This window comes from Rutidosis leptorrhynchoides, chromosome 4 (assembly GCF_046630445.1).
Source record: "Rutidosis leptorrhynchoides isolate AG116_Rl617_1_P2 chromosome 4, CSIRO_AGI_Rlap_v1, whole genome shotgun sequence".
Classification (NCBI taxonomy): Eukaryota; Viridiplantae; Streptophyta; class Magnoliopsida; order Asterales; family Asteraceae; genus Rutidosis; species Rutidosis leptorrhynchoides.
In genome coordinates this window covers 213,584,276-213,656,364 of record NC_092336.1, presented here as the reverse complement: position 1 = coordinate 213,656,364, position 72,089 = coordinate 213,584,276, and the positions used below count along the sequence as shown (strand labels likewise).

Genomic DNA, 72,089 nt, shown 5'->3' with positions numbered 1-72,089 from the left:
TGTTTCTCAATTTATGTCCTTTCCGAGGTAACAATAATTTCGGTGTTAATACCTAATTTTATCATTCATAAATATGTATAAACATGATTTTGAGTTCATTTAATTGAAAATTTTGAAAATTTTTACTAGAATTGGGTAGTCAGTATATAAGACTAGGGCTGTTCTTTATTATCAGAGAGCACTAGATTCTAATACAACTACTGCTTTACTAGTATTTTTAATGGTAACCAAGTGTTTAAGATAAAAAATTTTTAAAAATCTGAAAGAATTTAACCCCTTCCCACACTTAAGATCTTGCAATGCCCTCATTTGCAAGAAATCAGTAACAATTTAAATTATTGAGGGTGATTAGCGTAGAAATGATTAAATTTTACCAAAGTTTCCAAACATATTGTTGTTTGTGTTGAATGATTAATGGTGCACATCATTTGTTCATTCCATCTTGTTGTTATTTCACATATATTTTGCATCTTGTTGTCAAAATTAGTTGCTTTTGCTGAACTTAATGCCAGTCATTGAAAATGCGTTGTTTTACCCTGTTGTGTACATAAGATAAACTGCAAACATATATACATATTTTTGAAGTTTGGTATATTACTCCACATTCAAAAATTATTAAAATCTAATAAAAAAATTAGAAAATTATAAAAACTATTACAATATTAACATAAGTATTAAATGTATCAATATTACAAATAATAAAATAAATAAAACTAAGTAGACTAGGGCTGATACTGATACCAGTAGGGGTTCCATGCATAACCGTATGTGTTATAGAATGCTTCGGCTGGGTTATACGTAGGATACGGTGGTTGGATCTCTATAGACCAGGGAGGAAATACGGGCGATGGAGTAGGAATATAGTTTCTACCTACATGTTGGCAATGAGCTATGATTTGGTTTTGATGAACTTGCCAATCTTCAAATGCTCGATGTCTAGCATTTTCATACTCTTGTGAAGCTATAAACCTTTGCATTTCTATCATTTCATTTCCCCCTCCCACATTACCTGGCTGTTGGTTTCTCTCAACCTGTGGATGTCTACCATGGTATTGTACTGCGGCGTTATTTTGCCTCTTCAAAACCTTCGCACCATGGTATACATTTAAACCTATTGTATCGCGGGGTTCTGGTTCTTCGACTAATAATCCCCCCCCTCCCCCCGACTTATATCCACATTGAGATACTCAGCAATTAATGTAATAAATATACCACCTCCTATTATGCTATGCGGTCTCATCCCCCTAACCATAGCTGATAAATAATAACCCACACAATAAGGTATACTTACAACGCTTTGTGGGTCTCGAATACACATGTGGTAAAACAAATCCTATTCATTTACCTTTTCCTTATTCTTACCTCATTATGTAATCGAATTGGCTAAAAACCTATGAATTACTCTTAACTCTGCTCTATCTATATCCAAATAAGAGTAATTTCCCCCTTTAAATCGGTGATGGCTAGTCATTTGACTCCATACACCATGCGTATCAAAATTTTCATCAATTTTCCTACCGTTCAATATCAACCCTCTACAATCGGCAGATGCTAACTCCTCAGGCGTATATATACGTAAGGCCTGAGCCATGTCTAGTAAAGACATGTGGGGCATCGAACCTCCTAACAAAAATAAAAGATCGACCGGTTAAACTAACTACCCGATCATTTATTTCTATACTACACAATAATTCTTCACACCATACTTTATATACAGGTCTACGCATGCTGAATAATCGTACCCAATCGTTAAAAGTAGAATTACCATACCTCTGTGTAAGTAATTCCCTAATTGGCCCGGCCAATTCTACAGCTTCTAATGGTGCCCATTCTATTACCCTAGGTACTTCAACAGCTTTAGAATGAAGAGTATGCAAGCCCCTTTGGTATTTTGGATAATCTATCCAAAGTCTGTCAAATCTCAGGTTCGGGTGCAAATCTTCCAAGTGCATATCTAAAAATGTCATAACTGGATGAGGTATATCTTGTTTATAATAGCTATCAACATCCTGTTGTTCCGCATTCTCAGGAGGAGCATTGCGAGCTTGGGATGAAGATTCACCCCTTTCAGTCTGCAAAACACATCAAACATAATTTTTGTGCATCCAAATATGCATTAGTGTCAGCAAAATCATCAATCAAAATAATTACAATTACATGTCCAATTTATATCAAACTTATGCTCATTTTCATTTTTTTATCAAATCTACACTTTTTCAAATAAGCATATACGAAAATGTTCACCAAGTTCATAAGCATTCAACTCAAATAACATGTCAAAATAATCATTACTAGCAATTAAACAAGTTTCAAATGGCATTATCTCTCAAAAATCAAGTTCATGAATTTTAGACTTGAAAAAGTCCACTTTAATTCTCAAAATCATGTTTAGGCTCAAAGTTTGGATCGTTTAACTACCTAAACATGTTACACTACTTAATTTAGCAATAATTCATGATAAAAATCTGCCATAACCTGTTTTTATCTTCGCATCTGGATTCTTTTCTTACTCTGTCCAATCTTTCTCTGATTACTGATACTATTTCACTCAGAAGTGTGTCATTATTACGTTTAGTGATCAAAGCGTGTAGCATTAGACCATGATTTATTTCACAGGAAGTCTTCATTTCGTAAAAACCTAAAAAAAATAAAAATTCAGAATGGGGGGAGAAGACTAGTTCTTTAGGGTCTGCTAGGGAAAGACCATTCAGGTTCCATTTTCGAGAACTACACGAAAACAGACAATCTAACTCTAACAGAAATACATATTATCCTTTAAAGACTTGATTCTCCCCACACTTAGTTAGCTGTGGTATCGAAATTGTGATTAACTTCATTGTCGAATTCCATCGGACTATCTATGTAGTGTTTAACTCTGTGACCATTAACCTTAAATTCAATCCCATTTGAATTTATTAATTCCATCGTTCCGTATGGGAAAACTCTTTTGACTATGAATGGTCCAGACCATCTTGATTTCAATTTTCCAGGAAATAGCTTGAATCGTGAATTGAAAAGAAGAACTCTGTCTCCTTCTTTGAATTCTTTTGAACTTCTGATTCTTTTATCATGCCATTTCTTCATTCTTTCCTTATAGATTAACGAATTTTCTTATACTTCATGTCTTAATTCTTCTAATTCGTTTAGTTGACTCAACCGTAGACGTCCAGCTTCATGTAAATCAAGATTACATGTCTTCAAAGCCCAAAATGCTTTGTGTTCAATTTCTACTGGAAGATGACATGCTTTTCCATAAACGAGTCTAAAAGGTGTGGTTCCAATTGGAGTTTTGTAGGCTATTCTAAAAGCCCAGAGTGCATCCTCCAATTTAATGGACCATTCCTTCGGATTTGATCCTACGGTTTTTTCTAGAATACGTTTTAAAGCTCGGTTGGTATTTTCAACTTGTCCACTTGTTTGTGGATGATATGCAGTGGAGATTTTATGAGTTACTGCATATCTTTTGAGAACTTTCTCAAGTTGATTTTTACAGAAATGAGTACCACGATCACTTATTAAAGCTTTTGGTGTTCCAAACCTTGCAAAAAGACGTTTTAAAAAGTTGACTACAACTCGTGCATCGTTAGTTGGGAGAGCTCGTGCTTCCGCCCATTTAGATACATAATCAATGGCTACGAGAATATAGAGATTATTATGAGATTTTGGAAATAGACCCATAAAGTCAATACCCCAAATGTCAAATACTTCACATACTTGAATGACATTTTGTGGCATTTCATCACGTTGACTTATTTTTCTGGCCCTTTGACAAGCATCACAGGATTTGCAAAGAAGGTGTGCGTCTTTGTAAATTGTAGGCCAATAGAATCCAGCATCATAAATTTTTCTTGCTGTTAGTTGAGGCCCATAATGCCCTCCTGTTGGTCCTGTGTGACAATGGTTTAAAATTTTACTAGCTTCATCTCCGAATACACATCGGCGTATTATTCCATCTGGACAACTTTTAAATAGATGTGGATCTTCCCAAAAATAGTATTTTATATCACTGAAGAATTTCTTTCGTTTTTGGTACGACAATCCTTTTTCAAGGAATCCACATACTAAGTAGTTTGCATAGTCTGCAAACCATGGAATTTCATTATAATCTATCTTCAATAGATATTCATCAGGAAAGTTGTCTTGTATGGCCGATTCATTTAGAACTTCTAATTCGAGATTTTCAAGACGAGAAAGATGATCAGCGGCGAGATTTTCTGCTCCTCTTTTATCTCGGATTTCAATATCAAACTCTTGTAAGAGTAAGATCCAACAGATTAATCTTGGTTTAGCATCTTGTTTCGAAAATAGGTATCTAAGAGCAGAATGGTCGGTATAGACCACCGTTTTAGCTAGAACGAGATATGATCGAAATTTGTCAAAAGCAAAGACAATAGCAAGGAGTTCTTTTTGAGTAGTTGTGTAATTCGTTTGTGCTCCTTGTAACGTCTTACTAGCATAATATATAGGTTGAAATCGTTTTTCAATCCTTTGTCCTAAAACGGCTCCCATTGCAAAATCACTTGCATCGCACATAAGTTTAAACGGTAGATTCCAATTTGTTGTTATCATGATCGGCGCATTAGTGAGTTTCTCTTTAAGAATATTAAAAGATTTGATGCATTCATCTGAAAAGATGAATGGAGCATCTTTTTCTAGGAGTTTATTCATAGTAGTGGCAATTTTAGAAAAATCTTTTATGAAACGTCGGTAAAAACCGGCATGCCCTAGAAAACTCCTAATTCCTCTAACATTGGTGGGATGTGGAAGTTTAGCAATTACATCTACTTTAGCTCTATCCACTTCAATTCCTTCCTTTGAAATTTTATGACCAAGAACGATGCCTTCTTTAACCATGAAATGGCATTTCTCCCAATTAAGTACTAGATTTGATTGTTCGCATCTAATAAGCATTTGTTCCAGATTAACTAGACATGATTCAAAAGTATCACCGAAGACTGAAAAGTCATCCATGAAAACTTCCATGCATTCTTCTATCATGTCGTGAAAAATCGCCATCATGCACCTTTGAAAGGTTACAGGGGCGTTACAAAGTCCAAATGGCATGCGTTTGTAAGCAAAAGTACCATAAGGGCACGTGAACGTGGTTTTCTCTTGGTCTTCGGGTGCTATTGGAATTTGAAAATATCCGAAAAAACCATCAAGAAAACAATAGTAACTGTTTCCGGCTAATCTTTCCAACATTTGATCAATAAAAGGTAAGGGGAAGTGATCTTTTCTGGTGGCGTCATTTAATTTTCTATAATCAATACATACACGCCATCCTGTTACAGTCCTAGTAGGAATAAGCTCATTTTTCTCATTTGTAATGACAATCATGCCACCCTTCTTAGTCACGCATTGAACTGGGCTTACCCATGGACTATCAGAAATTGGATAAATTAAACCTGCATCTAGCAGTTTAATAATTTCTTTTTTACTACATCTTGCATATTCGGATTTAGTCTTCGTTGGCGTTGCACATACGTTTTATGACCTTCTTCCATAAGGATTTTATGTGTGCAATACGAAGGACTTATTCCTTTAATATCATGAATCTTCCATGCAATGGCTGGTTTATGAGCTTTCAACACAGAAATGAGTTGTGATTTCTCATTTTTAGTAAGAGAAGACGATATTATTACAGGTAATTCAGATTCACCATGTAAATAAGCGTATTCCAAATGGTTTGGAAGTGGCTTTAACTCTAATGTTGGAGGTTCTTCTATCGATGATTTATATCGATATCTGTCTTCTTCTTTTAGCATTTGAATTTCTTCTGTTGTTGGTTCATATCCATTAGCTATAAGTGTAGCTAACATTTCAGCTTCATCAATTGGTTCATTACCTTCTCCTAAAGAACATTCTCCTGTTCCTTGTAATTCTGGAAATTCTTCCAACAATTCTGCATGTGAATCTATAGTTTGAATATAATAACATGTATCATCTGCAGATTGTGGTTGTTGCATTGCTCTATCAACTGAAAAGGTAACACTCTCGTCCTCTATACTTAGGGTCAATTTCTTATCGAACACGTCTATCATTGCTTTAGCCGTGTTTAAGAATGGTCTTCCTAATATGAGAGGAACTTGAGAATCTTCTTCTATGTCCAGAACAACAAAATCTACTAGAAATACTAAAGTACCAACTTTGACTAGCATGTTCTCCATTATCCCTCTAGGATATTTTATTGATCGATCGGCTAGTTGTATACTTATTCTTGTTGGTTTCAATTCTCCAAGGTCTAGTTTAGTGTATAATGAATATGGCATTAAATTTATACTAGCACCTAAGTCTGCCAATGCTTCTATTGAACTAAGACTACCAAGAAAACATGGAATTGTGAAACTTCCTGGATCAGATAGTTTTTCTGGTATCTTATTCAACAGCACTGCTGAACAATTAGCATTCATAGTAACTGCCGAGAGTTCTTCCATTTTCTTTCTATTCATGATTAGATCTTTCAAGAATTTAGCATATCTAGGCATTCCTGAAATCACATCAATGAAAGGAAGATTTACATTTATCTGTTTAAACATATCCAAGAATTTGGATTGCTCGGCTTCAATTTTTTCTTTTTTCATTTTACTTGGGTAAGGAAGTGGTGGTTGGTATGGTTTAACATAAGGTTTATCCTTAATTGTGTTATCTTCATTAACCTTTTCAACTACCGGTTCTTTTTCCTTATCTTGTTCAGGTTGTGGTTCTTGTGGAGTAGGAATAGTTTCATCAGAAGTTTCAGGTTTTTCAGGTGGTTTAAGTGTTGTACCACTTCTTGTGGTAATGGCTTTAGCTGTTTCATTCCGGGGGTTAGCATTTGTATCACTAGGTAAACTTCCCGGTTTTCTTTCACCTATTAACCTTGCTAGGTTACTTACTTCTTGTTCCAAGTTTTGAATAGAAGCTTGTTGATTTCTAAATGCTTGAGCATTTTGTTCATTAGTTTGTTTTTGAGATGTTAAAAACTGCGTTTGAGTTTCAACTAGCTTTGTCATCATATCTTCTAAATTTGGCTTTTTATCATCGGGTTGTGGTTTGTTTTGAAAATTAGGTCTTTGCTGGTTGTAAGTATTGTTGGATACTTGTTGATTGCTAGGACCTTGTTGGTTGTTGTATGGAATATTTTGGTTATAATTCTGGTTTTGATTGTAAATCGGTCTTGGCGGTTGATAATTATTCTGATAATTATTTCCAGGCCTTTGGTTTAGATATGAAACATTCTCTCTTTGTTCCATTGTTAGTTCAATACTGAGACAATCTTTTTTCAAATGTGGTCCTCCACACTGCTCACAACTAATTCGTATTGAGTGGATATCTTTAGTCATCTTTTCCATTCGTCTCTCGACAGCATCTATCTTTGCAGAAATGAAATCTAAGTCATGGCTAGAATCGGATCTAGCTGCTTTAGATGATCTAACGATATCTTTTTCTTGGTGCCACTCATGTGAGTGGGAAGCAGTGTTATCGATAATTTTGTAAGCATCAGTTTCGATTTTCTTCATAATAGAACTACCAGCTGCTATATCTATGTATTTTCTTGTAGTGATGTCGCATCCTTGGTAGAATATTTGTACTATTTGACAAGTGTCTAAACCATGTTGCGGACATCCTCTTAATAATTTTTCAAATCTTGTCCACGCCTCATATAGAGTTTCATTCGGTTTCTGTGTAAACGTAACAATTTCTCCTTGAAGTCTTACGGCTTTAGATGCCGGAAAGAATTGTTTAAGAAATTTGTCAACTAAAACGTCCCATGTATCACTCGCCCCTTCAGGTAACGATTCCAACCAATCTTTGGCTTCTCCCTTTAAAGTCCAGGGAAATAACATGAGATATATCTGTTCATCCTTAACTTCTCTTATTTTAAATAGTGTGCAGATCCTATTAAAGGTACGAAGATGTTCATTTGAATCTTCTTTCGGCGTACCACTAAATTGGCATTGATTAGTCACCATATGTAAAATTTGTCCTTTGATTTCATAATCTGGCACATTAATGTCTGGATGAGTAATTGCGTGACCTTGGCCAGTGCGTTTAGCTCTCATTCGGTCTTCCATACTTAAAGGTTCCAGATTCTCCATAATTGAATTTGTTGAATCGGAATCACTAGAGGATTCTGATTTAATGGTTCGTTCCTCAACAATCTCTGTTTGAATGATTGGTGGTTCCGGAGGAAAAATTAATGGTTCAGGATCTATGAATTGTCCCTGAATATTCTCCGGATTCTCAATTGTGAGGTCGGTTTCAAAAAATGGATTATCGGAAATTTGAATTGGAGTACTTGGTTGACTGGATGACGATTCTAAAGAAAAATCAACGGCTGTAATATTTGCTAAATGTCTTGATCTAGTTACAGGTGGTGAACGTACAAAAGGTGGTGAACGTCTTGCTCGGTGCATTCACTGAATATCCTATTAGTTTTTAAAAGGAAAGAAAAATTATATAAGTTATCCAATTAATAGACTTTTCTGATTTTGCCCACGTTTCGAATAGCCAAAAGATGCAGCAGAGGGGCAGGATTCGTTTGGTCTCAATATAATTGAGTACTGTTTGGCTCCAATAACCCGGTCCACGTACAAATCCAACTATTACTATCACTAACTTAAAATTATAATCGCAAATTGAGATTACTAATTGGAATGATAATTGATACATAGGTAAAAGGCGTATAAATATATTAAAGCTTACAAGTAAAACTATATCCCAAATGGCAATATCTTAAAAAGGTACTAAAACTTAAAAAGGCGTCGCAAAATTCTAAAGCACCTAAATCTTAGTCTAAAGAAAAAATACTTAAGGGATTTTACGGCAAAGCCTAAAAATCTAGAAATAAAAATAACTATGGCAAAAACTATATCTTAAAACTAAATACTAGCGAAAAACACAAATATTACGCTAAAACAATTAAAAAGGGACAAAATATAAAAATATACTAAAGTTGTAAAAAGTACAATTTTTATAAAAATATTATTTTTATATTATTTATTTTATAAAACTATTAATTTTTATATATTAATAAAACTAAATAAACTTAATATTACAAATTAAATAAATAAAACTAAATTAATTAATATTAATTAACTAAACAAACCCTAATTAGGGTGTTAATAATAAAAATTAAAATATACTCCGTAATTAATGCGATATTAGGGTTCTGTGTGGCCCGTGTCAGACGGCTCCGCGAGTCGCGGTTGGTCCGGTTCAAAAACTCAGCGAGTCGCGGAGGGTTCAGGCTCAGACGAGATGCAGGTCAAAATTCAACAGGTCAGTTTTATTTATATTTTATTTATTTATTTTCTGTTTTAAATAAAATATATTTATATAAATTTAATAAAACTTATATTTTAAAACCTAAAATAAAAATAGAAATATTTTATAATTTTATAAATAAAACTCTTAAAACTAGATTTATAAATGTTTTTTTTTCGGTTTTTTTGATTTTATGTTTAAAATAAAAACAAAATAAATAAAACTTATATTTTTATAAAATAAAAATAAAGAAACTTTATAAAACTTAAATATTTAACAAACTCTTAAAAATATTTATATTTTTGTTTTCTTTTTATGTTTTCGAATATTTAAAACGTATTTTTACAAAAGCGTATTTTTATAAAAGTAAACTAAAAAAATCTTTTTTTATATATATTTATTAGCGTTGCGCTTCCGGCTTTTAAGCTAGATTGTCCCCGGCAGTGGCGCCAAAAATACTTGATAGTTAAAGCTAAGGGGTATAAAATACTATTAAATTTTACAAGGAAATACTATTAAATACGATACAATTTTACACAAGATATTTATTTATTTATAGAATGGATATACTTAAACCTTGCTACAACACTTATAGGCAGTGTACCTAATCGTACAATAGTGTAGTTTTTAGTAAGTCCGGTTCGTTCTACAGGGAAAATCTTTAAACAAAGCTTAACGCTATATTAGTTTAAATTTATAAAAATACAAATATATATATATATAAGTAATATTATTATTATAAAGGGGGGTTTTTACCGTTTAATGATCGGTTTGTCGATTTTAAAACTTTAGTCGCAGTTAAAACCAAAATTAAAAATAAATACAAGACTTAATGTAAAGTAAATAACGATAATGAAATTGCGATAAATAAAAGTGCGATAAAATAAACTTACGATAATTAAAAAGTACGATAATTAAAAGTGCAATTAAATACAATAACAATAAATAAAAGTGCGATAATTAGAAGTGCAATTAAATATAAAATACAGGAAATTAAATATGAAATAAAAGAATTATGCTTATTTAAACTTCCGTAATCATGATGTTTGACGTGTTGATTTTAGTTTTATGCCCATGGGTTAATTGTCCTTTGTCCTGGATTATTTAATATGTCCGTCTGGTTTTTGTCCATAACAGTCCATCAGTCATAAATATAAAGTGCGAGTGTCCTCGTCAAATTATCCTTATACCCGAAGTTAAATATTCCAACTAATTGGGGACTTAAACTGTAACAAGATTTTAATACTTTGTTTAATAATCACACCAGGATGTCGACTGCGTGTAACCCAAGGTTTTAATACTTTGTTATCAATTATGCCAAGTGTCCTTGTACATAATTTCACCCCTGTTTTAATAATTCTAGTGGTTATTAATCCATTCCCGTGTCCGGTTAAATGAACGATTATTCGTACATATAAATACCCTGCACATCGTATCCGATCGAGTGTATATGGTTATTTATAGGGACGTCCAATTGTAAATCTTTATATTAAAATTAACAAACTATCATTTAGTTAAACAAATATAAAGCCCATTAATAGCCCATAGTCTAATTTCCACAAGTGTCGTTCTTTTGTCCAAACCCCAATTATGGTACAAAGCCCAATTACCCAATTTTAGTAATTAGCCCAACATCATGATTACTTCGTTTTAAATAAGCATAATAATAACTTAGCTACGAGACATTAATGTAAAAAGGTTGAACATAACTTACAATGATTAAAAATAGCGTAGCGTTACACGGACAGAATTTCGACTTACACCCTTACAACATTCGCTAACATACCCTTATTATTAGAATTAAAATTAAAATTAAAATTAAAATATAAAAATATATATATATATATATATATATATATATATATATATATATATATATATATATATATATATATATATATATATATATATATATATATATATATATATATATATATATATTACATATATATTGAGAGAGAGATAGATTATATGATATTAAAACTCGTCGAACTGCGTTGGCTTTTATAGGGAATTGAGTCCAGGGGAACTCCGCGACTCGCGGTATTTTCCTTCTTCAAACTCCGTAACTCGCGGAGTTTGATTTTACAGCTCACCCAGCTTTGGCTCTTTGTTTGCCGACGGATTTTTAATATAAATATAATATATAAATAATTTTAAGAATTATTTAAATATTATATTATATTTATGTGCATAGTTGACTCGTAATTTTTAGTCCGTTGCGTCGAGCGTTGAGAGTTGACTCATGTCCCGGTTCCGAATTTTCGAACGTCCTTGCGTACAATTTAATATCTTGTACTTTGCGTTTTGAATCTTGTACTCTTGTAATTTCGAGACGTTTCTTATCAATAATTGGAACCTCTTTGATTGTACTTTGTACTTTTAAGCTTTTTGGTCGTTTGCGTCTTCAATTCGTCGAGTCTGTCTTTTGTCTTCACCTTTTATTATTTAAACGAATATCACTTGTAAATAGAACAATTGCAACTAAAAGCTTGTCTTTCTTGAGGAATAATGCTATGAAATATATGTTCGTTTTTAGCATTATCAAATATTCCCACACTTGAGCGTTGCTTGTCCTCAAGCAATATAGTCTTGAAATACTATTAATCATATGTTATTGTATTCGTCCTTATGGATTAGGACGGGTCGTCTCAGTAATAAGCAGTAACATGCAATATTTTATACAGTAGCATACATCAGTTTCGCAGAAACAAGTAAACAAGCAAGTTGTAGATTAGTCCTATTAGTGAATCCTACTCGAATCGGTCAAAACACACTAATGCAACCTAATTCCCTACAACCAATGCTCTGATACCAAATGTGACGTCCCGTACAAAATCAATGTATACGGATCATCAACAACAGGTCCATTACACGGTTACAACACTATATGCTGTTTTAAAACAAGTTTTGCATTCATGAAAAGACAACGTTTTTACCAACGTCAATTGTTTTACAAAAGGTAACATCTTTACCAACGTCTTTACCAACGTCAAATGTTTTACAAAAGATAACGTGCTTCTACGTATAGAGAGCATCAACATAAGTACGTGACACAAAGGTCATTACAAAACCATAGCTCGTAAATAACATAAGTTGTGAATGCAAAATAAAAGTTCCATGATTGAGACATCTCTAAACAATGCAGCAGAAGTCTAACACAGCGAGTCTATAACACCAGAAGCAAATTGTCTAAGCACCTGAGAAATAACATGCTTAAAAAGTCAACACGAATGTTGGTGAGCTATAGTTTGATTGTAAATAACAATGTAATGTAGACCACGATATTTCGTATTCAAAACCGTATCTCAAATCCGTATGATAAAGTATATGCTTATCCGTGGGCACCCGGTAACTAACTTAACAAGTAATAAATCACCCCCTAAAAGTACACTTGGCGAGTGCGTAAGTTACGAAGTATTAAACACGCGTTGAATGCTAGCGCGACTAGCCCGAGTGGGGATGTCAAACCCTATGGATCCATATCTAAGATTCGCGTTCACCGGTTCATAAACTAATGACTAAACGTTACCGAGCTAAGGGAAATATTTGTGCCGTTATATCACCCACACATATATAAAGTTTAAGTACTCGTGTCTAGTATTTAAAACATAAAAAGCGCATGTATTCTCAGTCCCAAAAATAGTAAAGTAGAAAGGGAGCTATAACTCACAGTGAATGTGCGGTAAAATCGATACGAAAACGTAAGCAAGTAGTAAGTCGGTCCAAACAAGTAAGTTGGTCGATCCAAAAGGTCCTCAACCTAAGTCGAAGGTTACTAAGTCAGTATATTGTCCCTAAAAGTTTAAAAGTAAATAAATTAAGTCTTAAGTATCATCATCGTCATCATCATTCGTAAAAGATAAAGTAAGTTTTCAACAAGAATATCGATCAAAACAAAAGGCTGACTTCGGACAGCTGCTACGACCTCTATACAAACTGAAAAGATGCGTGGTCAGTAGCCTAGGCTCCGTATGTGAGTCCTCGTACCGCTGTACAATTCTCAGATCCTAACTCGATGTCGTTTGACCGTGGCGACGGTTCAAGCGCGAGTAGGTCAGAATTTTCAGCACGTCGTTACAAAGGCGTAGTGATTTTCGAAAGGCTATAAATCCTAAACCGTACAACGGATTTAGGCGAGTCTTAAACAAAAAGTCATCTACTCGAACCAAACTATCTGAAAATCAACTTTCCAGAAGCCCCAGGAGTTTTATTAGACCTTGAAAAACAAAAAAAAAGTGCTCCGGTGGGTTTCTTGGTACTTGATGCTTATCACGGTTCTCATCCTTTATGCGTATAAGCCTCAAGTGTATAACTCTTTGATGTTTTAGCATCACTTCGACCAAGTTTCAACTATCAACACACAATGTCAAGACTAAGAAGAAATACAACTCACTTAAGAGTTTTAGAAGGATGATGAACCAAGGTTACATCATGTTCTTAGTCTTAACACAAATACAAGTTCTATTCAAGATTAAGGCTACAAACTTAGATCCAACAAAGTAATGAAGATCCAAAGCTAGAAAGATTGAATCTTTTATGTTCTTGAAGATCTGATCTTCAAGTTTCATGAAGATCATAAGCACAAGTTTTGATCTTTTAACAAAAACAAAGTGATCTTAAGCTATAAAGCTTAAATCTATCAAAGTAATGAAGATCCAAAGCTAGAAAGCTTGAATATTTTATGTTCTTGAAGGATTCAAATTAAAGTTTGAATCTACAAGATATAACAAGATCAAAAAGCTAAAAAGCTTGATCTCATGATGATGATGATGATGATGATGATGATGATGATGATGATTGTCATAACCCGACCTTAACCATAAGGACGAATACAATAACATATGATTTCATCGCGAGGTATTGACCTCTATATGCGACATTTTTCAAAAACTGCATTCGTTTTTACAATACAAACCATAGCTTTTATTACAAATACAAGGTTTAAACAACTTAATAATGATTATCGTTTAGCGATAATCTTAGACTTACAAACTTTACATGTGATAATAACAATACGACCTCCAACATATTTTACATTACAAATCCTCCGATATGCAGTTTTATTTTTGACACAAATATGCATACTCAAGATCTTGCTTAAATTCAACATGTTGCAGCGGAAGCTTTTAGTTATCACCTGAGAATAAACATGCTTAAAACGTCAACATAAAGTTGATGAGATATAGGTTTAATGGCGATAGCGTTATAAATATAGACCACAAGATTTCATATATAAACGTTTTAATAAAAATATTCTAAGTTGTTGAGCACTTGATAACCATACTTAACATTTAATCAACGTCGCATATTCCCTTTATTATGAAATCTTACTACACCGTACCAAGTGTAGTCACCAAAACGAAGTACTGTGCAACCGTTGAATACTGGTCGTCCAGTCCGGTTGGGGTTGTCAGGCCCGATAGATCTATCAACAGGATTCGCGTTTACAATACCTCATGTAAATAATAGTTACCAAGTTACAGGGAAGTATGCCAGTGGTACAACTCAACGTAGAATATATATTTTTATTCACTTGTGTCCATAACGTAAATCATAAAATGCATGTATTCTCATCCCGAAATATTTAGAGTTTAAAAGTGGGACTATATACTCACTTTTGCCTTGAAGGTATTTATCACGACTTGGTCTCCGATAGATATCACAAACCTAACCATATATATAATATATCAACATATTTTCTTTTCAAGTAATCGTTACATATATATATATATATATATATATATATATATATATATATATATATATATATATATATATATATATATATATATATATATATATATATATATATACTTTTAATATTTTTTTAGTCCGTAGTTAGCAGTCCGAAGTTAGTGGTCCACAATTAGTTGCTTAAATAAAATAAATAAATACCCCATCGTATTCGTATTGATCAGAATTAATCTCGACCCATGGTACCATGTTGTCAAGTGACGTGTTGCGTACATAAAGTACCGTGTTGTCAAATGACGTGTTGCGTACAATCATGAGGTCTTATGATTAATCTTCTCGTGTTGTTTACGGGTGGTCCTGAAATATATAAAATCAAATCATAAGTAAATATATATAAAATATCATATTAATTAGAAAATATATGATTAATTTAATTTTTCTCCAAATATTTTCGTAGCTAAACTAGCTTCGGATACCCGATCTTGTTTTAGTCGTAGTTTCTTCATTACAACTCCGTTTTTGTTGGTTCAACTTGTCACTTCCTTGGATCGAGTCAAATTTTAAGAATATGAACTGATAATACCTTAGTTTGTATTCAAAATCACAGGTTATAGGTCAAACTTTGGTGAAACTTATGAAAGTGATCGTTTTCCATCATAAAAACAACATTTAATGATCATTTTTCTAAAAATACTTACACTTTGAGTTAAACCATGAAATTTTTATGTGGTAACATATTCATAAGAAATATCATTTTTCCAAAACATAAACTTCCAATTCAAAGTTCAAGATAGTTTTTAATTATCCAACCCAAAACAGCCCCCGGTTGCACTCCAACGATGTAGATTCAGTTTTAAGGTGTTCTTTGTAAAATCAAGTTGTATCTTGTTAAGTTAGCATATCATTATGATATATTACAGGTCTTGAAGTGTTTTAAAAGTCAAGTTAGAAGGATCTATTTAGTTTGCAAACAAGTTTGAAATCATTCAAACTATGTTCTTGTTGTTAAAATTTTACAACACAAAATAAGATAGCTATATAAATATGAATCGAATAAGGTTATGAACAAGGTTACTACCTCAAGTTACTTGGACAAAGTTGCTGTAAAAGATGAGTAAAATCCTAGAACCAAAAGAGTGGTGGAGTTGGATTGAAAGGTTGGAAGTAAACTTGTTTACTTGAAAGGATTTTTGAAGTGTTCTTGAATGGATTTTCTTATGATGATTAAGGGTTGTTTTTGAAGCTAGATCTTCATGGTTATTTGCTGAGATTGTGAAGAACACTTAAGGTTCCTAAGAGTGTGTTTTTGGTTAGAGAAAATGTGTAGTAAAAATGAAAATGGAATGGAGTATAAATGGTGGTGAAAAGATGTATAAATTTGTAATATTGTGCAAAAGTCTTGTAATATGCCAAATTGATTAATCATGCATGCTAAGATCCAAAATTGGCTGACTCATGGCTGCTAATAAAGTGATTGTGATGTGTATATACCAATAGTAAATAAGTATAGAAGCTGGGTATGATACGGGTACATATACCCTAGATATACGTATAAAAATCTTGAGGAAACGGAACGAGGATTCAAATATAGCTATCTTTTGTAAATATACTTATATTGTTTTATGAATATAAATCCTTTAAAAGTGATAAAATACATATCTATACGATACATGTATAAGCATTATAAGTTTTAAGTATTTAAGTCGAAGAACGTCACATATAGTTATCGTTTTGAAAACTTAAGTTAGTAGTCTCAAAATATACTTATAACTCATTGTTATTAGTACACAATGAGATGTTAAAACATTCTTAGATCATGTTAAATATATAAAAATACATATATATACACAAACGTATAATTATCGTATGTTATATAGTTCGTGATATCATCGGTCAAATTGGACGGTCAAACGTTGTGTAAAACTCTTTTTAAAAACATAAATCTCAACAATTTAGATTACTTATCATGTTGGTAAGGTTTAATTTATGTAAATATTAATCTCATAGGTATAAAATGATCGGAAAAATCCGGGTCGTTACAATGATGATGATGATGATGTCGTGTTTAAGAAGAAAGAAGGAAGAAGAAGAAAATTTAAGAACTTACAATGAAAGACTAGAGAGAAAATTAGAGAGCAAGTGTGTGTAAAATGAGAATGAGATCAAGTGTGAAATGAAATAATGAGGCTTGATATTTATAGTGGTGGAGGTGGTGGTGGGTGTCTCCAAAACCGTAGGCATCATGGGGGACAAGGGGGGACAACTTTTGCTTTTTGCATGGTGGTGGTCTAAAGGTGGTGCTTGTTGTTGGGATCCCATGCAACATATGTAGTAATGGCTAACAAAAATGCTAGTATGTTGGTTCATCTTAATGGGTTTTTGTCCTACTTCTTAATGGATCATAAATCCATTAAAGTTGGGCTAATTCAATGGTCCATTAACTAGAGTAGGGTGGGCCTAAGTCCATTAAGGTAAAAAGTCCAATAAGACTAACTAGTGTGCATTAGTAAATTACTAAGCATAATTAAGCAACCAATAAGCCAAGTAATTGTCATTAGAAAATAACAATTAGTTTCAAGTAGTCATAATATTCTAATTATGACAAAAGTTAAACGTGTACAAAGTACATAGCTCGTTCTAAACGTCAAGTGACACTAACAGTCATAAAAGCATTCGAGGATCAAGTAAAGTGATTATGCACTTAACAACACGTTGTAAGATACTAACGAAAGTAATTAATCATGAATAAAGATCCCAGAGCATAAACTAGCTCAGTACGCACAAATACGCAGTTTCGTGAAAGTATAAAATATAATTATAAGTCGAAAAAGTCGGGTCATAACAATCTCCATTTTCACATTTTCACAAATCAATCATCATTTTCTCAGATTACCACTCTCAAAAAGTTTTTTGTAAAGATGATTCACACAAGGATGATTTTTCCTATTGTATTGGTCATACTAACTATCATCATTATTGCTAATATACCACAGGGTGAACCTATATTCTATCCTGCTCTTGTGGTTTTATCATTTGTAATCATGTCATTATTCTGTTGTTTGCTACTTATGAATTTAAAATGATTCTAATTTCATTTTATTATTTGTCTATGAATAGAAGTTAATTATGATTATGATTTATGTTGTTCATCTTTTGATAATAGAAAATGTCAAATTTGAAAAGGCTTAAATTTGGTCCTTTAGAATCAAGTGGGAACAACTACTTAACATGGGTTATGAATGTAGAAAAACATCTCGAAGCAATTGGTATCTTAGAAACCCTGAATGAAAATAACAATTGTTCCGAACAAAAGAAAGCAATAGCAAGTATTTTTCTTAGCAAACATATTGACGAGTCCGTAGAATCTACAAATTATATGATCGAAGATCCAAGTGTATTATGGAATATACTCAAAGATATTTACGATATTAATTATCAAGAAATAACGGTGATTCATGAAAGAATAAAATTGAAGATGTTAGTAGACGCTCTTATAAGAATCCCGGAGATTCTTATTAATGATCTGGTAACGTGGATCATCAGTCTAGTATTTCTTGAATACATGAACATCTTGTTTAGCTCTACAAATAAGTCCCAAAAGAAAAGAAAACGAGAGTGAATTTGTTGAAAAATCTTGATTAAATAAACTCTGAGCTACCTTGAGACTTGAATGGTTTGAATATTCTAAGATGCCTAGCTTGTTATGTATCACTTATAAATAAATGGCTTTAGACCATAACGCATATGTTTATTAAGTGTTATCTTTTATGTACTTCAGATTGTAACTTGTTTGCATGTATTATAATTTGATTATCTTGCTGAAATATAACTCATTATTTGCTTATCTTATTTGAAGTTTTAGTATGAATCCTGCTGAAATACAACATCAGTTAAATGGTAAGGACCTATGTATTGCAGATAGTGGTAACATACACATTATGATCAAATCTAAGAAATATTTCATTGATTTAAATTAAATGAAGGAATTATAAATACTATATCAGGTCTTGCAAACTTGATATAAGGAACGGAAAAGGCAAAAATTCATATTACCAAATGGTACGAATTTTCTGATAAACAATGCCTTGTTTTCTCCCAAATCAAAGAGAAATTTGTTAAGTTTCTCTGATATATATCATAATGGATATGATTATCAGTCAATGATAACCGGAAATGAGAAATATCTATGTAGCACCGAAAAGCACATATGATGAAAAGCGCAGCGCATATGATGAAAAGCGGATATGATGAAAAGCGCAGCGCATATGATTAAAAGCGCATATGATAAAAAGTGCATATGATGAAAAGCGCATATAATGAAAAGCGCAGCGCATATGATTAAAAGCGCATATGATGAAAAGTGCATATGATGAAAAGCACGACGCATATGATTAAAAGCGCATATGGTAAAAAGGATATATGATGAAAAGCGCATATGGTGATTAATGAAAAAGCACATATGGTAATTAATGAAAAGCACATATGATGATTAATGAAAAAAATATTGAGAAAGAATCACCAATGTTTCTTGAAAGAATTCAAGGTTATATATATGAACCAATTCATCCATAATGTGGACCATTTTGACATTTCATGGTTCTAATAGACGCATCTAGCGGATGGTCTCATGTTTATGTGTTATCAAGCCATAATATGACATTTGCAAAGTTTCTTGCACAAATTATTAAATTGAGAACACGTTATTCTGATTACACCATTAAAGGGGTGAGACTGGATAATGCTGGTGAGTTTACATCTCAAACATTTAATGATTTTTGCATGTCAATTGGGATTGTTGTTGAACATCATGTTGCCCATATGCATACACAAAATGGTTTAGCTGAATCACTAATTAAACGATTGCAGTTAATAGCTAGACCATTGATAATGAGAACAAAACTCCCAGTATCTGTATGGGGTCATGCAATTTTACATGCTGCATCATTGATTCGCATTAGACCAAGTGCAAGTCATACATATTCTCCCTTGCAAATTGCTTTTGGCCATCAGCCAAATATTTCTCACCTTAGAACATTTGGTTGTGCGGTTTATGTTCCTATCGCACCGCCACAACGCACTAAAATGGGTCCTCAAAGAAGGATGAGAATATATGTTGGATATTAAACATCTTCAATCATAAGATATATTGAACGCATGACGGGTGATGTTTATACAACACGTTTTGCTAATTGTCATTTTAATGAAATATTGTTCCCTAGATTAGGGGGAGAAATAAAAAATAAAGAAAATGATGTTTCATGGTGTGAACCTCAATTAATGTATCTTGATCCTCGTATAAAAGAATGCGAGATCGAAGTTCAAAAAATAATGCATATGCAAGAACTTGCGAATAAATTGCCCGATGCATTTATAGATATAAAAAGAGTGACTAAATCATATATACCAGCAGCAAATGCTCCAACTCGAATTGAAATTCTAAAAGCTGGCAATAATGTCACTCTTGAGTCTTTGCCACGCCAGAAACGTGGGAGACCAATTGGTTCAAAAGATAAAAATCCTCAAAAAAGAAAATCAGCTGATAATGAGGTAAAAGAACGTGTTCAAGAAGAACCACAAATCAATATTCCTTCTGCAGAGGATATTGACGATGTAAATACATAAATTGCAATAAAATATGCAATATTATGGAACCGAAACAAAATGACAATATTGATTTTTCATATAATCTTACAATGACATCATGACTAAAGATGATGATCAACCAAAATCTGTCATTGCATGTCAAAATAGACATGATTGGACTCAATGGAAAGGAGCAATACGAGCTGAATTAGAATCCCTCAATAAAAGAAAAGTTTTCGGATCAATCGTTATCACTTTTAAAGATATGAAACGTATGAGATAAAAAATGAATTTTTATCCGAAAAAGAAATGAGAAAAAATGAAGTTACAAGGTAAAGCTAGACTTGTAACTCAAGATTTCTCTCAAAGACCATGAATGGATTATGAGGAAAACTTATTCTCCTGTTATGGATGCAATTACTTTTAGATACTTAATCAGCCTAACAGTTTCTGAAAAAATTAGAAATGCATCTCATGGATGTTATTACTACTTATTTAAATGAATCACTTGATAGTGATATATACATGAATATCCAAGAAGGGTTTAAAGTATCAGAAGCATCTAATGCAAAACCCAAAGAAATGCATTCCATTGAATCACAAAGATTTTTATATGGGTTGATACAATAGTATAACTAATTAAGTGATTACTTAATAAGAAAAAGGGTATACAAATAATCTTATTTGAACATGTGTTCTTATTAAGAAAACAACATCCAGATATGTGATCATAGCCGTTTATGTCGATGATCTTAACATCATAGGTACAAATAAAGAGATCCATGAAGCCATTCAACTTCTAAAGAAAGAATTTGAAATGAAAGATCTCGGAAAAATCAAGTATTGCCTTGGTTTGCAGATTGAGCATATTGTCATAACCCGTCCTTAACCATAAGAACGCGTTAGATAACGTATGATTTCATTGCGAGGTATTGACCTCTATATGAGACATTTTTGAAAGAAAACTGCATATATTATACATTACAAACCATAACCATTATTTTTGTTACAAACTTAAGACAATAAAAAGAAGATTAACGTTTAGCGATAATCTTCGACTTACAAACTTTACAAATGATGACAACAACACGGTTTCTAGCATATTTTACAGTACAACATCTCGGATATGCAGTTTTATTTTTGACACAAACATGCGTACGCAAGATCCTGGTTAGATCCAACATGATGCAGCGGAAGCTTTAGAAATCACCTGAGAATAGACATGTTTTTAAAAGGTCAACATAAAGTTGGTGAGATATAGGTTTAATGCCGGCAGCAACATATATATAGACCACAAGATTTCGTATATAAACAGTTTAATAAAAGTATTCTAAGTGGTTGAGCACTTGGTAACCATACTTAACATTTTCACGTCGCATATTCCCTTTAATATGAAATCTTACTACACCGTACCAAGTGTAGTCACAAAACGAAGTACTGTGCAACCGTTGAATACTGGTCGTCCAGTCCGGTTGGGGTTGTCAGGCCCGATAGATCTATCAACAGGATTCGCGTTTACAATACCGCTGTAAATATTAGTTACCAAGCTACAGGGAAGTATGCCAGTGGTACAACTCAACGTAGAACATATTTTTCAGTTACTTGTGTCCATATCGTAAAACATAAAATACATGTATTCTCAACCCGAAATATTTAGAGTTTAAAAGTGGGACTATATACTCACTTTCGTCTTGAAGATATATATATAATTTGACTTGGTCTCCGGTTGATATCACGAACCTATCCATATATAATATATCAATACCTTTTCTTTTTAAACAAACGTCACATATATATACTTGTTATACTTTCAATACTTTGAATAATTCCTTAGTCCGTAGTTAGCAGTTCGTTGTTAGTAATTCAATTTTAATGGTTCATTTTTAGATGTTTAATATACCCGCAATGAAATAAATAAAATCCCAACGAAATAAATAAAACCCCATCGTATATGTATTGGTCGAGATTAATCTTGACCCATGGTACCGGTGTTGTCAAATGACGTGTTGCGTACATAAAGTACCGGTGTTGTCAAATGACGTGTTGCGTACAAACATGGGATCTTATGATTAATCTTCTCGTATTGTTTACGGGTGATCCTGAACCATATAAAATTGAATTATAAGTACATATATATAAAATATCATGTTATCTTAGAAATATGTGATTTATATCATTTTTTTCCAATTGATCCCGTAGTTGAAATGATCTAGGATAACCAATTTTGTTTCGGTCATAGTTTCTTCGTTACAAGTCCGTTTTCGTTGATTCAACTTGCCATCTCCTTGGATCGAGTCCCTCTTTAAGACTATGAACTGTAAATACCTTAGTTTGTATTCAAAATCACACGGCATAGGTCAAACTTTAGTGAAACTTATGAAGTTAATCATTTTCGTTACAACAAAATCATTTAATGACCATTTTTCTAAAAATACTTATACTTTGAAAAACCAAGTTTTACCTTGTTAAATTAGCATATACATAAGTTATATTACAGGTCTTGAAGTATTTTAAAAGTTAAGTTAGAAGGATCTATTTAGTTTGCAAACAAGTTTGAAAACATTCAAACTATGTTCTTGTTGTTAAACTTTTGTACCACAAAATAAGATAGCTATATATATATGAATCGAATAAGGTTATGAACATATATTCTACCTCAAGTTCCTTGGATGAAGTTGCTGTAAAAGAGAAGTAAGAAGCTAGAATCAAAAGGGTGATAGAAGTGGATGAAAGATTGGAAGTAAGTTGGTGTTCTTGGAGGGTTTTCTTGAAGTGTTTTTGTATGGTTTTCTTATGGTGTTTTAGTATGGTTTTTGAAGCTAGATCTTTATGGAATTTTGCTGGGTTGTTATGGAGTTTAGAGAGTAAGAAAGAGTGTGTGTTTTAGCTAGGAAATTGAAGTAGTAAATGAAGCAAAATGATCATGTATATATACACCATAAAAACGTGAATGATGATGATGATGGACAAGTTCACATGTTGTATTTTTGTGTAATAATTCATGCATGCATCCAAAATCCAATTACCTTGCTCTAAGGGCAGTAACAAGGGTGGGTTAGGTGGTGATTTGATGTGTATTTACTATTAGTAAATACGTATAGAAGCTTGGTATGATACGAGTACAAATACTCTAGGTATACGTATAGAAATTTTGTGAAAAATGGAATGAGGATTCAAATATAGCTATCTTTTGTGAATACACTTATATGATTTTATGTATTTAAGTTCTTAAAAGTGATTAAATACATTACTTATACGATATATGTATAAACATTATAAGTCTTAAGTATTTATGTCAAATAACGTTACGTATAGTTATCGTTTTGAAAACTTAAGTTAGTAGTTTCAAAATACACATATAACTTGTTGTTATTAATACAAAATGAGATATTAAAACATTTATTAATCATGTTAAATATGTATATATACATTTATATACACAAACGTATAATTATCATATATTGTATAGTTCGTGATATCATCGGTCAAACTAGACGGTCAAACGTTGTGTAAAACTCTTTTCGGAAATATAAATCTCGACAATTTGGATTGCTTATCATGTTGGCAAGGTTTAATTTATGTAAATATTAATCTTATAAGTATAGAATGATCGAAAAAATGCGGGTCGTTACATTACCTCCCCGTTAAATAAATTTCGTCCCGAAATTTTAAAATTGTACCTATTTTGCGTCATCAAGAAACAAGTGTGGATACTTTTGCTTCATCTGATCCTCTCGTTCCCAAGTAAACTCGGGACCTCTTCTAGCATTCCAACGAACCTTAACAATCGGTATATTGCTCTGTTTGAGCTGTTTAACTTCACGGTCCATGATTTCGATTGGTTCTTCGACGAATTGTAGTTTCTCGTCGACATGGATTTCTTCAAGAGGAATGGTAAGGTCTTCCTTTGCAAGACACTTCTTAAGGTTTGAGACGTGAAAGGTATTATGTACTCCGGCGAGTTGTTGCGGTAACTCGAGTCGATAAGCTACCGGTCCAATGCGTTCGATAATCTTGAACGGACCTACATATCTTGGGTTCAATTTACCCCTTTTGCCGAAACGTATCACACCTTTCCAAGGTGACACCTTTAGCATAACCATGTCCCCGACCTGAAACTCTAATGGTTTCCTTCGAACATCGGCGTAGCTCTTTTGGCGACTACGGGCTGTTTTCAATCTCTCCTTGATTTGCACTATCTTCTCGGTCGTTTCGTGTATGATCTCGGGACCAGTTAAATGTCGATCTCCTACTTCATTCCAACAGATAGGAGATCTACACTTCCTTCCGTACAATGCTTCGAATGGCGCAGCTCCAATGCTCGCATGATAACTATTATTATACGAGAATTCTGCTAACGGTAGATATTTATCCCATCCGTTTCCAAAATCGATCACACATGCCCTGAGCATGTCTTCGAGAGTCTGAATCGTTCTTTCACTCTGTCCATCGGTTTGTGGATGATATGCGGTACTCATATCCAACCGAGTTCCTAGTGCCTCCTGTAGTGATTGCCAAAATTTTGAAGTAAATCTACTATCACGATCGGATATAATGGAAATAGGTATTCCATGCCTTGAAACTATTTCCTTTATATATAATCGTAATAATTTCTCCATTCTATCTGTTTCCTTTATAGGCAAGAAATGTGCAGATTTGGTAAGACGATCAACAATTACCCAAATGGTGTCGTATCCCCAGGCAGTCTTTGGTAACTTCGTGATGAAATCCATGGTAATACCGTCCCATTTCCATTCTGGAATTTCTGGTTGTTGAAGTAACCCTGACGGCTTCTGGTGTTCTGCTTTGACTTTGGAACAAGTTAAACATTCCCCAACATATGTTGCAACGTCTGTCTTCAAATTAGGCCACCAATAATGCGTCTTAAGATCTTGGTACATCTTTCCAACTCCAGGATGTATTGAATATCTTGTCTTATGTGCCTCGTTCAATTTCAACTTCCTTAATCCACCCAACTTCGGTACCCAAATACGATTTGCAAAATATCGAATTCCATCTTCCCGCATAACGAGTTGCTTCGCATACTTCTTCATTATTTCATTTCCTATATTTTCTTTAGTAAGTGCTTCTCGTTGAACTTCTTTGATTTGTGAGTTGAGATTCATGCGAATTTTTATGTTCATCGCTCGTACTCGAATTGGTTCTCGTTCCTTTCTGCTTAATGCGTCAGCCACCACATTCGCTTTCCCGGGATGATAACGAATTTCACAATCATAGTCGTTTATTAACTCGACCCACCTACGTTGCCTCATGTTCAATTGTTTCTGATCAAAAATATGTTGAAGGCTTTTATGATCAGTAAACACAGTGAATTTAACCCCATACAAGCAGTGTCTCCACATCTTCAATGCAAACACGACTGCTCCCAATTCTAGATCATGCGTCGTATAATTTCGCTCGTGAATCTTCAATTGTCGGGATGCGAATGCAATAACTTTCTTCCGTTGCATAAGAACACAACCAAAACCTTGTCGCGAAGCGTCACAATATATTTCAAAATCATCGTTCCCTTCTGGTAACGATAAAATAGGCGCCGTAGTTAACTTCTTCTTCAGTAATTGAAATGCGTTCTCCTGCTCCGAGGTCCATTCGTATTTCTTCCCTTTTTGTGTTAATGCTGTCAACGGCTTAGCTATTCGGGAAAAATCTTGAATAAACCTTCTATAATAACCGGCTAAACCCAAAAATTGGCGTATCTGCGTTGGTGTCTTAGGAGTCTCCCATTTTTCAATAGCTTCAGTTTTTGCTGGATCAACCTGAATTCCTTCGCTATTAACAACGTGACCAAGAAATTGCACTTCTTTCAACCAGAAAGCACACTTAGAAAATTTAGCATAAAGTTGTTCTTTTCTCAACAACTCCAGTATCAACCTTAAATGCTCTTCATGCTCTTGCGCACTCTTGGAATAGATAAGAATATCATCAATGAAAACGATAACAAACTTATCTAAATACGGACTACAAACTCGATTCATGAGGTCCATGAATACAGCTGGCGCATTTGTCAACCCAAACGGCATGACCAAAAATTCGTAATGACCATAACGTGTCCGAAAAGCAGTTTTCGGAATGTCCTCTTCTTTGACGCGTAGTTGATGATAGCCCGATCTTAAGTCGATTTTTGAATAAACACATGATCCTTGCAATTGATCAAATAAGTCATCAATTCTCGGTAGTGGATACCGATTCTTGATAGTTAACTTATTTAATTCACGATAGTCTATACACATCCTAAAAGATCCATCTTTCTTCTTAACAAACAAAATTGGAGCTCCCCACGGTGAAGTACTCGGTCGTATGAATCCACGGTCCAATAATTCTTTTAACTGACTTTGAAGTTCTTTTAATTCGGACGGTGCAAGTCTATATGGCGCACGAGCCACTGGTGCAGCTCCTGGTACTAAATCTATTTGAAATTCTACCGATCTAAATGGAGGTAATCCCGGCAATTCTTCCGGAAAAACTTCAGGAAAATCTCTTGCCACAGGCACGTCGTTGATGCATTTTTCTTTCTTTTCGACTTTATTAACATGTGCTAAAATAGCGTAACATCCCTTTTCTAAACACTTCTTGGCTTTCAAACAGCTAATGAGTTTTAGCTTTGACTTACCCTTCTCTCCATAAATCATCACCGGTATTTTGTCCTTACCAGGAATACGAATTGCCTTCTTGGCACAAACAACTTCCGCTCCTATTTTGGACATCCAGTCCATGCCGACTATTACATCAAAACCTCCTAATTCTACGGGTATTAAGTCGATTTTAAACGTTTCTCCGGCTAGATTTATTTCACAATCACGACAAATTTTATCGGCTTTAATTAGCTTACCATTAGCTAACTCAATCAAGTACTTAGCATCTAGAGGTAATGATGAACAATTCAATTTAGTGTAAAAATTTATACACACGTAACTTCTATCGGCGCCAGTATCAAATAAAATAGATGCTGATAAGTTATTAATGGTAAACGTACCCGTAACAAGTTCCGGGTCTTCTCGTGCCTCTCTAGCATTAATAACAAACGCTCTTCCACGTGCAGGTCCGCCATTCTGATTCGGGCACTGGCTCTTATAATGACCTTGTTTTCCACACCCAAAACAAGTAATGTTAGCCAAAGCAGTTCTATTTGCGTTGGTGGCAGGAGTCTTGTTACCATTTGCATTTGTAACGAGAGCCTTACAATCTTCAGCAAGATGTCCCTGTCTATTGCATTTAGTGCACAACACACTACAGTAACCAAAATGATGTTTGTGACAACGGTTGCATAAAGGACTTTGTCCTTTGTAACCAAAGCCTGAACCGCTACCCGCACCTTTCGTGGTTTCTTGTTTCTTATAAGGTTGTTGTTGGTTACCTCGATCATAACCTCCATTCCACTTTTTCTTGTTCCCCAATACCTTCACCTCAGTATTGAATGCTTTCTTGTCCAAAATGACCTGATCCATTAGCTCGTTTGCCATGGTTATAGCTTCATGAATTGTCTTAGGTTTCGATGCTGTAACGTTTGCCTTGACCTTTTTGGGCAAACCACCTTTGTACATTTCAATCTTCCGTGCTTCGGTTGGAACCAATTCAGGACATAGTAAAACCAATTCCATGAATCGCTGATTGTAGTTGGTGATTTCAGTACCAACCACCTTCAAACTTCGTAACTCATCTTCTAACTTAATAACCTCATTCCTTGGACAATACTCGGTGATTATCATTGCTTTGAATTCTTCCCATGGAGTATCATAAGCTACATCTCCTCCTACCGCCTTCACATAATTCTTCCACCATGTGAGTGCACTATCTTGTAAAGTGCACGATGCAAACTTGGTCATGTCTTTTTCATCACAACCACTGATTTTAAACACCGTCTCCATCTTTTCTATCCATCGGGTTAAACCGATCGGTCCTTCCGTTCCACTGAATGATGAAGGTTTGCAAGCTTGAAACGTCTTGTAGGAGCATCCTACACGAGGATTTGGATTAACTGCAGTAGCTCTTGCAGCTTCGACCCATAGCATTCTATCGTTGACTCGCTGGTTGATGAAGTTCTCGACTTCTTGTTCCGTCATTCGGTTCAATCGCGCCATTTCCTAATGAAAGAAAATAATTATTCACATGGATTATTATAGATGTAGTGTGTATTTATAGTACATTTATAGCTTGTTAATAATATGAACCAGGTATTATTATAAAAGCCTTTTCTTCTTATTAGCGTTTTATAATTATATCTTGGGTAGTACCTACCCGTTAATGTTCATACTTAATAGCTTAGTACAGAATCAATTACTACAATCTAAATAATACTTAACCATGGAAAATTATTGCATTTCATACTTCGCTATTTTACATATGCTTACATCAAACTTTAAACAAACCACACTAATAATATTATACAAAACATTATGTGATTCCATGGTTTAATACGGTAGCGCATCATTTGGTCTATTTCCCAAAACATTTATGTCCAGGGAATCCCCCAACACGAATCCTAGCTGTCTCCCTACGTTTTGGCTGAGGTGCCGAAGAACTAGATGCGGGGATAGCACTAATAGGAATAGCGGGGATAGGGGTGGTAGTGTTGAGTGGAATTGGTGCCACATCATTCTCATTAAACTCGGGATTTGGATTTTCTAATTCATTAGCCTTTCGTTTCTTTCCTAGTTCGAACTCGTCTTTTGTAATTTCCTGTATTTCTTCCTCGGGTTCACTTTCCTCCTCGGGTTCACTTTCCTCCTCGGGTTCACTTTCCTCCTCGGGTTCACTTTCCGATATTTCTATAGTTGGTTCATCCGGAAATTGTGAGTCTTCCCCAAAAATACCACTTTCGTCATCGGATATGTTAATGACTGAAACACAATCTGAAGGTTCTGATTCAGAGTCGCTGAATGTGATAATAAGTTTCGAGCCCGACATCTATCACACAACAACTAACCCATTAGTACTTACATAATATTTACACATAAATTTTAACCAACAGTGATAAGCAATGGTTTTTTTTTTTTTTAAATCAGACCCGGTCAAAGTCCAGACTTTACTAATGTATCCTAACGACTTCTCGGTTAGACACACTAATGCAAACCTGGTTCGTTAAGACCAACGCTCTGATACCACATGTCATAACCCGTCCTTAACCATAAGAACGCGTTAGATAACGTATGATTTCATTGCGAGGTATTGACCTCTATATGAGACATTTTTGAAAGAAAACTGCATATATTATACATTACAAACCATAACCATTATTTTTGTTACAAACTTAAGACAATAAAAAGAAGATTAACGTTTAGCGATAATCTTCGACTTACAAACTTTACAAATGATGACAACAACACGGTTTCTAGCATATTTTACAGTACAACATCTCGGATATGCAGTTTTATTTTTGACACAAACATGCGTACGCAAGATCCTGGTTAGATCCAACATGATGCAGCGGAAGCTTTAGAAATCACCTGAGAATAGACATGTTTTTAAAAGGTCAACATAAAGTTGGTGAGATATAGGTTTAATGCCGGCAGCAACATATATATAGACCACAAGATTTCGTATATAAACAGTTTAATAAAAGTATTCTAAGTGGTTGAGCACTTGGTAACCATACTTAACATTTTCACGTCGCATATTCCCTTTAATATGAAATCTTACTACACCGTACCAAGTGTAGTCACAAAACGAAGTACTGTGCAACCGTTGAATACTGGTCGTCCAGTCCGGTTGGGGTTGTCAGGCCCGATAGATCTATCAACAGGATTCGCGTTTACAATACCGCTGTAAATATTAGTTACCAAGCTACAGGGAAGTATGCCAGTGGTACAACTCAACGTAGAACATATTTTTCAGTTACTTGTGTCCATATCGTAAAACATAAAATACATGTATTCTCAACCCGAAATATTTAGAGTTTAAAAGTGGGACTATATACTCACTTTCGTCTTGAAGATATATATATAATTTGACTTGGTCTCCGGTTGATATCACGAACCTATCCATATATAATATATCAATACCTTTTCTTTTTAAACAAACGTCACATATATATACTTGTTATACTTTCAATACTTTGAATAATTCCTTAGTCCGTAGTTAGCAGTTCGTTGTTAGTAATTCAATTTTAATGGTTCATTTTTAGATGTTTAATATACCCGCAATGAAATAAATAAAACCCCCAACGAAATAAATAAAACCCCATCGTATATGTATTGGTCGAGATTAATCTTGACCCATGGTACCGGTGTTGTCAAATGACGTGTTGCGTACATAAAGTACCGGTGTTGTCAAATGACGTGTTGCGTACAAACATGGGATCTTATGATTAATCTTCTCGTATTGTTTACGGGTGATCCTGAACCATATAAAATTGAATTATAAGTACATATATATAAAATATCATGTTATCTTAGAAATATGTGATTTATATCATTTTTTTCCAATTGATCCCGTAGTTGAAATGATCTAGGATAACCAATTTTGTTTCGGTCATAGTTTCTTCGTTACAAGTCCGTTTTCGTTGATTCAACTTGCCATCTCCTTGGATCGAGTCCCTCTTTAAGACTATGAACTGTAAATACCTTAGTTTGTATTCAAAATCACACGGCATAGGTCAAACTTTAGTGAAACTTATGAAGTTAATCATTTTCGTTACAACAAAATCATTTAATGACCATTTTTCTAAAAATACTTATACTTTGAAAAACCAAGTTTTACCTTGTTAAATTAGCATATACATAAGTTATATTACAGGTCTTGAAGTATTTTAAAAGTTAAGTTAGAAGGATCTATTTAGTTTGCAAACAAGTTTGAAAACATTCAAACTATGTTCTTGTTGTTAAACTTTTGTACCACAAAATAAGATAGCTATATATATATGAATCGAATAAGGTTATGAACATATATTCTACCTCAAGTTCCTTGGATGAAGTTGCTGTAAAAGAGAAGTAAGAAGCTAGAATCAAAAGGGTGATAGAAGTGGATGAAAGATTGGAAGTAAGTTGGTGTTCTTGGAGGGTTTTCTTGAAGTGTTTTTGTATGGTTTTCTTATGGTGTTTTAGTATGGTTTTTGAAGCTAGATCTTTATGGAATTTTGCTGGGTTGTTATGGAGTTTAGAGAGTAAGAAAGAGTGTGTGTTTTAGCTAGGAAATTGAAGTAGTAAATGAAGCAAAATGATCATGTATATATACACCATAAAAACGTGAATGATGATGATGATGGACAAGTTCACATGTTGTATTTTTGTGTAATAATTCATGCATGCATCCAAAATCCAATTACCTTGCTCTAAGGGCAGTAACAAGGGTGGGTTAGGTGGTGATTTGATGTGTATTTACTATTAGTAAATACGTATAGAAGCTTGGTATGATACGAGTACAAATACTCTAGGTATACGTATAGAAATTTTGTGAAAAATGGAATGAGGATTCAAATATAGCTATCTTTTGTGAATACACTTATATGATTTTATGTATTTAAGTTCTTAAAAGTGATTAAATACATTACTTATACGATATATGTATAAACATTATAAGTCTTAAGTATTTATGTCAAATAACGTTACGTATAGTTATCGTTTTGAAAACTTAAGTTAGTAGTTTCAAAATACACATATAACTTGTTGTTATTAATACAAAATGAGATATTAAAACATTTATTAATCATGTTAAATATGTATATATACATTTATATACACAAACGTATAATTATCATATATTGTATAGTTCGTGATATCATCGGTCAAACTAGACGGTCAAACGTTGTGTAAAACTCTTTTCGGAAATATAAATCTCGACAATTTGGATTGCTTATCATGTTGGCAAGGTTTAATTTATGTAAATATTAATCTTATAAGTATAGAATGATCGAAAAAATGCGGGTCGTTACACATATGCCTAATGGTTTACTTGTACATCAAACAACTTATACAGAAAAGATTTTAAAACGTTTCAATATGGACAAGGCAAAACCATTAAGTACTTCTATGGTTGTTAGATCACCTAATGTTGACACTGATCCATTTCGTTCCTGTGAAGATCATGAAGATATCCTAGGACCAGAAGTACCATATCTTAGTGCAATTGGAGCTCTTATGTATCTTACAAATTGTACAAGACCTAACATTTCTTTTTTAGTTAATTTGTTGGCAAGGTTCAACTCAGCTCCTACCAAAAGACACTTGAATGGGATCAAACACATATTTCGATACCTTCGAGGAACTACTGATTTAGGATTATTTTATTCTAACGAATCAAAACAAGATTTAGTTGGTTATGCAGATGCAGGTTATTTATCCGATCCACATAAAGCTAAATCTCAAACTGGATATGTATTCTTAAATGGAGGTACCACAATTTCATGGCGTTCTAAAAAACAAACACTTGTTGCAACATCATCAAATCATGCTGAAGTGATTGCATTACATGAATCTACTCGGGAATGTTTTTGATTGAGATCAATGACACAACTCATTACTGATTCTTGTGGACTAGAACGCGGTAAAAGTTCAACAACTATCTATGAAGATAATGCAGCTTGCATAGCACAAATGAAAGAAAGGTATATCAGAAGTGACCGAACAAAACACATACCTCCTAGACTCTTCTCATACACTCAAGATCTCATTAAGAACAACCAGATTGAAATGAGATATGTTCAATCCAGCAAAAACTCTACTGATCTTTTCACCAAAGCACTTCCAACTGCTATTTTCAAAACGCATGTTCACAATATTGGCATGAGGCATGTTAAAAGGGTGTAACAGCTCAGTGATGTCTACTTGAGGGGGAGTTAACTCATGCTGCACTCTTTTTCCCTTAGCTAAAGTTTTTTCCCACTGAATTTTCTTTAGCAAGGTTTTTAACGAGGCAGTACTAGTTGATCTCTAATGAAACAAAAATTGTCATCCAAGGGGGAGTGTTATAATACAAGCCACAAAGTCATGGATGATCAATTTAACCTTACTTATTACCCATGCTTGTCGTTGAAATCATGGATGATGTATTTAAATAATGAAAGGCTATATGTGTTATTGTAGGTATACTATTTCCTCAAAGACTTTGGTGAATCTGCCAAACAAATTGTCTACTAAATATTATAATTTAGTCATCATATAATATTATAAAAAGACCATCATGTTTGCTCATTGAATGATCGAAGTAGCACAATTTCTTCAAACTATACTTCTTATAGTATACTTTATCTTTATCTTTTTTTATAAAAATATAATTACAAGTCTACAACTATAGATTAGGCCATTAAGGGTAGTTACTAGAACTATAACAATAATGTAATTTTTTATGTTTGTATGTTTTGGTTAGATGGGGATTTTGTGTTGAGTAGTTTTTTTGAGCGGTTTTGGTTCGTTTTTATGTTTGTATGTTTTGGTTAGATGGGGATTTTGTATTGATTCTTCTTTTATTGATTGTGATCCGTGTTATTGTTAGTGGTATGGCTGCTCAAGGCTCCGGTTTAGTTAGCTTATGCTCTTTAGTTAGTTTTAGAGTTCGTTCACTGTTTCTGAGCCTTAGTTTGCATCTGGTTTCGATTGTATTGTTGTTTGTCTTTCTCAATTGATGAAAAGAGTTAGTTATATGTTATGGTTATTTTTGCCAAAAAAAAAAAAAAAATTGTTTGTCTTTCTCAATTGATGAAAAGAGTTAGTTATATGTTATGGTTATTTTTGCCAAAAAAAAAAAAAAATAAAAAATAAAAAATAATGTAATTTTTTTAATTTCTTTTTTTTTTATTCCATTCCATGTAGTTTGTCAGTCTCATCTTCGTTAGATCTCGATGATTCGATCCTCAATTTCACAATTCTTCAAAAGGAACTGTACTCTGATAAGTCTCTGATCAATCATTCGCGTTAAGGTTTCGTTAGCATTTTTATAAACGAATCTTACTTTTTTTTTTTTTTTTTCATTTGATCCTCAGAGTTTAAGAAACCTATGTTTGTTCATCTTCCTTCAACCTTCCACATATCAATTTTTGTACAGGTAACCTACTTATTTCATTGCACATCAGTTTTTCGTAGATCCGTGTCTGTTTTGGGTATTCATCTTTTTTGTTCCTGTCTATAAATTATTTAAGTAAGCTAATATTTGATGTATTTTGCCGTAGTTTGGATCTAAATTCCCTCATATCCAATTTCATCTCATAATTTGTGCATCTTTATTATAAGTTGCTGTCAGCTGTTCGTTGGGATAATAGTTTTGTTTATTAATATTTTCTTATATTTTGTAAATTTGTAAATTGATTATAAAGTGATTTAAGATAAATCCAACTGAATATTGAATATGAAGTTAGTATTAGATAGAAGTTACAAAATAGAACTGTCAACAAAGTGCGTCGTCAACTTTCTTTTCTCCTGCTAATTCTGATATTGCTAAGTAATGCAATTTAAATGGTGTGATATGAACATTTTTATTGCTTTTTATAGTTTCTATGTGAGTTTAATTATTAATGAAACACGAGTGGGATCGTATGTTATGCAGGTTTTGAAACTAAATGTGTATGCATGTTTATGTTTTTTGTAACGATTTGGGGGATGTATGAATAAGCATGTGTGCGTATCGTTTGTTGATTTAGTCCATGATCAAAGACATGTACAAGTTTGTATAGTTGTTTTTGAGAACCCAGCTATAGGTTGAATTTGAATCACCTATGCATTAAACAACCAAGTCTGACTTAAGTTACAATGGAATTTTTGAATTGTGTTTGATTGTCAGTTTTATATGTGTTGTATGTTTTTTTTTTTTTTTTTTTTTTACCGTTTCATATGTGCATTGTGGTTTTTTCTCTATGTGATTTTTTATTATTCGATCAGTATGTATTGGTTGGTGCTTAAGATATTATATGTGGTTCAGTTGTCATATTTAGTTTGAAAATCACTTGCAATTCTTGGCATTATGTTACTAATTATGGGATCTTTAAGCAACCAATAACTAGTGAATACTGAATAGTCCATGTTCTATGATGAGTCATAGCAATTAACTGAACACCAATGTCTATGATGTTTAAGCAACCAAATTTTTTTCTATGATTGATGACTGGATTCAAGATTAATTAATTTTGCCTAAACGTTGAAGCATATATCAAACATCTTGTATTTTCAAGAGAGACTTCGAGTGACTGCAAGTGTGAAAAGAGTTTCTTGTTAAGCTTAAGAACAATTATGAAACTTTGAGGCATGTTGAAGCAGTTTTTAATGTTTCATTTCGAATTTTACAAGAAGCAAATGAAAATAGTGCTTTCACGTATACAAGTTTAAGGTATTTTGATACTTTTTTGTTCTCATAACGTAATTATGTTTGGTCAAGCTAAGGATACATGACCATTGCATGATAATCTTTCTAATGTAATCCCACTGATCATTAAAAACTTAGTGTTAATATGTATATACTCATTTAGATACATACTAGTGAGTGTTACAAGTGAATATTCTAACTTTTAAATGAGTGGCATACATGAAAGTTGTTTTGGTTTTTACCAGCTGTTATGAGTTGCTTATCAGTTGCGAGGAGCTTTTATAAGTTGCGATGAGCTTTTATGGGTTGTGGCGAATTTTAAGATATGTGATGATAACTTAGTTTTTCATATTTTATTCTTTGGTTTCATATTAAAGGTGTGAACTTGTTTTAGTTTTTGATTGTTGATGATAACCAAATGTTAGGATCAAAAGGTGTATGTTTGGCAGGTACACCCGACCTTGTGTTTCCTTTGGAAACCGACCATACCCACCCCGAAAGAGTTGGATGCTGGATGATTACATCTACCGGGTCTCCACACATGTGACAGGAGCAATAATCATCCCCTGCCACTGCCACAAGAGTTGTAAATTCATGCCACGAATGGGGATCGAACCTGTGCCATTTTTAGGATCAAGCTTGTACATGGCGGGTCCCAGCTTCTAAGATACCAGGTACCACTGAGTTGTTGCTACATTTGAATAATAATAACCAAATGTTCAAATGTTACTCACTAAGCTTTGTGTTATTGTATCTTTCAAGGTAGTATTGGTCAAGGTTCACGTGGTTAAGGGCTTAAGGCAGGGCTATAAAAGGTTTAGATGTGGATAAAAGTGTTTGCTTGAAGGTTGACTAGACCAAACTATATTTAGGATTGCTTATCTATGACTATTGCCTTTTAAAAAAAAAAAAAAAAAAAAACATTATGTAGCTAGTTTAAAATTTTAAATAAATTTCATAAATCATCATCTACCTTGGGGATGAATTCATACTCAAAGTCAGGCTATGTGGGTGGTTATTCAGCAGTTGTAAAATTTGACCTGTGGGATTGGTTTTACCTTCTCCTTCAACCTAAATGTTGACGAAGTTTAACTAAATGACTAAAATAATGAAATGTTTATTTTGCGAAATTTATTATTTGAGTGTTTGAAAATATGGACGTTACATAATCTCATCTGAACTTAAATAGATTTGAAAGTTAAAAATTAGTACGAGATAATCGTGATTATTTCTACACTAATAAGTGGATGTATGAGACATTACCATGTTAATTTTATATAAATTCTTTTCCTTATTCTGCTCATATAATGCATAATTAAATCAATTAGTAGCTTAATATACAAACTATTCTGAGATTGTGATGATAACTGGTGCATTATAGGCAGCCTCCTGCTGCTGCAGATCAAATATCAACTTTTTTCTTTCAGGTATAAACAAATCAATTTGTCGCAAGCAGTTTATCTTTTGGCCTTAGTTGTAGCTTAGGTGCTTAGCAACAGTTAATATATTGTTTACATGATTATTATCAACACTTTGAACTTTCAACACTTTGCGAACTAGATTGAATGGAATAAGAACCCGAATAATATTTTTGTTTATACTTTATACTACTTACCCTCTGGCACACTGACCATTTTCACCTCCTTTTTTTTGTTGTTGTCGTCGTTGTCGTTGTCGTCGTCGCATCTGCCTTCTGAAACTGGGCTTGTGTATGAAAAGGTTCAGACAGACAAATGCCTTACATGTCAGGTTAATTACTCTTAACATCCCTCACTGAAAGTAGCATTTTTTTAGAACACTAGTTAATGTATCATTAAGATTTAGGCCAAGACCATATTTTTGTGATATATAATACATATATTAAAATTAATATATTTAATTAAATTAAATATTAAATCTAATCCAGTAAACAGTAGATAATAATAGTTATAAATCAACCTTAACTAAAATATAGTATAATATAATCATGGTAATTACAAAACGATTATCTACCTACTACATACATAGGATGGGAACATTTTTACAAAATAAATAACAACATATACTTTAAATTTATATTTATATTACAGTAACACCCCTCGGAGGAGGGAACTAGTGAAACCTTGTATATACCCCTCTAATATAGCTAAAAAATGGTCTATCTGGTACTGGTATCAACTTCACAACCCAACCAATTGGCCAAGACAAGGCTGCAATCGCTATACAAATTCCCCACTGCGTTCCATTCAACTTCTCCGTATCCGCAAAGTTCTTAAGCAACTCCACCATCACAATTTGAAGAACGATAGTCACCCCAATAATTCCTATAAACAGCCGGTTCTTGTGAAGTCCTTCAAATACATTCCTTTTCTCCAGCTTTCTTGAGTTAAATTCGTTAAATACTTGGCAAAAAACAAACGTATTAAAGATAATCGTATTCTTCACTCTTTCGTCTACGTTAAAAATCGATTTACCTTTAAACTGAAAAGTAAGCAGAACCGTTATCTGATACAACGCTTGTGCTAATAAGTTTCTCCACATGACGTTTGTTATAAGCGGCGCAACTCGCCCGATCGGTGGTTTATGCATGAGTTCCTTCGTGGGCCGCTCTGTAGCAAGCGCGAGAGCACCTAAAGTATCCATAATTAGGTTGACCCACAAAAGTTGAACCGCGGTTAACGGAACATCACCGGCAGAAACGGCGGCTACGAAATTTATGACGAGAGCCGCAACGTTCACCGTAAGTTGAAATTGGATGAACTTTTGGATGTTGTTATACACACACCGACCCCACCTTAACACAACTGCCACCGAAGCGAAATCGTCATCTAATATAACAATATCCGAGCTTTCCTTTGCGACTTCGGTCCCTTGAATCCCCATCGAAAGTCCAATATCCGCTTCTTTTAACGCCGGTGCGTCGTTTGTGCCGTCACCTGTGACTGCGACGACATGACCTTTCTTTTTCAAACATTGCACCATTAGAAGCTTATCTAAGGGAGATGATCTCGCCATTACTCGAATATCGTCAACTTTTTCCATCCTTTCGTCTTCCGAGTAGTTACGGAACTCTTCACCTTCTATTACCGCTCCTTTGTTGACTTGTTGACCATGTTTAAGTATACCGCATTCTGTCGCGATTGCTTTTGCTGTGAAAACATTGTCTCCCGTTATCATCTTAATCTCGACCCCGGCAGACCTGCAAGCGTCAATTGCCTCTTTTACCCCCGGTCTGCACGGGTCCTTGATCCCAACAATACCAAGCAACGTCAACCGTTCTTCGGGTAGTGATTTGTAGTCAGTCTTATGTTCCTTATGAGCGAAAGCGATACACCTGAGACTGCTTGCTGCCATTCCTTCGATTATACTCTCAAACTGTTCCCTTTCTTCGATATTTATCGACTCTATATTTCCGTTTTTCTGATAATACTTTGAACACATTGCTAGTACCATCTCCGCTGCACCTTTCCAGTGAACGTGTACGGTGTCGTCTTCATTTTTCTTAATCGAAACACCACTTCGTTTCTTCTCAGAATTAAACGTTTCAACATGAACAACGGTTGAACTTTGCTTCAGTTTCTCCATATCCATGCTTAAATTCGTAACCGCCCACGAAAGTATCGCCTTTTCAGTTGGACTACCGGAATATTCATGAGCCGTTCCTGAACTGTAAATACTGCCAGTGGTATTCAAACCGACCGCTTGATGGTAAAGATCACGAACTTTCGAATTTACTTCGTGAGAAGAATCGTCTTCAATGAGATCAAGTCCAAGCCAGAATTTTGTAACTTTCATTTGATTCATGGTCAAAGTGCCGGTCTTATCGGTGCATATAACAGTGGCCGAACCCATCGTCTCACACGCAGACAACTTCCTAACCATGGCTTGATCAGCCATCATTCGCTTCATAGAATACGCAAGTGTGAGTGTGACAGCTAGCGGTAGGCCTTCGGGGATTGCCACCACAACAATCGTAACAGCAGCTGCGAAAATACGCGTAACGGAATTGAGTATCTCATTCGTAGTCGTGCTTTTCCCGTTATATTCACGGTTTCCGTTATCATCTTTAGTATGTCCCGTGAAGTAACGAATTAACATAACCGCAAGAACAAGAAACGCAACAGCAAGACCTACCTTTCCAATCGATGACGTAAGTTTATTGAGACGAGATTGTAGTGGCGTTTGTTCATTCGAATCGCCTGTTATCGAACTCATCATCTCACCCCAAGCGGTGTTCATCCCAACCGACACCACAAGCATTCTACCGTGCCCGTCGGCCACCTTTGATCCCGAGAACAAAAATGGATTCGTTACATCATCGATTTCTAAGTGATCGCTTTCTCCTGTCATGCTCGACTCGTCAATTAGCAACGAATGGCCATCGATAAATAAACCATCTGCGGGAATTTGATCTCCGATATTTAGAATTATAACGTCACCAACCACCACGTCGAAAATGGATATTTTTTGTCTTCGGCCGTCTCTTATAGCATCTATTTTTATATTATTGCTTATTTTAGACAAACGGTCAAACTGTCGTTCTTGTCTGAAGTTACTAACTGCAGATACGACGATAACCAAAAAGACGGCTAGAAAGATGCTACCACCCTCGTACCACCCTTCTTTAGGTCCATCTTCTTTAATACCGAAGCCTAAAGAAAGACCTGCACACGCTAATAGTATAAGAATGGTTAGGTCTTTAAAAGCTTCGACTACAAAATAAACAAACCCTTTTGGGGGCGGTTTTTTGTATGTATTGGAGCCGAACGCTATGTTCCGGTTTTTGATATCATTGCTCGTTATACCAGTTTCAAGACTGGTTTGAAGAGATTCAGCTAAACCTTTGACACCATTAAATTTATTATTAAGGTTTTTAAAATCTTTGCTTTTGACTAATTTGGTGAGTTCAGCCTGATCAATGTTTGAAAACCGCTCGCTATTAGCTTGTGGGATTATATTAAGTGCAGTATACGAAGGAACTGATACTATTTCAGAAATCGGATAACGACTTAGTTTTTTGGAAATTTTGTTGATGGAGAACATAGTGTTTGAAAAGGAAACAGAAAAGTAGGCGACACGCCATCGTTTTTGAGCTTTTGAAAGTGTTATTGTGCTTATGTTGTACATCATAGCCCCAATGTCACAATGTGAAACGATTTCGCTAATCATTTTTCGGATTTTTTCAGTAGGAACTTTTTTTTTTTTTTAAAATAAGAGGTAAAAGGATGCTCTAGTTTACAATGTAGAGAGTAGGAAAGATTGTCATTCCAACTTTATGAAAACAGCGTCATTTATAGACAGGTTTTAAGCTATCCGATGTTTGGAAATTGCTAGGAACTTATGATGTCTTATTTTATAATTAAATCTTTATATATAGTCAAATATGTTGTAACAATTCCCCGAAACGACAAAGTTTTTTATATCATAATTTAAAGTTACTTGCTAATGGTTTCCGTATGAAAGTTGATATGTTTATATAGGTTAATAAATGTACATATAGTAGGATGTTTCATTTTCCTCGTTTTAAGGTTAACTCGAGTTCAAATTCGATTAGAAGATGTCTTAGCCATGAAGTAAACCATTTACTGTATTACTTGTATTTATTTATTTAGGTAACGTGTCGTCCCTACAAAATGAAATGTAAACGCTTGGCGCCTACTTTTAAAATTGGTGACTTAAGTTTTACACCTACCTATTCTGAAATATAATATAATGAAACTTGTGTAAAATGAAAAGAGAATTGCTAGGAAGTAACTATGGAGTAAATTGTCAAATGACAATGCACTTGTACATATATATATTTAAAGGTGAATAAGATTTATAATAGTGGAATTAAAAAGCTATGTAGATAACAAGTTTCGGGGTCAGCCGCATTTGCGGCGACGGACCTTATTTTTTATATTTAATAAAATGAATTTAAAAATAAAAGAATAGGAGTGAAGTACTTAATTAAAAAAAAATATATTAATGGGTATATTATGACAACTTTAAAAAATTGAAGAGTAGTATGTAAAATAGTAAAAAGGAAAGAAAATATAGAAATGAGAAAATAAAAAATAGTAAAGAGTATATTATGACAATTTCAAAAAATTGGAGATTAGTATTAAAAAGAATAAGAAGAAAAGAAAACATTGAAATAAAAAGTCACCTGCAAATTGAACTCAAGACCTATTGGTTACAAAGACACGCATGTAACCACTTATCCAATCTCGCATATGTTACATGATTACGATGTTTACTGTATAAAGTTTAAATTAATTGATATTTGGGATGTCACTGTAGAGGAATAGTAACTTGAATTTGTGTAATATTATTAATATTAATATTAATGTCAGCAACTATTCAATGATTTAAAATAGTGGAATATAAAAAGCTAAATATATCAATTAAATATATTAATTAAGGATGAATGATAAATAAAGTCCTGAAGCAATGTTTAAGCTTATTTTATTTAAGTTTATAAACCCAATTGAAATATTATTGTAACCAGATTTTAAGAGCCCGTGCTTTTGCACGACAGTTATAAAAAATAGTTTTCGTAACCGTTACTATTTGTACAAAATTGTTTATTGTTGATAGCAGTTTAATGACGAAATACTTTTAGTATGTATTAAAAAGTTTGAAACTAAAGAAATTATAAAAATGCATTTTGATCACGTACAGTACAAAAGTCACTTATCATTTCTATCTTTCCATAAATTTCACGTAAGTAATATATATGTTAGTTTTTTTTTTTTTTTTTTTTTAAACAAAAATAAATTAAATAATATATTTTACCAAATTGTGAAAAAAAAAAAAAAAAAAATACATACGGGAGACCAATAAAGGAGTATATATTTGTAGCAACACTAACTACATATGGGAGACTATTAATAGTAATTTATAAGACAATAGTATATTAAAATATTGAATAAGTCTTGAAAGTTCTAAACATAAGATTTGTGGTACCGACACTCATCTCATAAATGCAGTAACGGATATATATTTGTAGCAAAATGTCAAGATGCCCACGTCATTGTTTACCATGCTACCACACTTTTGGTGGGATTGGGTGGTGGTGGTGGTCTACCACACTTTTGGTGGGATTGGGTGGTGGTGGTGGTGGTGGTGGTGGTGGTGTGTGAGCTTAACAATAAATAGCATCAGCCATTCATCCATATGTTAGGCTCGTGGCAGAGACAAGATCCTGCAACACTTGTCAAAACCCAATTCGAAAATGACGGTGTTCAAATATTCAGTTAACAATATATACGTTAAGTGTTATTAATTGGAAGATGATTATAAACAACTTAGACAAAGAAACGGTATTATGATATAATGAGTTACTAAAATTCTGAAGTGAATATTTAAACTATTACAACCTACATGAGCATACTTACATTGATATCATGATTTTCTGAGAACATATCACAAACACTTGTATGCATAATATCTGCAAAAGAAAAACAGTACGAAAACAACGTATTCAAAAAACCTTATGAAAGTCAGAAATATTACATCACCGTGAACTATTTTGAAAAAACACACACGTTAAAATCATTTATCTTTTATGTTTGTTAGAAAGACGATATTAATTATGCACACAAACACAAACACAAAGGCATGTGTGTATATATGTTGAATCAATAAAATTAATATTCAACTTCTTTTACAACATTATATTATTAGAAAACTATACACTATGACCAATACATAGATAATTTTAGTTTTTTTTATTTGTTATTGATTTTGTTTATTTACTTGAGAAAATATGTATTGTATTATTCTATAAGCTTATTATATTTTGTAACTTTGTATATGTGTTTGATTATGTATACTAATTTACTATGCTACTTTACAAAGTTAATATAATGTTTGTTCATCTTGCGGAGAAAAACTAAAGATCGGTTTGGAAGTCGAATTCGGTTTTCAGTGTGGTTTCGGTTTCGATTTTGATATTTGAAAATGGTTTCGGTTCGATATTTTTTTTTTACTTTTAAAATTTTAAAACTGAGGAAACCAAACCGAATAAATCTGAAATCGAATCGATGAGCATACGTATTCATAGGTAGCCAAATTAATTCCGGAATAAGATAATAATATTTTTGTTATTGAAATTATATTAATTCAAATTGAATGTTAAGTATTATACGGTGTAAATAATTAATTTAATGTTTTTAATTATTAGACTACGTAATAAATAAATTTATAAATTTCTTTTTTTTTGAACAGCTTAGAAATTTTATTAAAACTTGCAAGAAGTTAGAACATTACAATGAATTAAAAGGATTAGATAACCAAACATTCCAACTAAGATTAGCTTTCTTATAACGTGATGAAAGCCAATCAAAGGAGGATAATACAATCGAGTCAATAATGTGGCATTTCTTGAATTTGTTTGGGTCAAAGATACATCCGTTCCTGAAACGCCATAGTGTCCAAAGAGTAGCATAACATACTGCTTCCAAAACAAATGTTTTCGATGTAGACTGAACATACGACATAATCCATCTCCAAAGATCATCCACCGTTTTGCCAAACCGATAAGTCAATATCCAACCATGTTGCGATGTCCAAACTTGAGTTGCGATTTCACATTCAAAGAAGATATGTGTAAGATCTTCAACTTGATTCGAGCACGAAGAGCACAATAAGTTATGAATTTATATTTCAGTGTGTAGATTTGAATTTATTTCTATAACTAGTCCGGGTCAGGCTCACGCGATGCGGCGGGGGCTTTCTGTGACGCCCCGTACAAAATTAACGTGTACGGATCATCAACAACAGGATCATTACAAGGTCAAACACTATATGCTGTTTTAAAATAAGTTTGCATTCATAAGAAAAGGTGATGTCTAAACCAACATCAAATGTTTAACATAAGATAGTGTGCTTCTATGAATAGAAGACAATAATAATAGTACGTGACCCAATGGTCGTTACAAATTCATCGTTTCAAAGTAATATAATTTGAATGCAAATTAAATGTTTCATGCGAAGACATCTCTAATAAGCGCAGCGGGAGTCTACAAAGCATGGCACCTACAGCGGAAGCAATCAAACCTTAAGCACCTAAGAAAAACATGCTTAAAAACATCAACACAAAGGTTGGTGAGCTATAGTTTAAGTATAACAGTAATGTAAGGTAGGCCACGAGATTTCAGTGTTTCAAAACTGTATGAAAAGTATATGTATAACCGTGGGCACTTGGTAACTAACTTAACGTAAATAACACCCCCTAAAAGTACACTTGGCGAGTGCGTAAGTTTACGAAGTATTAAACACCCGTTAAATGCTAGCGCTACTAGCCCGAGTGGGGATGTCAAACCCTATGGATCCATATCTAAGATTCGCGTTTACCGGTTCAAAGACCAATGACTAAACGTTACCGAGCTAAGGGAAAAGTTTATGCCGTTGTATAACCCACACATATATAAAGTTTAAGTACTCGTGCCTAGTATGTAAAACGTAAAATACGCATGTATTCTCAGTTCCCAAAATAGTTAAAGTAAAAAGGGATGCTATAACTCACAATGGAAAGTAGTAAAAGTCGATACGCGAGAATAGTAAGCAAGTGGTTGGTCCGGAAGGTCCTCAACCTAAGTCAAAAGTTACTAAGTCAGTAAATCGTTCCCAAAGGTTTAAAAGTATGTAAATTAGGTCTTAAGTATCATCATCATTCATCATTAATCAAAAAGTGTAAAGTAAGTTTCAATCAAGAATAGATTTTGAAATAAAGGCTAACTTAGTTCAGTCACCACGACCTCTATACAAACTGAAATGAGGTGAGACCAGTGGCCATGGCTCCGTATATGAGTCCCCTAGAGGCTGACCAATTTCCAGAACCAAACTCGTCTTCGTTTGACCGTGGCGATGGTTTAAGTACGAGTAGGTCAGAAATTTCAGCACAACGTTAAAAGGGTGTAGTGACTTTCGGATGGCCATAAATCCTAAACCGTAACTCGGATTAAGACGAGGTCTAAACGGAAAATCATCAACTCGAACCGAAATAGCTGGAAATCAACTTTTCCAGTAGCCCAGATTACTGATCAGACCCGGAAAACAGTAGGTAAGGTGCTCCGGTGGGTTCTTGGTGCTTGATGCTCATCACGGTTCTCATCCTTGATGCTTATAGCTTCAAGTGTACAACTCGTTGATGTGTTTACATTATCTTAACCAAGTTTTGACCATCATAACACTAGTGTAAGTCTAAGGTATCTATCACAACTCAATTAAGGGTTGTAAGTAGTTTGATGAACCAAAGTTACATTAAGATCTTAGATCCGACACATACATGAGTTCTAATAGTAATATTAAGCTACAAACTTGAAAGTAAACTAAATAAACAAGATCTTAAGCTGTAGAACTTTGATCTTAGCTAGATCTTAAAGATCCTAGACTAGAAAGTCTAGATCTAGTGTTCTTAAGTTAGATCCTAAGTTATAGAACTTGGATCTTCATTTTAATGAAACCATAAGTTATGAAACTTAGATTTTCATCTTGTAAAATATATGTAAGCTTATAAGCTCTTATTTACAACAAAATTAGAAGACCATAAGCTATAAAAACTTAGATCCAACATAAGTGTGTGAAGTTATAACTAGAAAGTTATACTTCCATGTTCTTGAACTTATAAAGTTAACTTTAGTTTCAAGAAATATGAGATCAAGTTTAACTAGTAATACTTGACCAAATTAACAATATTACAATTTTAAAGTACTTAAAAAAGAAAGAAATAAACTAAAGTTACAAGTATTATGTTCATGTTTGTTTCATACTTGAGAAGATTCAAATCAAAGTTTGGATCTTAAGAATTTAAGTCTACAAAACATGAACACAAGTATGATTATAAAGTTTATGAACTTTAAATCTTATAACATTTAAGTGTAGAACCATAAACTAACAAGTTTAGATTCTTGTTCTTGGTTCTTCATCAAACAAAAGATGGAAGTAACCAAGATTACATGAAGATACAAGTTATAGAACTTGATCTTTAACAACAACAAACAACAATAAACTACAAACTAGTAAAATGATGATGAATGGTGACGGTTTTAAGAAGAAAAAGAAAGAAGAAATAATGTTGTTACTTACAAAGTTTTGAGAGAAAAAGAGAGTAAATGAAAGTGTGTAAGTATGCGTGTGTAAATGTGAGAGGAATACTAGTAAATAAGTAATAAAAATTTGAAATTGAACTCCCTCCCCTCTCAACAAAAGCCGACGGTTTCTAGGCCAAATGGGGGAAGTCAAATGCTACTTTCAAGTGTTGGAGAATGGTGTAAGCTTAAAATGGTATTAAAGTTAAATTGCATGGGAGCTTGGTGCTAGCATGCTTGTGACAAGTCTCTTCATTCACTAATTAATCTTGTTCTTAACCTTAATGAGTCATTAGCATGATGTTGGGCTCCTAATAGTCCATTAAGAGAAGTAGGGTGGGCTTCCAAGTCCATTAACATGAGTCCATGTAAGTATGCAACAATTAAATAAATAAAGCTCAAGTAATTAACTAGTAACATTAGTTAATTAAAAATGATTAATAATAATTAATCATGAACGTAAATAATATTCGAAATATTATTCGTGTAAAGTACGTGTGTCACAAAGACAAGTCGGGACATGTAAAGTCAATTACGATAACAAGTAAATGTATGAAAATACATTTATTAAAGCGCAAGCATTAATAATAAATATTAATAATAAGTTGGAAATCTAGGGTCGTTACACTTTCGGCATGCCTATTCATATTTAACGCAGCTTTATGTATTTACAGAAGGAAAGACGGGCTATGTGTTAAGCGCCATTGTAGGTGTCGTCGTCTTTAGTGTTATTTAAAATATGTCCGGTTCGAACGTAGTTAGTTTCGTTTTGTTGATAACATTATTTCGAGTCTAACGGTGGTGTCGAAAAATTTAAGTCGCGGCGAGGAGGAAGATACGGGTTGTCGTTGTGTTTAGCATTTTTTAAAAAGTGTCCGTTTCGAATGTAGTTAGTTTCATTTTGTTCATAAAAATATTTCGAGTTCAACGGTGTGGTCGGTGAAATAAATATTAATAATAAGTTGGAAAATCCAGGGTCGTTACATTACCCACATGTTAAAGAAAATTTCGTCCCGAAATTTTAAGCTGAGGAAGATGGAGGAGTTGGGAAAAGGTGAGGATACTTCTGCATCATTTGATCCTCTCGTTCTCAAGTAAACTCAGGTCCTCGTTTGGCATTCCATCATACTCGGACGATCGGAATCTTGTTGTGTTTCAAAGTTTTGACCTCACGGTCCATAATTTCGACAGGCTCTTCCACGAAGTGGAGTTTGTCATCAATTGTAAGTTCCTCCAATGGTATGACATGTTCCAGTTCAGCAAGACACTTCTTCAAATTCGATACATGAAAGGTAGGATGAACCGAGCTCAATTGAGTCGGAAGATCCAAACGGTAAGCAACGGGTCCAACACACTCCAAGATTTCAAAAGGACCCATGTATCGCGGGTTGAGCTTCCCACATTTTCCAAAACGGATCACACCTTTCCAAGGCGCGACCTTCAACATTACACGGTCACCCACGTTGAATTTAAAGTCTTTACGTTTAAGGTCGGCATAACTCTTTTGGCGATCACGGGCAGTATTGAGTCTCGCTTGAATTTGGACAATCTTCTCAGTTATTTCGTGGACTATCTCGAGTCCGGTGATTTGCTTTTCGCCTACTTCGGCCTAACAAATAGGAGAACGGCACTTGCGGCCATACAACGCTTCGAAAGGTGCGGCATTAATACTCGAATGATAACTGTTGTTGTAAGAGAATTCGGCTAGCGGCAAATGCCTTTCCCAAGCCTTTCCGAAATCAATAACATAAGCACGCAACATGTCCTCCAAAGTCTGAATCGTGAGTTCGCTTTGTCCGTCGGTCTGTGGGTGATACGCAGTGCTCATGTCGAGACGAGTTCCCAAGGCTTCTTGCAAAGAACGCCAAAAGCTGGAAGCAAAACGGGGATCGCGATCTGAGATAATCGATAAGGGCACACCATGACGAGATACAACCTCTTTTATGTATAGTTGAGCGAGTCTCTCCATCGTATCCGTTTCCTTCATGGTTAAGAAGTGTGCAGATTTAGTAAGACGGTCAACAATAACCCAGATGGTATCGTATCCGCCCACCGTCTTTGGTAGCTTCGTAATGAAATCCATTGTTATCCTTTCCCACTTCCATTGCGGGATTTCCGGTTGCTGAAGTAACCCAGATGACCTTTGATGTTCGGCTTTAACCTTTGAGCAAGTCAAACACTTCCCAACATAAGTTGCAACATCCTTCTTAAGATTAGGCCACCAATACTGTTTCTTAAGATCGTGGTACATTTTACCGGCTCCTGGATGAATCGAATATCTCGACTTGTGGGCTTCATCTAATATAAGGCTCCGTAGATCCCCATATCGAGGTACCCAAATCCTTCCGGCATATCATCGGAGTCCAGTTTCCTTAACTTCGAATCGAGAGACGAGAATGTTCAAGTGTTCATGAGATATATTCTCCTCCTTGAGAGCCTCATCCTGGGCTGCTCGAATCTGGCTATTGAGGTTCGAATGAATGGTGATGTTCAGGGCCCGAACACGAAGAGGTGCCATCCTCTCCTTTCGGCTCAAAGCGTCAGCTACAACATTGGCCTTGCCAGGGTGATAACGAAGTTCACAATCATAGTCGTTCAACGTCTCAATCCATCGACGCTGTCTCATATTCAGTTGCTTCTGATCAAAGATGTGTTGGAGGCTTTTATGATCGGTGAAAATAGTGCTCTTAGTTCCATAAAGATAGTGTCTCCACAGCTTTAATGCAAAGATAACGGCTCCAAGCTCGAGATCGTGAGTAGTGTAATTTCGCTCGTGAATCTTCAGTTGACGAGAGGCGTAAGCGATAACCTTTGTTCATTGCATCAGTACACAACCAAAACCACTTTTCGAAGCATCGCAATAAACGACGAAATCGTCACTGCCTTCAGGAAGTGATAAGATAGGTGCGGTGGTTAACTTCTTTTTCAAGGTTTGAAATGCTGATTCCTGTTCGGGTTCCCAAATGAACTTCTTCCCTTTGTGAGTCAGCGCGGTCAAAGGACGCGCAATCAGAGAGAAACCTTCAATAAATCTTCGGTAGTAACCGGCGAGGCCTAAAAATTGGCGAATGTGAGTCGGAGTAGTGGGGGTTTCCCACTTGCTGATAGCTTCGATCTTTGCGGGATCAACTTTGATACCTTGATCACTCACAACGTGACCCAGAAATTGGACTTCCTTCAACCAAAACTCACACTTGGAGAATTTTGCATAAAGTTGCTCTTGTCTCAAGAGTTCCAACACTAGACGAAGATGTTGTTCATGTTCTTCTTCGCTTTTGGAGTAGATGAGGATATCATCTATGAAGACGATAACGAACTTATCCAATAGCACCCGACGACCAAGAGAAAACCACATTCACGTGCCCTTATGGTACTTTTGCTTACAAACGCATGCCATTTGGACTTTGCAACGCCCCTGCAACCTTTCAAAGGTGCATGATGGCGATTTTTCATCACATGATAGAAGAATCCATGGAAGTTTTCATGGATGACTTTTCAGTCTTTGGTGATACATTTGAAACATGTCTAGTTAATCTTGAACGAATGCTTATTAGATGCGAACAATCAAATCTAGTACTTAATTGGGAGAAATGCCATTTCATGGTTAAAGAAGGCATCGTTCTTGGTCATAAAATTTCAAAGGAAGGAATTGAAGTGGATAGAGTTAAAGTAGATGTAATTGCTAAACTTCCACATCCCACCAATGTTAGAGGAGTTAGGAGTTTTCTAGGGCATGCCAGTTTTTACCGACGTTTCATAAAAGATTTTTCTAAAATTGCCACTCCTATGAATAAACTCCTAGAAAAGGATGCTTCATTCATCTTTTCAGATGAATGCATCAAATCTTTTAATATTCTTAAAGAAAAACTCACTAATGCGCCAATCATGTTAATTCCAAATTGGAGTCTACCGTTTGAACTAATGTGCGATGCAATTGATTTTGCAATGGGAGCCGTTTTAGGTCAAAGGATTGAAAAACGATTTCAACCCATTTATTATGCTAGTAAGACGTTACAAGGAGTACAAACGAATTATACAACTACTGATGTTTTAGCAGAGTAGTATATAAAATAGCTTATATTTTTACAGAAAATACTATTAAATACGATACAATTTTACACAAGATATTTATTTATTTATAGAATGGATATACTTAAACCTTGCTACAACACTTATAGGCAGTGTACCTAATCGTACAGTAGTGTAGTTTTTAGTAAGTCCGGTTCGTTCCACGGGGAATCTTTTTAAACAAAGCTTAACGCTATATTAGTTTACTTTTATAAAAATACAAATATATATATATAAGTAATATTATTATTATAAAGGGGGGTTTTTACCGTTTAATGACCGGTTTGTCGATTTTAAAACTTTAGTCGCAGTTAAAACCAAATGTAAAATATTAAAAATAAATACAAGACTTAAATTAAAGCATAAAGTAAATAACGATAATGAAATTGCGAATAATAAAAGTGCGATAAAATAAACTTGCGATAATTAAAAAGTACGATAATTAAAAGTGCAATACAATAACAATAAAAATGCGATAATTAGAAGTGCAATTAAATATAAAATAAAGGAAATTAAATATGAAATAAAAGAATTATGCTTATTTAAACTTCCGTAATCATGATGTTTGACGTGTTGATTTTAGTTTTATGCCCATGGGTTAATTGTCCTTTGTCCTGGATTATTTAATATGTCCGTCTGGTTTTTGTCCATAACAGTCCATCAGTCATAAATATAAAGTGCGAGTGTCCTCGTCAAATTATCCTTATACCCGAAGTTAAATATTTCAACTAATTGGGGACTTAAACTGTAACAAGATTTTAATACTTTGTTTAATAATTACACCAGGATGTCGACTGAGTGTAACCCAAGGTTTTAATATTTTGTTATCAATTATACCAAGTGTCCTTGTACATAATTTCACCCCTGTTTTAATTATTCTAGTGGCTATTAATCCATTCCCGTGTCCGGTTAAATGAACGATTATTCGTACATATAAATACCCCGCCCATCGTGTCCGATTGAGTGTATATGGTAATTTATAGGGACGCCCAATTGTAAATCTTTATATTAACATTAACAAACTATCATTTAGTTAAACAAATATAAAGCCCATTAATAGCTCATAGTCTAATTTCCACAAGTGTCGTTCTTTTGTCCAAACCCAAATTATGGTACAAAGCCCAATTACCCAATTTTAGTAATTAGCCCAACATCATGATTACTTCGGATTAAATAAGCATAATAATAACTTAGCTACGAGACATTAATGTAAAAAGGTTGAACATAACTTACAATGATTAAAAATAGCGTAGCGTTACACGGACAGAATTTCGACTTACACCCTTACAATATTCGCTAACATACCCTTATTATTAGAATTATAATTAAAATTAAAATTAAAATATAAATTATAAATATAAATATATCGTATGAATGGAGAAAAGAGAAAGATAGATGGATTTGTGGTGCACCAAAGCTCGATTTTTATAGGCATGTGGGCTGGAACTGGGGCTCATGCGATCGCATGGATTTATGCCTTCCAGGCCATGCGATCGCATGGCTAGCTGGGGAGGCTCATATTTGGTTGTTTTCTTCTGCCGACGGTTTTATAAGTAATATAATATATTAAATAATTATAAGAATTATTTAAATATTATATTATATTTATGTGCATAGTTGACTTGTAATTTTTAGTCCGTTGCGTCGAGCGTTGAGAGTTGACTCATGTCCCGGTTCCGGATTTTCGAACGTCCTTGCGTATAATTTAATATCTTGTACTTTGCGTTTTGAATCTTGTACTCTTGTAATTTCGAGACGTTTCTTATCAATAATTGGAACCTCTTTGATTGTATTTTGTACTTTTGAGCTTTTTGGTCGTTTGCGTCTTCAATTCGTCGAATCTGTCTTTTGTCTTCACCTTTTATTATTTAAACGATAATTACTTGAAATTAGAACAATTGCAACTAAAAGCTTGTCTTTCTTGAAGAATAATGCTATGAAATATATGTTCGTTTTTAGCATTATCAAATATTCCCACACTTAAGCGTTGCTTGTCCTCAAGCAATATCGTCTTGAAATACTAGAATCACTTCTTTATTCTTCACACTTTGTACATCAGTGATTTCTATACGGCAGTATAAACAATGATAGTAACGATAGAACCATGGTTAAAGGTGGGTGTGTCATCCACAGTTGCCTCGGGTTTAGGTCAACGACACTTGCAATCAAATAGCCGATTTACTTTCGGTTTCCAAAGCAAAGTGCACATTTGAAAGGCAGTTTACAGTCCCACATGACTATGAAAATGTAGATCCTTAAGGAAATTGGATCTTTATGAAAATATTTGATCTTTTGAAAATTCAATCTAGCTTTTACCCTAGATAAGTTTTCCGGAATAACCCTTCACCGGTGTTTGCAAAATATTTTTGTGGGTTTGGTGGGTTTCAGATTTGAAAATTTTAGCTCAAAACTTGCGGTTTTGTGTCACCCACTTGCTAACCTTGTATTTGGAAAGCAACACGTCCAGTTTACTTGTCCCGTATATTACCTTTCGATAAACTACCGTCCGGTTGTAAAGGAAAGCGTTGAACAAGCAACTGTTAAGGCAATGTCCCCTGACATGCTTTTAATTATGGTCTATAACGTGTCGGATGCAATTACTATCCTTGGTAGGAGCAATACTAAAGCTCACCCTTATGATTTTTTTGTCTGGCACAAGGTCCTGTCTTTGACCACTATGCAACCACCGTTCTTACGGTTGACACCCGATTTGGTTCAGGTGACCTAATGAATTCCAGGTGAATTCCTAGGATTTTACGTTCAATGGTAATGAACGCATTGAAAATGGGTTTTCAGAAAACAAATCTGTTTTAATTTGATCAAAATATTTTCTCGTTCAAGCTCGAGTTTAGATATCATCGAATTCCATGAGTTTGTAATTCTCAATCTTTAAAGTCAATCTCAAGGATTAAGTAATATCAGTCTTAAAAGCTGATTTTTGATCTTTTAAGGAGATTATCCTTTCTGGAGATCTGATTCATTAGTCTTATCAAGCTAATTTGCACGGTGCCCCCCCATTGTACGAGATAAATCCTTCTCATGGTTAGGATAAATCTGACCACTTGGCGACTCTGTTTGATGCTGAGGTCCGTGGATTTCCTGCTGATTTTAGAGATGACTTTTCTAGATTTTTCGTCAATCTACAGCTGGTCTAGACGACAACTTCTTGACCTAAATCAAGAAGCGCATGTCTTTTTCGGAAGACTTTACTTCCTTTTAATGATGGAATTGATTCATCGTGTAGATCCATCTCTTCTTTTCTTTCATCGGGTAAAATGGTTTAGTTTAGTCCAAAGCAAAAGTATTTTCAGTTATTTGTTACAGATATATGTGACATATGTTTAAGATAACTTGGTAAATTTTCCCACACTTGGCTTTTATTTTCCTTTTTATCGTCCTCTATTCCATTTTAAATGAATTTCAACATTTTGGTTTGTTTCTCAATTTATGTCCTTTCCGAGGTTACAATAATTTTGGTGTTAACACCTAGTTTTATCGTTCATAAATATGTATAAACATGATTTTGAGTTCATTTAATTGAAAATTTTGAAAATTTTTACTAGAATTGGGTAGTCAGTATATAAGACTAGGGCTGTTCTTTATTATCAGAGAGCACTAGATTCTAATACAACTACTATGTTACTAGTATTTTTAATGGTAATCAAGTGTATAAAGATAAAAATTTTAAAAATCCGAAAGAATTTAACCCCTTCCCACACTTAAGATCTTGCAATGCCCTCATTTGCAAGAAATCAGTACAATTTAAATTATTGAGGGTGATTAGCGTAGAAATGATTAAATTTTACCAAAGTTTCCAAATATATTGGCGTTTGTTTGCTGAATGATAAATGGTGCATAGCATTTGTTCATTTCGTCTGTTGTTGCATCACATTTATTTGTCATCTTGTCGTCAAAATTAGTAGCTTTTGCTGAACTTAATGCCAGTCTTTGAAAATGCGCTGTTTTACCCTGTTTTGAACAATCGACAATATACATACATACAAGTATAATCATGCATGGCAATTTGAAATGGGACTTAATACCCCACTTTCAAATTCTAAATATGAAATATTAGTACACAATAATAATAAAATAATAAAAATTACACAAATTTATCCAATAACATAAGTTTAAACATGAAAAAGTCAAAAGATAAAAACATAATAATCATAAAAATAACCAAATGGAACTAAATCAGTCTGGATAGGGGTTCCAGTTCATCTCATCGGGTGGGTTCCATTGTTGGTTATAGGTGTTCTGATAGGCTTGGTTATAGTCATACCGGTTAAAGGGTGGTCGGATATCGGGGCTATGTGGCGGAAAATGAGCAGGTCGAGTAGGTACATAGTTATTTGGTACCTGATATGATAGCTGGCTTATGATTTGGTGCTGATGAACTAACCAGCTATCGTGTTGGCGTCGCCTATAATCCTCGTATACTCGCTCGGAGTTCCACTGCTCATACATACTATGTCTTGCCGCGTTCGTCATTGCTTCCTCATCTATACGAACATGGATGTCAAGAATAGCATCTCGAAAGACATCCCTAATATCTTCCGCCTCCTCCATTTCCTCGTCTGAGCCCCTCTCTACTTGAGGATGAGATCCCTCATAGGGTACTGCCTGGTTACGTCTACTTTTCAATACCTTAGCACCCACATAAACTTTCAATCCTAAGGGCTCAACCTGTTCTCTACAAATCTGTAATGGACCCCCTTGGTTCCTATGAACACCTAAATACTCTCCAATGAGAGTAACAAAAATACCTCCTCCTATTATACTCCCGTCCTGCATTCCCTCTACCATTTTAGATAAATAAAAAGCAACACAGTAAGGGATATTGACAAAGCTTCTAGGATCCCGAATACACTTTAGGTAGAATAAATCATATAAGGTAATTTTTTCTTTATTATGACCTCTTTGTGTTATCGAGTTAGCCAAAAATCTATGAATAATACGAAGCTCGGCTCTGTCAATATGTGTATAGGAGTGTCCTCCTGCTCGTGTAAAAACATCAAAATGTGACATACGCCTCCAAATGACGTCAGCGTCAAAGTTACTATCTACCTGTTCACCATAATGAATCAAGTTTGTACAATCGGGTAATAGCAACTCACCAGGAGTATATATCTGTAAGGCCCTGGCCATGTCCAGCATGGACATTCTGTACATCCTACCGCCAAGGATAAACCTAAGAAATCTTCTATCATCTATCCTAACTATATTTGTATCAAGTGATACAGTACTCATCAACTCAACACACCATTCCTTATATACAGGTCTACGAATGGTGAAAAGACGTTCCCAATATGTAAAAGAAGAACTGCCATACCTTTGAACTAAAAGCTGTCTAACACGGTCAGCTAGATGGACCGTTTCCAAAGGGGCCCAATCAATTACCCTTGGCACCTCTACATTTTTTGTTACCAATTTGAATTTGTTCCTTTGATATGTCTCGTAATCTCTCCATCTTCTATCAAATCTCAGATTAGGATGTAGAGTGTGCTCAGGAATCGTTGGGAATTCTACTGGCGGCCTCATTGGGAATACTATGAATTCATCAACAAACTGTACTGGATCATAATAAGGTATGTGCTGATCAGGCTGTTGTTGTTCCTATTGTGGTTCTTGTTCGTGTTGCATTTCTGGTTCTGGTTCTGGTGCTGGTGCTGGTCGTCTAGATGATGATGCTCCTGAACCTCCAGTATCGGCTCTCTGTAAAACACATTAAACACAAAAATTGTGCATCCAAATATGCATTAGTGTTAGCAAAATAACAACTTAAAACAATCACCATAACATGTTAAATCAAAATTAAACTTATACACATTTTCACAATTTTTCACAATTCTACACTTTTCAAATAAGCACATATGAAAATGTATACAAAATTCATAAGCATTTAACTCAAATAACATGTCAAAATATTCATTATTAATAATTAAACAAGTCTCAAATGGCAAATATATCAAATTAATCAAGTTCATGAATTTTGGACTTAAAAAGTCCACTTTAATCTCCAAAAATCATGTTTAGGATCATTGTTTGGATCATTTAACTATCTAAACATGTTACACTACTCAATTTAGCAATAATTCATGACAAAAATCGGCCATAACCTGTTTATATCAAAAAGCCCCAAATTGCTCAAGAACACAAACCCTAGATTTCTAAAATTTTTGAAGTTTTTGGCTTCAAATCATGTTAAATAGCATCAATCTAGGTTATACATGCATAAAATACTAACAATTTAACACTAATTACACTAGAAATTAACAAAATTGCATTAGGTAAAAAATTGGTAATTATCACAAAAACTAGGAATTTATAGAGTTTAGGGGTGTAATTTTTACCAATTTGCTGAAGAATGAGAATCTAGGCATGATTAGAGCAAGAAAAATGACGAATTACGGTGAATTTTGGCGAAATTTGGTGAAGATTTGAGAGTTTTTTTTCGGGTGTATGTGTGTGTTTTGTGTGAAGAACAGACCCGCTGCTGTTATTTGTTTTTGACCTGCATTTGGTCCCCATGCGATCGCATGGGTTCCAAGTGCAAACCCCATGCGATCGCATGGGGTGCCGGCTACAGTGTTTTCAGCTTTTTTTTTTTTTTTTTTTTTTTATATAAAACCTTATGCTTTATAAAACTTATAATTAATTAAATTTTAAAAATTTTGTTTTCCTTTAGGAGCGAGGGCGTTTCGGATCGTTGTCCTAGTCTGTCCCTCGACAAAATTTTAAAATTTGTTAAATCAAAGCGCGGTTTTTGAAAGTAAAGATTTTTGGGTTTTTTAATGTTTTTGGCATACTTTAATTCAATAAGATTAAAAATAATGATAATAAAAGTTCTCGTCCTTTCCTCGGGTAAAGCAATTTTGGTTCAAAGACCTAGTCTTCAACTTACGAAGAATTTTAAAAATCATATTTTTAACTTAATGAGATAAAGTAAATTTTTGTTTTTAAATTCACACAACTTAAATATAAAATTCAAAATTAATATTGAAAATTCACACCAAACTTAAAATTTGAAATGCATAAAATTAAAAATTCATATTTTAAAAATTAAAAATTCACACCAAACTTAATTTTAAAAATTCACATTATAAATTCACACCAAACTTATATTAATTTTTCAAATATTTACATTTTTAAAAATATTGTTTTTACAAAGTTTACAATATTAATTTAAGATTTAAATATTAATTTTAAAAACATGGTAAAAATAAAATTAAAAATCTTTTTGGCTTTTTATCCCACTTTAATCAATCAAATATTATCAAAAATATGCGCCCCTCTTTTCGGTAAAGTAATTTCGGTTCCAAGACCTAATTTAACTCATGACGAATTTTTGAAATATTTTGGGTTGATTGATTAAAGATATTTATACCTTAAGAATAAACGTTAAATTTCGCAGTGATGTAATAAATTTTTGAATGATATCAATAATTTCGGTCGCCAAACCTAATTTTATTCAATACTAATTTAATACTTTTTAGCGAACAAATTAGCGTTTATTATCAAAAGGTTAAAAATAAAAATAAAAATAAAAATAAAAACTGTACAGACATACCTGTGAAATAGATTTCTTAGTTACATGATCTATCCCATTCATAAGATAGTCGGTTTAATTGGTTTTCCATGGCTATATAGGCGTAACCTCGAGCATTCAGTGTCTTTTCTTCTAAACATATGAACGGTCCGTCTCTGCATAAAGTAACAAATTCGGTATTTGAATAGGTTTGATTATTTGAACATTTACCTCCATGTGACCATTTTCCGCATTTGTGACATCTTTCTAGGTGTCGTGCTCTTCTTTTCGCTGCGGATTTTGATTTTCCTTTACCAAATTGTAATTTATTATCTTCGCATCTGGATTCTTTTCTAACTCCGTCCATTCTTTCTCTGATTACTGATACTAATTCACTCGGTAGTATGTCATTATTACGTTTAGTGATCAAAGCGTGTAGCATTAGACCATGGTTTAGTTCACAGGCAGTCTTCATTTCGTAAAAACCTAAAAAAAATAAAAATTCAGAATGGGGGGAGAAGACTAGTTCTTTAGGGTCTGCTAGGGAAAGACCATTCGGGTTCCATTTTCGAGAATTACACGAAAATAGACAATCTAACTCTAACATAAATACATATTATCCTTTAAAGACTTGATTCTCCCCACACTTAGTTAGCTGTGGTGTCGAAATTGTGATTAACTTCATTGTCGACTTCCATCGGACCATGTATGTAATGTTTAACTCTGTGACCATTAACTTTAAATTCAATCCCATTTGAATTTATTAATTCTATCGTTCCGTATGGGAAAACTCTTTTGACTATGAATGGTCCAGACCATCTTGATTTCAATTTTCCAGGAAATAGCTTGAATCGTGAATTGAAAAGAAGAACTCTGTCTCCTTCTTTAAATTCTTTTGAACTTCTGATTCTTTTATCATGCCATTTCTTCGTTCTTTCCTTATAGATTAACGAATTTTCGTATGCTTCATGTCTTAATTCTTCTAATTCGTTTAGTTGACTTAATCGTAGACGTCCAGCTTCATGTAAATCAAGATTACATGTTTTCAAAGCCCAAAATGCTTTGTGTTCAATTTCTACTGGAAGATGACATGCTTTTCCATAAACAAGTCTAAAAGGTGTGGTTCCAATTGGAGTTTTGTAGGCTGTTCTAAAAGCCCAGAGTGCATCCTCCAATTTAATGGACCATTCCTTCGGATTTGATCCTACGGTTTTCTCTAGAATACGTTTTAAGGCTCGGTTGGTATTTTCAACTTGTCCACTTGTTTGTGGATGATATGCGGTGGAGATTTTATGAGTTACTCCATATCTTTTAAGAACTTTCTCAAGTTGATTATTACAGAAATGAGTACCCCGATCACTTATCAAAGCTTTCGGTGTTCCAAACCTTGCAAAAAGACGTTTTAAAAAGTTGATTACAACTCGTGCATCATTAGTTGGGAGAGCTTGTGCTTCCGCCCATTTAGATACATAATCAATGGCTACGAGTATATATAGATTATTATGAGATTTTGGAAATGGACCCATAAAGTCAATACCCCAAATGTCAAATACTTCACATACTTGGATGACATTTTGTGGCATTTCATCACGTTGACTTATTTTTCCGGCCCTTTGGCAAGCATCACAGGATTTGCAAAGAAGGTGTGCATCTTTGTAAATTGTAGGCCAATAGAATCCAGCATCATAAACTTTTCTTGCTGTTAGTTGAGGCCCATAATGCCCTCCTGTTGGTCCTGTGTGACAATGGTTTAATATTTTACTAGCTTCATCTCCAAATACACATCGGCGTATTATTCCATCGGAACAACTTTTAATCAGATGTGGATCTTCCCAGAAATAGTGTTTTATATCACTGAAGAATTTCTTTCGTCTTTGGTACGATAATCCTTTTTCAAGGAATCCACATACTAAATAATTTGCATAGTCTGCAAACCATGGGATTTCTTTATAATCTATCTTCAATAGATATTCATCAGGAAAGTTGTCTTGTATGGCTGATTCATTTAGAACTTCTAATTCGGGATTTTCAAGACGAGAAAGATGATCAGCGGCGAGATTTTCTGCTCCTCTTTTATCTCGGATTTCAATATCAAACTCTTGTAAGAGTAAGATCCAACGGATTAATCTTGGTTTAGCATCTTGTTTTGAAAATAGGTATCTAAGAGCAGAATGGTCGGTATAGACCACCGTTTTTGCTAGAACGAGATATGATCGAAATTTGTCAAAAGCAAAGACAATAGCAAGGAGTTCTTTTTCAGTAGTTGTATAGTTCGTTTGTGCTCCTTGTAACGTCTTACTAGCATAATATATAGGTTGAAATCGTTTTTCAATCCTTTGTCCTAAAACGGCTCCCATTGCAAAATCACTTGCATCGCACATTAGTTCAAATGGTAGATTCCAATTTGGTGTTATCATGATCGGCGCATTAGTGAGTTTTTCTTTAAGAATATTAAAAGATTTGATACACTCATCTGAAAAGATGAATGGAGCATCCTTTTCTAGGAGTTTATTCATAGGAGTGGCAATTTTAGAAAAATCTTTTATGAAACGTCGGTAAAAACCGGCATGCCCTAGAAAACTCCTAATTCCTCTAACATTGGTGGGATGTGGAAGTTTAGCAATTACATCTACTTTAGCTCTATCCACTTCAATTCCTTCTTTTGAAATTTTATGTCCAAGAACGATGCCTTCTTTAACCATGAAATGGCATTTCTCCCAATTAAGTACTAGATTTGATTGTTCGCATCTAAGAAGCATTCGTTCCAGATTAACTAGACATGATTCAAATGTATCACCGAAGACTGAAAAGTCATCCATGAAAACTTCCATGCATTCTTCTATCATGTCGTGAAAAATCGCCATCATACACCTTTGAAAGGTTGCAGGGGCGTTGCAAAGTCCAAATGGCATGCGTTTGTAAGCAAAAGTACCATAAGGGCACGTGAATGTGGTTTTCTCTTGATCTTCAGGTGCTATTGGAATTTGAAAATATCCGGAAAATCCATCTAGAAAACAATAGTAACTATTTCCGGCTAATCTTTCCAACATTTGATCTACGAAAGGTAAGGGAAAGTGATCTTTTCTGGTGGCGTCATTTAATTTTCTATAATCAATACACACACGCCATCCTGTTACGGTTCTAGTAGGAATAAGCTCATTTTTCTCATTTGTAATGACAGTCATGCCACCCTTCTTAGGCACGCATTGAACTGGGCTTACCCATGGACTATCAGAGATTGGATAAATTAGACCTGCATCTAGCAGTTTAATAATCTCTTTCTTAACTACATCTTGCATATTAGGATTTAGTCTTCGTTGGCGTTGCACATACGTTTTATGACCTTCTTCCATAAGGATTTTATGTGTGCAATACGAAGGACTTATTCCTTTAATATCATGAATCTTCCATGCAATGGCTGGTTTATGAGCTTTCAACACAGAAATGAGTTGTGATTTCTCATTTTCAGTAAGAGAAGACGATATTATTACAGGTAATTCAGATTCACCATGTAAATAAGCGTATTCCAAATGGTTTGGAAGTGGCTTTAACTCTAATTTCGGAGGTTCTTCTATCGATGATTTGTATCGATATTTGTCTTCTTCTTTTAGCATTTGATTTTCTTCTGTTCTTGGTTCATATCCAATAGCTATAAGTGTAGCTAACATTTCAGCTTCATCAATTGGTTCATTACCTTCTCCTAAAGAACATTCTCCTGTTCCTTGTAATTCTGGAAATTCTTCTAATAATTCTGCATGTGCATCTATAGTTTGAATATAATAACATGTATCATCTGCAGATTGTGGTTGTTGCATTGCTCTATCAACTGAAAAGGTAACACTCTCATCCTCTATACTTAGGGTCAGTTTCTTACCGAACACGTCTATCATTGCTTTAGCCGTGTTTAAGAATGGTCTTCCTAATATGAGAGGAACTTGAGAATCTTCTTCCATGTCCAAAACAACAAAATCTACTGGAAATACTAAAGTACCAACTTTAACTAGCATGTTCTCCATTATCCCTCAAGGATATTTTATTGATCTATCGGCTAGTTGTATGCTTATTCTGGTTGGTTTCAATTCTCCAAGGTCTACTTTAGTGTATAGTGAATACGGCATTAAATTTATACTAGCACCTAAGTCTGCCAATGCTTCTATTGAACTAAGACTACCCAGAAAACATGGAATTGTGAAACTTCCTGGATCAGATAATTTTTCTGGTATCTTATTCAACAGCACTGCTGAACAATTAGCATTCATAGTAACAGCCGAGAGTTCTTCCATTTTCTTTCTATTTGAGATTAGATCTTTCAAGAATTTAGCATATCTAGGCATTCCTGAAATCACATCAATGAAAGGAAGATTTACATTTATCTGTTTAAACATATCCAAGAATTTGGATTGCTCGGCTTTAAGTTTCTCTTTCTTCATTTTATTCGGGTAAGGAAGTGGTGGTTGGTATGGTTTAACATAAGGTTTATCCTTAGCTGTGTTATCTTCATTAACCTTTTCAACTACCGGTTCTTTTTCCTTATCTTGATCAGGATGTGGTTCTTGTGGAGTAGGAATAGTTTCATAAGAAGTTACAGGTATTTCCGGTGGTTTAAGTGTTGTACCACTTCTTGTGGTAATGGCTTTAGCTGTTTCATTCCGGGGGTTAGCATTTGTATCACTAGGTAGACTTCCCGGTTTTCTTTCACCTATTAACCTTGCTAGGTTACTTACTTCTTGTTCCAGATTTTGAATAGAAGCTTGTTGATTTCTAAATGCTTGAGCATTTTGTTCATTGGTTTGTTTCTGAGATGTGAAAAACTGTGTTTGAGTTTCAACTAGCTTTGTCATCATATCTTCTAAATTCGGCTTTTTATCATCGGTTTGTTGTGGTGGTTTGTTTTGAAAATTAGGTCTTTGCTGATTGTAAGTATTATTGGATACTTGTTGATTGCTAGGACCTTGTTGGTTGTTGTATGGAATATTTCGATTATAATTTTGGTTTTGATTGTAAATTGGTCTTGGCGGTTGATAATTATTCTGATAATTATTTCCAGGCCTTTGGTTTATGTATGAAATATTCTCTCTTTGTTCCATTGTTAATTCAATACTGAGACAATCTTTTGTCAAATGTGGTCCTCCACACTGCTCACAACTAATTCGTATTGAGTGAATATCTTTAGTCATCTTTTCCATTCGTCTCTCCACAGCATCTATCTTTGCGGAAATGGAATCTAAGTCATGGCTAGAATCGGCTCTAGCTGCTTTAGATGATCTAATGATATCTTTTTCTTGGTGCCACTCATGTGAGTGGGAAGCAATGTTATCAATAATTTTGTAAGCATCAGTTTCGGTTTTCTTCATAATAGAACCACCAGCTGCTATATCTATGTCTTTCCTTGTAGTGATGTCGCATCCTTGGTAGAATATTTGTACTATTTGACAGGTGTCTAAACCATGTTGCGGACATCCTCTTAACAACTTTCCATATCTTGTCCATGCCTCATATAGAGTTTCATTTGGCTTCTGTGTAAACGTAACTATTTCTGCTTGAAGTCTTACGGCTTTAGATGCAGGAAAGAATTGTTTAAGAAATTTGTCAACTAAAACATCCCATGTATCAATCGCCCCTTCAGGTAACGATTCCAACCAATCTTTGGCTTCTCCCTTTAAAGTCCAGGGAAGTAACATGAGATATATCTGTTCATCCTCCACTTCTCGGATTTTAAATAGTGTGCAGATCCTATTAAAGGTACGTAGATGTTCATTTGGATCTTCCTTCGGCGCACCACTAAATTGGCATTGATTAGTCACCATGTGTAGAATTTGTCCTTTGATTTCATAATCTGGCGCATTAATGTCGGGATGAGTAATTGCGTGACCTTGGCCAGTGCGTTTAGCTCTCATTCGGTCTTCCATACTTAAAGGTTCCAGATTCTCCATAATTGAATTTGTTGAATCAGAATCACTAGAGGATTCTGATTTAATGGTTCGTTCCTCAACAATCTCCGTTTGAATGATTGGTGGTTCCGGGGGAAAGTTTAGTGGTTCAGGATCTACGAACCGTTCCTGAATATTCTCCGGATTCTCAATTGTGAGGTCGGGTTCAAAAAATGGATTATCGGAAATTTGAACTGAAGTACTTGGTCGACTGGATGACGATTCTAAAGAGAAATCAACGGCGGTTATATTTGCTAAATGTCTTGATCTAGTTACAGGTGGTGAACGTACAAAAGGTGGTGAACGTCTTGCTCGGTGTATTCACTGAATATCCTATTAGTTTTAAAAAGGAAAGAAAAATTATAATAAGTTATCCAATCAATAGACTTTTCTGATTTTGCCCACGTTTCGAATAGCCAAAAGATGCAGCAGAGGGGCAGGATTCGTTTGGTCTCAATATAATTGAGGACTGTTTGGCTCCAATAACCCGGTCCACGTACAAATCCAACTATTACTACGAACCAGAAAATTTTGATGTCTATCAATTTAACCACTTAAAATAAATTTTCGTAATTTTAAGAAAATTAGATAAGAAGTAGAATAAAAATCTATGTCCTAAAAACTAGAATAGCGAGAAATAAGAAAGAAAAAGAGTTCATCGAAAAAGATCGGAAAAGAAAAATGGTTGAAAAATAAAAGGTGACGGAAAAATTAAAGAAACTTATAAAACTTAAAAGTACTTTGACTAACCTAACCTTATTACTACAACTAACTTAAAATTATAATCGCAAATTGAAATTACTAATTGGAATGATAATTGATACATAGTAAAAAGTGTCTAAAAATATTAAAGCTTACAGGAAAAACTAAATCCCAAATGGAATTAACTTAAAAAGAAACTAAAACTTAAAAAGGCGTCGCAAAATTCTAAAGCACTTAAATCTTAGTCTAAAAAAAACTTAAGGAATTCTACGGCAAAGCCTAAAAATCTAGAAGTAAAAATAATTATGGCAAAAACTTATGAATTAAAACTAAATATGAGCTAAAAATACAAATATTACGCTAAAACGATTAAAAATGAAAAAAATATAAAAATATATAAAAAGTTGTAAAAAGTACAATTTTTATAAAAATATTATTTATTTTATAAAACTATTAATTTTACAATTTAAATAAACTAATTAAACTAAAAATACAAATTAATTAATATCTAAAATTAATTAATATAATAACTAAACCTAATTAGGGTTTAATATTAATAATAATTAATAATATTCCGTAATTAATGCTGTCGGCAGGTTCAGTAGGGCGTGTCAGATGGGCTCATGCGATCGCATGAGTCCTCAGTTGCCCAGCCATGCGATCGCATGGGCTAGGGTTTCGGGCCACAGAGTGGGCTGCTACAATACAGGCCGAAATTTTTTTATTTTTTATTTTTTTTTGCCGTAAAATATAAAATATATTTATAAATTAAATAAAACTTAAATTTTTACAAACTAAAAAAAATAGAAATAAAGAAACTTTATAAAACTTAAATATTTACCAAACTCTTAAAAAAATATATTTATATTTTTGTTTTTCTTTTAATATTTTTGAATATTTAAAACGTATTTTTACAAAAGCGTACTAAAAATAAAAATCTTTTTTTTTTTTATATTAGCGTTGCGCTTCCGGCTTTTAAGCTAGAATGATGTCCCCGGCAGCGGCGCCAAAAATACTTGATGTTTTAGCAGAGTAGTATATAAAATAGCTTATATTTTTACAGAAAATACTATTAAATACGATACAATTTTACACAAGATATTTATTTATTTATAGAATGGATATACTTAAACCTTGCTACAACACTTATAGGCAGTGTACCTAATCGTACAGTAGTGTAGTTTTTAGTAAGTCCGGTTCGTTCCACGGGGAATCTTTTTAAACAAAGCTTAACGCTATATTAGTTTACTTTTATAAAAATACAAATATATATAAATATATATATATATATATATATATATATATATATATATATATATATATATATATATATATATATATATATATATATAAGTAATATTATTATTATAAAGGGGGGTTTTTATAGTTTAATGACCGGTTTGTCGATTTTAAAACTTTAGTCGCAGTTAAAACCAAATGTAAAATATTAAAAATAAATACAAGACTTAAATTAAAGCATAAAGTAAATAACGATAATGAAATTGCGAATAATAAAAGTGCGATAAAATAAACTTGCGATAATTAAAAAGTACGATAATTAAAAGTGCAATACAATAACAATAAAAATGCGATAATTAGAAGTGCAATTAAATATAAAATAAAGGAAATTAAATATGAAATAAAAGAATTATGCTTATTTAAACTTCCGTAATCATGATGTTTGACGTGTTGATTTTAGTTTTATGCCCATGGGTTAATTGTCCTTTGTCCTGGATTATTTAATATGTCCGTCTGGTTTTTGTCCATAACAGTCCATCAGTCATAAATATAAAGTGCGAGTGTCCTCGTCAAATTATCCTTATACCCGAAGTTAAATATTCCAACTAATTGGGGACTTAAACTGTAACAAGATTTTAATACTTTGTTTAATAATTACACCAGGATGTCGACTGAGTGTAACCCAAGGTTTTAATATTTTGTTATCAATTATACCAAGTGTCCTTGTACATAATTTCACCCCTGTTTTAATTATTCTAGTGGCTATTAATCCATTCCCGTGTCCGGTTAAATGAACGATTATTCGTACATATAAATACCCCGCCCATCGTGTCCGATTGAGTGTATATGGTAATTTATAGGGACGCCCAATTGTAAATCTTTATATTAACATTAACAAACTATCATTTAGTTAAACAAATATAAAGCCCATTAATAGCTCATAGTCTAATTTCCACAAGTGTCGTTCTTTTTTCCAAACCCCAATTATGGTACAAAGCCCAATTACCCAATTTTAGTAATTAGTCCAACATCATGATTACTTCGGATTAAATAAGCATAATAATAACTTAGCTACGAGACATTAATGTAAAAAGGTTGAACATAACTTACAATGATTAAAAATAGCGTAGCGTTACACGGACAGAATTTCGACTTACACCCTTACAATATTCGCTAACATACCCTTATTATTAGAATTATAATTAAAATTAAAATTAAAATATAAATTATAAATATAAATATATCGTATGAATGGAGAAAAGAGAAAGATAGATGGATTTGTGGTGCACCAAAGCTCGATTTTTATAGGCATGTGGGCTAGAACTGGGGCTCATGCGATCGCATGGATTTATGCCTTCCAGGCCATGCGATCGCATGGCCAGCTGGGGAGGCTCATATTTGGTTGTTTTCTTCTGCCGACGATTTTATAAATAATATAATATATTAAATAATTATAAGAATTATTTAAATATTATATTATATTTATGTGCATAGTTGACTTGTAATTTTTAGTCCGTTGCGTCGAGCGTTGAGAGTTGACTCATGTCCCGGTTCCGAATTTTCGAACGTCCTTGCGTATAATTTAATATCTTGTACTTTGCGTTTTGAATCTTGTACTCTTGTAATTTCGAGACGTTTCTTATCAATAATTGGAACCTCTTTGATTGTATTTTGTACTTTTGAGCTTTTTGGTCGTTTGCGTCTTCAATTCGTCGAATCTGTCTTTTGTCTTCACCTTTTATTATTTAAACGATAATTACTTGAAATTAGAACAATTGCAACTAAAAGCTTGTCTTTCTTGAAGAATAATGCTATGAAATATATGTTCATTTTTAGCATTATCAACTACTGAAAAAGAACTCCTTGCTATTGTCTTTGCTTTTGACAAATTTCGTTCATATCTCGTTCTAGCAAAAACGGTGGTCTATACCGACCATTCCGCTCTTAGATACCTATTTTCAAAACAAGATGCCAAGCCACGATTAATCCGTTGGATCTTAATCTTACAAGAGTTCGATATTGAAATCCGAGATAAAAAGGGAGCAGAAAATCTCGCCGCTGATCATCTTTCTCGTCTTGAAAATCCCGAATTAGAAGTTCTAAATGAATCGGCCATACAAAACAACTTTTCTGATGAATATCTATTGAAAATAGATTATAATGAAATTCCATGGTTTGCAGACTATGCAAACTACTTAGTATGTGGATTCCTTGAAAAAGGATTATCGTACCAAAAATGAAATAAATTCTTTAGTGATATAAAACACTATTTCTCGGAAGATCCACATTTGTTTAAAAGTTGTCCCGATGGAATAATACGCCGATGTGTATTCGGAGATGAAGCTAGTCAAATCTTAAACCATTGTCACACAGGACCAATAGGAGGGCATTATGGACCTCAGCTCACAGCAAGAAAAGTTTACGATGCTAGATTCTATTGGCCTACAATTTTCAAAGACACACACCTTCTTTGCAAATCCTGTGATGTTTGTCAAAGGGCTAGAAAAATAAGTCAACGTGATGAAATGCCACAAAATGTCATTCAAGTATGTGAAGTATTTGACATTTGGGGTATTGACTTTATGGGTCCATTTCCAAAATCTCATAATAATCTCTACATTCTCGTTGCCATTGATTATGTATCTAAATGGGCGGAAGCACAAGCTCTCCCAACTATCGATGCACGAGTTGTAGTCAACTTTTTAAAACGTCTTTTTGCAAGGTTCGAAACACCGAAAGCTCTAATAAGTGATCCGGGTACTCATTTCTGTAATAATCAACTTGAGAAAGTTCTCAAAAGATATGGAGTAACTCATAAAATCTCCACTGCTTATCATCCACAAACAAGTGGACAAGTTAAAAATACCAACCGAGCTTTAAAACGTATTCTAGAGAAAACCGTAAGATCAAATCCGAAGGAATGGTCCATGAAATTGGAGGATGCACTCTGGGCTTTTAGAACAGCTTACAAAACTCCAATTGGAACCACACCTTTTAGACTCGTTTACGGAAAAGCATGTCATCTTCCAGTAGAAATTGAACACAAAGCATTTTGGGCTTTAAAGACATGTAATCTTGATTTACATGAAGCCGGACGTCTACGATTAAGTCAACTAAACGAATTAGAAGAATTAAGACATGAAGCATACGAAAATTCGTTAATCTATAAGGAAAGAACGAAGAAATGGCATGATAAAAGAATCAGAAGTTCAAAAGAATTTAAAGAAGGAGACAGAGTTCTTCTTTTCAATTCACGATTCAAGCTATTTCCTGGAAAATTGAAATCAAGATGGTCTGGACCATTCATAGTCATAAGAGTTTTCCCGTACGGAACGGTAGAATTAATAAATTCAAATGGGATTGAATTTAAAGTTAATGGTCACAGAGTTAAACATTACATACATGGTCCGATGGAAGTTGACAACGAAGTTAATCACAATTTCAACACCACAGCTAACTAAGTGTGGGGAGGTTCGAATCTTTTTAGAGTAATATGTATTTCTGTTAGAGTTAGATTTTCTGTTTTCGTGTAGTTCTCGAAAATGGAACCCGAATGGTCTTTCCCTAGCAGACCCTAAAGAACTAGTCTTCTCCCCCCCCCAATTCTGAATTTTTATTTTTTTTAGGTTTTACGAGATGAAGACTTCCTGTGAATTAAACCATGGTCTAATGCTACACACTTTAATCACTAAACGTAATAATGACACCCTGCCAAGTGAATTGGTATCATTAATCAGAGGCAAATTGGACGGAGTAAGAAAAGAATCCAGGAACGAAAATAATAAGTTACAGTTTGGTAAAGGAAAATCAAAATCCGCAGCGAAAAGAAGAGCACGACACCTTGAAAGATGTCACAAATGCAGAAAATGGTCACACGAAGGAAAATGTTCGACGAATCAGACATATTCCAATACCGAATTCGTTCCTTTATGCAGAGATGGACCGTTCATATGTTTCGAAGAAAAAACATTGAATGCTCGAGGTTACGCCTATGTAGCTATGAAAAACCAATTAGTCTGACTATCTTATGAGTGGGCTAAAGTAGGTCACTAAGAATTCTATTTCACAGGTAAGTATGTACAGTTTTTATTTTTATTTTATTGCTTTTAACCTTTTAATATTAAACGCTAAATTGTTCGCTATAAAGTATTAAATTGATACTCAATAAAATTAGGTTTTGCGACTGAAATTATTGATATCATACAAAAATTTATTTCATCACTGCGAAATTTACCGTTTATTCTTAAGGTATAAATATCTTTAATCAATCAACCCAAAATATTTCAGAAATTCGTCAGGAATAAAACTAGGTAAAATAGCCGAAATTACTTTACCGAAAAGAGGGGCGTATATTTTTGATAATATTTGATTGATTAAAGTGGGATAAAAGACCAAAAAGTTTTTTAATTTTAATTTTTACCTTGTTTTAAAATTAATATATAAATATTAAATTGATATTTTAAACCTTTTAAAACCAATATATTTAAGTTTTTTTTAAATATTTTAAAAATTAATATTTTTAATATAAGTTTGTAAAATTAATGTATAAAAATATTAATAATATTAATATGAATTTTTAATATTATGCATTTTAAATTTAAGTTTGGTGTGATTTTAAAAACAAAAATATACTTTATTTCACTAAGCTAAAAATATGATTTTTAAAATTCGTCGTGAGTTGAAGACTAGGTCGTTGAACCGAAATTGCTTTACCCGAGGGCGGGACGTGAAATTTTGTTATCATTATTTTTAATCTTATTGATTTAAAGTATGCCAAAAAAAAAAAACGCCAATATGTTTGGAAACTTTGGTAAAATTTAATCATTTTTCTACGCTAATCACCCTCAATAATTTAAATTGTTACTGATTTCTTGCAAATGAGGGCATTGCAAGATCTTAAGTGTGGGAAGGGGTTAAATTCTTTCGGAATTTTAAAAAATTTTGACTTATACACTTGGTTACCATTAGAAATACTAGTAACGCAGTAGTTGTATTAGAATCTAGTGCTCTCTGATAATAAAGAACATCCCTAGTCTTATATACTGACTACCCAATTCTAGTAAAAAATTTCAAAATTTTCAATTAAATGAACTCAAAATCATGTTTATACATATTTATGAACGATAAAACTAGGTGTTAACACCGAAATTATTGTTACCTCAGAAAGGACATAAATTGAGAAACAAACCAAAATGTTAGAATTCATTTAAAATGGAATAGAGGACAATAAAAAGGAAAATAAAAGAAAATAAAAGCCAAGTGTGGGAAAAATTTACCAAGTTATTTAGAACATATGTCACATATTTTTGTATAAACAACTGAAGATGCTTTTGCTTTAGACTAAACTAATCAGTTTCACCCGATTTACTGTAATATATTTGAAAGAAAGATGGATCCACACGATGAATCAATTCCATCATTTAAAGGAAGTAAAGTCTTCCGAAAAAAACACGCGCTTCTTGATTTAGGTCATGAAGTTGTCGTCCAGACCAGCTGTAGGTTGACGAAAAATCTAGAAAAGTCATCACTAAAATCAGCAGGAAATCCACGGACCTCAGCATCAAACAGGGTTGCCAAGTGGTCAGACTTATCCTAACCATGAGAGGATCTGTCTCGTAAAATGGGGAGGACGCCGTGCAAATTAGCTTGATAAGACTAATGAATCAGACCCCCAGAAAGGATAATCTCCTTAAAGATTAAAAATCAGCTTTTAAGACTGATATTACTCAATCCTTGAGATTTACCTTAAAGATTGAGAATTACAAACTCATGGAATTCGATGATATCTAAACTCGA

At 33.8% G+C, this 72,089-nt stretch overlaps 1 protein-coding gene, 1 long non-coding RNA gene and 1 other non-coding gene across 4 annotated transcripts; 2 read left to right on the top strand and 1 right to left on the bottom strand.

The window, feature by feature from the left end:
* Positions 1–7,587: 7,587 nt before the first annotated feature.
* Positions 7,588–7,694, top strand: LOC139845997 (small nucleolar RNA R71). The gene has a single exon (XR_011758746.1). It is a non-coding gene; the product is annotated as a small nucleolar RNA R71 (small nucleolar RNA).
* Positions 7,695–34,288: 26,594 nt separating this feature from the next.
* Positions 34,289–37,235, top strand: LOC139844436 (uncharacterized). Of its 2 annotated transcripts, none has more exons than XR_011757955.1 (3): positions 34,289–34,396; positions 36,222–36,446; positions 36,535–37,235. It is a non-coding gene; the product is annotated as an uncharacterized lncRNA (long non-coding RNA). The 2 variants fall into 2 exon arrangements; XR_011757956.1 differs by lacking the exon at positions 34,289–34,396 and adding an exon at positions 34,429–34,521.
* Positions 37,236–37,749: 514 nt separating this feature from the next.
* LOC139843295 (putative calcium-transporting ATPase 13, plasma membrane-type) lies at positions 37,750–40,920 on the bottom strand. The gene has a single exon (XM_071833365.1). The coding sequence runs from the start codon at positions 40,918–40,920 to the stop codon at positions 37,864–37,866; it is 3,057 nt and encodes a 1,018-aa protein (XP_071689466.1). The 3' UTR covers positions 37,750–37,863.
* Positions 40,921–72,089: the final 31,169 nt, after the last annotated feature.

Excerpts from the sequence above, each read along its gene's own strand:
- LOC139843295 (XM_071833365.1), bottom strand. The coding sequence starts at position 40,920 with ATGATTAGCGAAATCGTTTCACATTGTGACATTGGGGCTATGATGTAC.